The following is a 72,089-nucleotide window of genomic DNA, read 5'->3' as shown; positions in this document are numbered from 1 at the left end:
GGGGTCGCAGGAGTCGGATGCGACTTAGTGACTAAACCAACCACCATCACCATGTGCTCTCTGCAACCTCACCTGCCTCATTTTGCTTCACAGCAGTATCCCCCATGGCACGGGTAGATGGGCTTCTTATTTGTTCATTGCCTTTTTTGCCTTGCTAGTATCCACTCCATAACATCAGATTTTTCTTTTGTTACCCCAGACTGTACTTCCGGAGCCCATGAGAGTGCTACCACATAGCAGAAGTTCAGTAGAGGTGTTTTGCATAGATGAACAAGTAAAATAACTTTAATTATAATGGAGGAGAATCTAAGGTGCCCAAGTGCCTGCCCAGCCCAGGGTCCACATCTGAGCAAAGGAGCCACAAACAGGTCCTTCCACCTTGGTTACCATGTTTCAGATCACGTGACTCTGTGACCCTGGCCACTGTTGATTGAAGCAGTGATCTGCAGTGCTGGGGAGGGGTACTCCTGCCTCTCCCCACTGTAGCCCCTCCTCGCCTGCCTCTCTGCTCCCTGTTCCCCAGAGAGCTGACATGTCTGAAGTAAGATGACGCTGCCCAACAGAAATACCATGGGAGCCATATATGTAATTTTAAGTTATCTAGAGACCACATTTTTGAAGTGGAAAAAAAAACGGGTAACTTTAATTTTAATGATTTATTTTATCCAATATATGTAAAATATTTTCATTTAAGCAAATAAGCAATAGATGAAAGATAAATAAGGTACTTTAACATTCTTTTGTACTAAGTCTTCAAAATCAGGTTCGTATTATACACTTACGGAACACCTCACTTCAGACTTGCCATGTTTTCAAATGTTCAGTGGCCACGTGTGACTAGTGGCTTCCACGTTAGACAGTGAAGCTCTAAGGGGGTCTCATCTGAAGTGGCTAACTGTGCCTTCACGGTCAGGATCAAGGTCTTTTCTTCTGCTTCCTTTCTTCCAGCTACTTGGTCCCATAAGTGGGTCTGGCTTCTCAGATGATATTGGATATTTCCAACCTGGCAGGGCCGTGCCCTTGAGTCAGTCCTGGCCTTCCTCCTCCATCCTGAAAAGACCAGGTGGACAGACTCAGGGCGAGGAAGCTGGAAGCCTCACTGGACATCCCCAGCTTCAGCCGTATTTTCCAAGGCAATTTTCACCATCCTGTGGTAGATAAGGTAATGCTTTATACAAACAGTGCTTTGTTTTCCATTTGGCTCTTTTTCTTTTGGGTATCTTCCCTTTCTGAAACTGCTGAGTGGAGAAAGAATGAATGGTAGGAATCAGATCCCCAAATCCCATGTGCAGGACCAAACAGGTTTCTGACTCAGAACACAACATAACTTGGCAGGAAGATAATGACCAAAGAAGGTTTGATCCTGTGTGATGGTTCAACTCACCCAGGGGTCCTCTGAGATAGGCTGCAGGAAGGCAGGAGCAGAGAAACTCCCGATGGAAAGTAGACAGCAGGATCCATGGGATGTAAAGTTATGAATGAAGAGCAGCCCTAAAGGGTAGAGAAGCTGAGTAGAGGGAGGGCCATCCTAATCTTTGAAGGAATAAGCTGTTAAAGAGAAAGCAGAAGCTGAACCACAGGGCAAGGAGAAACAGCTGGAGTGGTTGTTTCTTCTGGACATTTCAGGCCTGCAGGAAGCCTGCCTGCTGTATTTTCTGTGGTTCTGCGTCTGCTTCTGTGTCCTGCAACGTGTCACCATCAGCTGGGGCACCCTGAATGCACTTCTATCATCTAGAAAGGCTTACTCCTCCTCTCCCCTGCCACCCAGATGGCTAAGGGTCTGCTGATTGGACAAACATGTGTCTGGCTACTGTATTCCTTGATCTTCTTCTCTCTCCAAGCTCCCCAGCTATTCAGAGAAACAGCCTTCCAGAGACCCATCCTCTCCTTGTCTTCAAACTTACTGGACATGCCAATACCAAGGGTGGACACTTACTTTCAGGCTGGGTTACCCCCACATACACATGGAGGGGTGGCTATAGGAGCAGAAAACCCAGTTCTGGCTCTGGTCTGGCAAGATGGTGCCATGCTGCCTTCCTCACAGGCTTCTCAGACTCCACGCTGCCGTGTAGTACCCTTTAGAGTCAGTTAACTGGCAACACTTGGCTCCTTTCTTTGCAAATCTCTTTATGAAACACTTGTTAAACAGTTGTGGTTCAAAGGTCTCTGCAGGGTGCCATCCCTGGAGGAGGGCATTGCAACCCACTGTAATATTCTTGCCTGGAGAATCCAGTGGACAAAGGATCCCAGTGGGCTATAGTCCATAGGGTCACAAAGAGTTGGACAAGACTGAGTGACTTAGCATGAATGCACACATCACGCAGGATGCCATTAAAAGATGGGTGGGTTAGTGTATGTGGATGTGGTTCTTTGCCCTTTGGAGCTTGAAATTATATTTTGAAGGCAAAATAAGAAAAATTTACCTGTGGAAGATGAGATTGCATAATTCCCCACAGTTTAGACTTTGGTCTCTGAAAGCCTCTGTTGCCTGTATTAATGTTCTTCTTAACACCGTAATTGCTGCCAATTGGAGTACACTCTGTATTGCCAACACTTTCCTTGTGGATAATCTGTGCTAGGCCACCCTTTAAAGTTCTCTCTGCTATTATCATCGCCTACTCTACTTAATTAATTTCTTTGTTTAATGTCCATGCAATATTATCATCATGTTTTGTTTTATTCCAGAATGCAGCCTGAAATCCAGCAAGAGCTGGAGACTGAACAAAACACCTAATTACCTTTAAACAGTTTTCCAGTTCATTCTTCAGCACCTGCAGTCCTCTTTTACCTCATGTTTTTGTCACCACCACCCCAGTACTCATCTCTGGCAAAAGAAGGATCTGAACAGGAATCAGACAGCTCCTCTGGTTCCCACGTGGCTGGAGTGAGAGCGACGCTGTCTGCTCTCTGTGCTGGAGGCGAAGGGAATCAGGAACAATTGAGGAGTGCCAGTGCAGGTTTGCCAAGGAAAACCTAGACATTGGCCTACCCCAGGTCGCGTATTCACAAGCTGGTTTTGTTCTTTAGATATTTTTCAAATGTTAATATAAAATTGTAAAACATCAAAAATTAAAACTGCTTTTATGATTCTCTGTATTTTGGATTTTCATCCTTCGGTTTCTATCTCCACCCTGTATCACTGTCATTAATGGATGGTTGTAATATACTCTAAAACAGTGTTGATTGCTCTTTGTTTGTAGCAAAGAGCCCTTACCTGGGAGCAAGTGATATGCCAGGGAATTGCCTAGTTTTTCAAAGTGCATAGTAAAAGTCTTCTAAATAATCTATACCCAGTTCATTTCAGTGCTTTTTTTGTTGTTAAAAAATTACTATCCACCTCTCAGTTATTTTTGGAGAATATAGAGAAGTGACAGGAATTCTGAAATCAGTGAACAATAGCCATGCTGCTAAAGACTCAATCTGGTGGCCAACACAACAATCATGATAATAATAATAATGATTCTGTCTATTAGGAATTGTGTTCAGCTGCTAGAAACAGAGATCAGACCACAGTGCCTTGAACACATATGAGTTCACCCATGTAACAGAATTGTGGAGGCTGGTATGGTGCCTCCCTGATCATCAAAATCACAGAAGTCTTTCATCTCTCTACTCAACCATTTTTATTTCATGGCTTCCGTTTTTAAGGTTCCAGTACATCTACTGGTGTTCCAGCCATCAAGTCCACATTTCAGATAGGAAGGAGAAGGAAGAGGGGAAAGGAGGGAAAAGGCACATGCCGCAGTGCATCCCATCCTTAAGGGGATATTCCAAATCTATTGTTTTATTTCTTTCCTCCACAAAATCATTTTGCATCCCATCAACCTTATATAAAGATTGAAATTTCTAGTATGTTCATCTTAACCAGAACGTTCCCTGCAGTCATGTTGTTTTTGCCATCGTTTGTTGTCAAATACACAATATCCTTGCAGATACGAAGATATGAAGGCCTGAGTATGGCAGTTTTTGGAAGGCAGACCTGACATGCTCAATCAATTAAATGTTTTGAGTACCCTCCATGTGGAAGGTCAAGGACTAGGAGCTGAGAAGATTATAAAGAAGATAATATGTGCCTTCCTTTACAACACACCAAACAAAATGCTAAAGAATGAATGAACATGTATCTGGTTAACTGTTAAACTTGTGTTACCACAAAATGATGGAGGGATTCAGAAGAAGAAAAGGTCATATTGAGCTTCGGTAATTTGGTAGCCTATACAAAGCTGGGGGACGATGTTATCCTGAGAGAAGATAAGAGGTAGAGTTTATTCATAAAAGATAAGTTGTTGTTCAGTGGCTAAGTCATGTCAAACTCTTTGCTAACCCACGGACTGCAGCATGCCATGCTTCCCTGTCCTTCACCGTCTCCTGGAGTTTGCTCAGACTTACGTCCATTGAGATGATGATGCCATCCAAACCTCTCATCTTGTCACCCTTTCTCCTCCTCCCCTCAATCTCTCCCAGCATCAGGGTCTTTTCCAGTGAGGTGGCTATTCACATCAGGTGGCCAAAGTATTGGAGCTTCAGCTTCAGCATCAGTCCTTCCAGTGAATACTCATGGTTGATTTCCTTAGGATTGACTGGTTTGATCTCCTTGCTGTCCAAGGGACTCTCAAGAGTTTTCTCCAGCACCACAGTTCAAAAGCATCAATTCTTCAGTGCTCAACCTTCTTTATGGTCCAACTCTCACATCCATACTTGACTATTGGTAAAACCAGAGCTTTGACTATACAGACCTTGGTCAGCAAAGTGATGTCTCTGCTTTTTAATACACTGTCTAGGTTGTTCACAGCTTTTCTTCCAAGGAACAAGCATCTTTTAACTTCATGGCTGCAGTCACCATCCACAGTGACTTAGAAGCCCCCCAAAATAAAGTCTGTCACTGTTTCCATTGTTTCCCCATCTATTTGCCATGAAGTGAGAAGACTGGATGCCATGACCTTCGTTTTTTGAATATTAAGTACTAAGCCAGCTGTTTCACTCTCCTTTTTCACCTTCATCAAGAGGCTCTTCAGTTCCTTTTCACTTCCTGCCGTTAGGCTGGTGTCATCTGCATATCTGAAGCTGTTGCTATTTCTCCCAGCCATCTTGATTCCAGCTTGTGCTTCATCCAGCCCAGCATTCACATGGTGTACTCTGCATATAAGTTAAATAAACACGGTGACAATATACAGCCTTGACATACTCCTTTGTCAATTTTTGAACCAGTTCATTGTTCCATGTCCGGTTCTAACTGTGGCTTCTTGACCTGCATACAGGTTTCTCAGGAGGCAGGTAAGGTGGTCTAGTATTCCCACCTCTTTAAGAATTTTCCACAGCTAGCTGTGATCCACACAGTCAAAGGCTTTAGCATGACCAATGAAGCAGAAGTTTTCCTGGAATTCTCTTGCTTTATCTATGATCCAGAGGATGTTGACAATTTGAATTTTGGTTCCTCTGCCTTTTCTAAATCCAGCATATACATATACATCTGGAAGTTCTTGGTTTATATAATGTTGAAGCCTAGCTTGAAGGATTTTGAGTATTACCTTGCTAGCATGTGAAATGAGCTCAATTGTATGGTAGTTTGAACATTTTTTGGCATTGTCTTTCTTTGGGATTGGGATGAAAACTGATCTTTTCCAGTCCTGTGGCCACTGCTGTTTTCCAAATTTGCTGGCATATTGAGTGCAACACTTTAACAGCATCATCTTTAGGATATGAAATAGCTCAGCAGGAATTACATCACCTCCAATAGCTTTGTTCATAGTGATGCTTCCTAAGGCCCACTTAACTTCACAGTCCAGGATGTCTGGCTCTAGGTGAGTGATTGCATCATCATGGTTATCTGAGTCATTAAGACATTTTTGTAAAGTTCTTCTGTGTATGCTTGCCAGCTCTTAATATCTTCTGCTTCTGTTAGTTCCATACCATTTCTGTCCTTTATTGTGCCCATGATTGCATGAAATGTTCCCTTAGTATCCCTAATTTCTTGAAGAGATCTCTAGTCTTTCCCATTCTGTTGTTTTCCTCTGTTTCTTTGCATTGTTCAGTGAGAAGGCTTTCTTGTCTCTCCTTGTTTTTCTTTGGAACTCTGCATTCAGATGGATATATCTTTCCTTTTCTTCTTTGCCTTTCACTTCTCTTCTTTTCTCAGCTATTTGTAAGGCCTCCTCAGACTACCATGTTGCCTTTTTATATTTCTTTTTCTTTAGGATGGCTTTGATAACTGTCTCCTGTATAATGTTACAAACCTCCATCCATAGTTCTTTAGGCACTCTGCCTATCAGACCTAATCTCTCAAATCCATTTGTCACTTCCACTGTATAATCATAAGGGTTTTGATTTAGGTCATACTTAAATGTTCTAGTGGTTTTCCCTACTTTCTTCAATTTAAGTCTGAATTTGGCAATAAGGAGTTCATGATCTGAGCCACAGTCTGCTCCTGGTCTTGTTTTTGCTGACTGTATAGAGCTTCTCCATCTTCAGCTGCAAAAATATAATCAATCTGATTTTGGTATTGACCATCTGGTGATGTCCATGTATAGAGTCATCTCTTGTGTTATTGGAAGAGGATGTTGTCTATGTCCAGTGTGTTCTCTGTTAGCCTTTGCCCTGCTTCACTTTGTACTCCAAGGACAAATTTGCCTGTTATTCCAGGTATCTCTTGATGTCCTACTTTTGCATTCCAGTCTCCTATGATGAAATGGACATTTATTTTTGGTGTTAGTTCTAGAAGATCTGGTAGGTCTTGATAGAACATTCAACTTCAGCTTCTTTTGCATTAGTGGTTGGGGCACAGACTTGGATTATTTTGATTTTGAATGATTTGCCTTGAAAATGAACTGAGATCATTCTGTCATTTTTGAGACTGCACTCACGTACCGTACTTCAGAATCTTTTGTTGACTTAAGAGGCTTACTCCATTTCTTCTAAAGGATTCTTGCCCACAGTAGTAGATATGATGGTCATCTGAATTAAATTCACCATTCCTATCCATTTTAGTTCCCTGATTCCTAAAATGTCAATGTTCACTCTTGCAATCTCCTGTATGACCACTTCCAGTTTGTCTTGATTCCTAGACCTAAGATGCCAGGTTCCTATGTAATACTGTTCTTTATAGCATCTCCCAGTGTTTGCTCAAATTCATGTCCATTGATTTCATTAAAAGATAAGATTAATGATAAAAAGAAAAGAGATGGAGCTGATTGATAAGAGGTGGTTCAGTTCAGTTCAGTTGCTCAGTTGTATCTGACTCTTTGTGACCCCATGGACTGCAACACACCAGGCCCCCCTGTCCATCACCAACTCCTGGAGTTTACTCAAACTCATGTCCATTGAGTCAGTGATGCCATCCAACCATCTTATTCTCTGTCATTCCCTTCTCCTGCCTTCAATCTTTCCCAGCATCAGGGTCTTTTCAAATGAGTCAGCTCTTTGCATGACTTTGCAAAGTATTGGAGTTTCAGCTTCAACATCAGTCCTTCCAATGAACGTTCAGGACTGATTTCCTTTAGGATTGATAAGAGGTGGAGTGACAATTAATGATAGGAGGGGTAGAAGTCTGGATATTTGAATGGTCTGAAATCTGAAGAAGTGAGACCCAGAAAATAAAGATCATCAATTTTAAAATTTAATCTGGTACAATCACACTATAGTAACTGGTAGGTTTATTGATACAAACAAGGACAAAAAGGAAGCATATGTGGATTTAAATCTGAGAAGTGAAGATGGGAGACTTAAGATTCTGATAATAGCAAACCATATCATTAGAATTCTCCTGCAATGCAGGAGACCCAGCTTCGATTCCCGGGTCTGGAAGATCCCCTGGAGAAGGAAATGACAACCCACTCCAGTATTCTTGCCTGGAAAATCCCCATGGACAGAGAAGCCTGGTGGGCTACAGTCCATGGGGTCGCAAGTGTTAGAGACTAAACCACCACCACCATGATACTGAGTATCTGAGAAATATATAAGAACATCTTCTTGAAACACCAAAGAGCTTAAAAAAAAAAAAAAAAAAAGGATAAAATTACTGCTCCAGGATTGGGGGAAATGGTAGAACCCCTGGGAGATGAACTGGCATTTAAGGTTGCTTTTCCCTTTGGGATGTTTGCTAACTCCAGAAGGGATGACGTATAAGTTGATAAGTGCCTCTGACACTCTTGTGGGGTGGAGGGGTGGGGGGGAACAATGTTACTAGTCCAGAGGTCAGCACAGAACAAGTTCTGATGAATTCTCTTGGGTTGGAACAGAAGAATATAGACCTTCCTAGGTACTTTAAATAATTTCAGACCCTAAAATTGAATTGAGATGATCTCAAATTGTTAGTACACCCAAGTACCTAGCAGAAATGAAAATAAATCTTCTTTGGAAAGAGATAACATTTTCAACCTCCATGTATTCCTACAAGCAATTTTGCAAAACAATATCCAGCACACAGTTAAAAATAACTAGCCACATGAAGAAGTAAGACTACATGGACAACACTACCAAAGCAATAGAATCAGGCCCATAGGGGCTACAATATATAAGTTTTATCACACTTAGACTGCTAAGCGACTGTGCTTCTTATGTTCAAGAATATAGAAGAGAAGATGAAAAATTTTAACAAAGAACTAGAAACTTTAAAATGGAATTTCTGGGACAAAATACTATAATAATTGAAAGTTACAATCCAATCCAACTGAAAGTTAAACAGCATATTAGCAAAGATGAAAGGATAATTCATGAAGAAAACTTTCAGAAAGAAACAGGAAACAAAGGAATGAAAAATACAAGGGAAAGAGTAAGAGATATAGAAGATACAATGAGAAGGTCTAATATGAATTTAATTAAAGTCCCAAAAGGAGAAGAGATGGAAAACAGAATAGAAGCAGAGGTTGGCTAATAATTTTCCAAAACTGATGAAAGATACCACGTCATGGATTTAAGAATTCACATTAAGGATAAATGAAAATACATTCATAAGTAGGCATACAATTCATAAACTTCAGAAAATTAAACACACACAAAAATATCTTAATACCAGCCAGAGAAAATATCAGGTGGATTCCAAAGGACCCCTTACTCTTAATATCTAAAGAATATCTATAAATCAATTAAAATTAAAAAGACAAAGAACCCAACAGAATAAAGGACAGGAAATTTGAACAGGCACTTCATAAAATAGGATATCCAAAGGGCATAAACGTACAAAAACACGTTCAACTTTACTAATAACAAGAAAATATAAGTTAAAATTATAATGATAGTCCATAACACACTCACCAAAATGGCTTCTAGGTAGACAATATAAAGTGTTGATGAAGATGAGGAACAAAGGAAATTCTCATACCCTTATGGTAAAACAGCTTTCAAAAACTAATTGTTAGTGCCTACTGAACAAACATATATTCTATGACTCAGTAATTTCAGGCATAAGTATTGAGAAACACATATAAGAAAATTTATAGCAGCGCTATTTTAATAGCCCCAAACTGGAAACTACACAAATGCCTATGGATAGCAGGATGGATAAAGACTGTGGTTTATTCACATAGTAAAGCAATCTGCAGCTATTTTGAAAAGAAAAAGCTTTACTAAAAATAAACTCACTACAGCTACATGCAATAAAATAAATGAGTCTCAAACAATGTTGAGAGAAATAGACATAAAAGAATGCATAATTTATTATATACCTTTCAAAAAGCATGCAAAACTAATGTTTAAGAGTGTGTACTTATAACTTGGTTACTCTCTCAGTCATGTTCGACGCTTTGTGATCCCATGGACTGTAGCCCACCAGGCTCCTCTGTCCATGAAATTCTCCAGGCAAGAATGTTGGAGTGGGTAGCCATTCCCTTCCCCAGGGGATCTTCCTGACCCAGGGATCGAATCCAGGTCTCATGTACTGCAGGTGGATTTTTTACCACTGAGCCACCTGGGAATGTACAAGTGTAGTAACATAATGATTTTCATAAAAGTCAAGGGAATAGTATCTTTGAGGGTGAAGAAAGGTAGTGATTAGGGGGTACTTCTGAGGTGCTAAACACATTTCCACATTTTTTAACTCAGGTATTATCCTACAGGTCCTCATTTTGTGATAAATAATTAATCTGGACACTTTTGTTCATTTTTCTATGTTAAATTTCACAGCAGAAAGAGTGTGCAATTTATAGTTATAAGAAAGTCTGACTCTATAACTTTCTTATAACTATTAAAGTCAGACTTTCTTATAACTATTAAATATGGCACACTTACTAGTGTCAGGCACTATGGTAAGCACTTTACATAAACAACTTCATATAATCATCCTAATGATCCTGAGAAGTACATTTCACCTCTGTTCCTCTGGGAGCCTTAATTCCCCTAACTGAAAGATGGGAGTATTATCCCACCTCAAGAGATTATTGTCGGAATTGAATGAGATATATGCAAAGAGTCAAAGTGTCTAACACATAGGAAGTGCTACTTAAAGATTAGCTATTATTTCATCAGAGAGCTCAGACTCACTGAAATCAAATAGCTTGCACAAATCCACACAGATAATAAGACAGAAACTATAATTTGAGCCAATGTGAGTCACAGCTGGTTCCCTTTCCTCTTTACCAGGATAGCGCATCCCCCAAATGCTCTGTATGTTTTGTGTCAGACACCAGAGCCATTCTGGAGAAGGGAATGGTAACCCACTCCAGTATTCTCGCCTGGAGAATCCCATGGACAGAGGAGCTTGGCAGGCTACAATCCATGGGGTCGCAAAGAGTGGGACATGACTGAGCAACTAACACCCTTCTCCAGAGCCATTCAGTTGTAGAACAAGAGAGATGAGACTCCAGCTGGCCTCAGCCTGCCCCTTCCTCTGGGAGAACAGTGGGATTTGTTCTCTATGTGAACTGACATCACGTATTCACCTTCCTTTTTTTTTTTTTTTTAAGGAGTGGTTGTCCCCATTTGTATCCCAAGCTAACTTAATGAAGGAAATACTTTTTGGGTGTGGGCATCCAGAGATGATGGGCTCTGTAACTGTGCCTTCCATAGGAGGATGGTCACAGTCAGTCCTGAGAGTCCTCTGCAGCCCTTCCACGCAATGCTTGTGGGCTCAGAACCACTATAATGGCATTAAGCATCTGCAGATGGACAGCCTGGCAGAACCCAAGGCTGGTTGCTTAGCATATGTCAGAGGATTGAGTTGCTAGAACTGAGACATGTGACTGATGGAATGGAGAAAGGAGAGAAACCAGGGCAGGTGGACAAGGAGAATGAATATTTCATCTTTAGTTTTCCCCTTTCTTCTTTCATGTCTATTTTTGCCATCTCTCATTTGAAAGAAATTATGTTCTTTAAGCTGGTCATAGCTAGCTTTTCTTCTCTCCTCCATTAACTCTTAACTTAATGGTTGCTATTATTGTTTACTCACTAAGTCAAGTCCAAATCTTTTGCAAGCCCATGGACTGTAGCCCACCAGGCTTCTCTGTCCATGGGATTTCCCAGGCAAGAATACTGGAGTTGGTTGTCATTTCTTCTCCAGGGGATCTTCCCGACCCTGGGATTGAACCCGTGTCTCCTGCATTGGCAGACAGATTCTTTACCACTGAGTCACCAGGGAAGCCCCACTCTTAACCTAACCCCACATACTAAATCAACCAAGAAGCTATAATATTTTACAGTTTGTGTGTGTTAATTATCTTCCCTGGTGGCTCAAATGGTAAAGCATCTGCCTACAATGTGGGAGACCCAGGTTCAATCCCTGGGTTGGGAAGATCCTCTGGAGAAGGAAATGGCAACCCACTCCAGTAGTCTTGCCTGGAGTACTGGAGTACTCTTGTGTGTTAATTGCTCAGTCGTGTCTGACTCTGTGACCCATGGGCAATAGCCCACCAGGCTCATGTGTCCATGGAATTCTTCTGGCAAGAATTCTGGAGTGGGTGGCCATTCTCTTCTCCAGGGGTTCTTCACAACCCAGGGATCAAACCCAGGTGTCCTGCTTTGTAGGCAGATTCTTTACTGTCTGAACCACCAGGGAAGCCTATTTTACAGTTTAAAAAGAGCTTTTCCGTGTATGAATTCTCATAAAAACTGTGTTGGAGACTTCCTGCTTAAGCTCTGACATGTAAAAAGCTTGAAAGTTGTCACACCTTTGCAATAAGAAAACGCTGAACAAATGAAAAACCAGTGCCTTTTGGACCCATTAGAGGAACACATTTCTGCAGTTCCATTGGGCATTATCTTTAGACTCGTAACCCTGGAAATGTGATGGGGAAGAGAAAAGCACAACAAACACACAAAACATTGGTTTCTATCTGACACCTGCTATCTATTCAGAGGGTTCATATCTGATCAGAATTAATGTGACAGATGGAGCCAAATGAATAGTGACTGTTACCTTCCTGGAATTATTTCAGGATATTCTGTATCTTCAGCCATATATTAGGAAGACTAAAATGGGAAACACACACATACAGAGTGTAATCATTTATGAAGAAAAGATAACTTAGTGAAGTCATGACTACAAAACTAGCAGACCTAAAACACTAGGCCAAGACGGTTTCTCTGAAGAAGTCTATGAAACATTCAAGAACAAAATAATACCAATTCTCTACAACATTTTCCAGAAAATGAAAGCAAAAGGAATATTTCCTAACTTATTCTATTAGGATAGCATTACCCCAATATTCAGTCCAGTTCAGTTTAGTTCAGTTCAGTTGTTCAGTCGTGTCCGACTCTTTGCGACCCCATGAATCGCAGCACGCCAGGCCTCCCTGTCCATCACCAACTCCAGGAGTTCCCTCAGACTCACGTCCATCATCAGTGATGCCATCCAGCCATCTCATCCTCTGTCATCCCCTTCTCCTCCTGCCCCCAATCCCTCCCAGCATCAGAGTCTTTTCCAGTGAGTCAACTCTTCGCATAAGGTGGCCAAAGTACTGGAGTTTCAGCTTTAGCATCATTCCTTCCAAAGCAATCCCAGGGCTGATATCCTTCAGAATGGACTAGTTGGATGTCCTTGCAGTCCAAGGGACTCTCAAGAGTCTTCTCCAACACCACAGTTCAAAAGCATCAATTCTTCGGTGCTCAGCCTTCTTCACAGTTCAACTTTCACATCCATACATGACCACAGGAAAAACCATAGCCTTGACTAGACGGACCTTTGTTGGCAAACTAATGTCTTTGCTTTTCAATATGCTCTCTAGGTTGGTCATAATTTTCCTTCCAAGGAGTAGGTGTCTTTTAATTTCATGGCTGCACTCACCATCTGCAGTGATTTTGGAGCCCCCCAAAAATAAAGTCTGACACTGTTTCCACTGTTTCCCCATCTATTTCCCATGAAGTGATGGGACCAGACGCCATGATCTTCATTTTCTGAATGTTGAGCTTTAAGCCAACTTTTTCATTCTCCACTTTCACTTTCACCAAGAAGCCAGTTAAAGATACTACAAGAAAGGAAGCTTATGCCCAATACCTCTGATGAACATAGACACAAAAATCCTCAACAAAATATTAGCAAATCAAGTCCAACAATTCATAAAAACAATTACATATCATGACCCAGTGAGATTTATTTCACATATGCAAGGTTCAGCATTCAAAAACCAATGTAACCTACCATATTAGTAAGCTGAAGAAAAAAAATCATATGATCCCATCAATTGATGCAGGAAAGCATTTGACAAAATCCAACACCCAATCATGAAAAATTTCTCAGTAAACTAGGAATTGAAAGGAGCTTCCTCAGCTTTATAAGTGAAAGTGGAGAACACCTATAAAAACCTACAGCTACCACCAAACTTAATGGCAAAAAAACTGAACACTTTTCCTCTAAAATTAGTAAAAGGGAAAGATGTCCTCTCTCATCATTCCTGTTCAACTTCATTTTGGAAATCTTAACTAATGCAATAAGAAAACAAAAAGTACAGAGATGTGAAAGAAAAAAGAACTGTGTTTCTTCACAGGTAACAGGGTAGTATATGTATAAAACCCAAAAATCTATCCCCCAAAATCTAACAAATAACAAGTACAGTATGGTCTCAGGACACAAGTTCAAGGTACAAAAATCAAATGCTTTCTGTTTACTAGCAATGAGCAATTGGTTTAATTTTTTTTTTAAATACCATTTACAATAGCACTTAAAAATGAAGTGCTTAGGTATAAATCTAACAAAATTGGCATAGGATCCTTATGTGGAAGATACAAAACATTGATATTCCATGTTGATTAAAAGACGAATATTAAGATTTCAGTTCTTTCTAACTTGATCTCTAGATTTAATGCAATCCCAATCAAAATCCCAGCAAACTGCTTTGTAAATACTAACAAGCTGTTTGTAAAGCTTATGTGGTGTTATGGACTGAATTGAAAAAACAATGTTAGTTGCTCAGTCATGTCTGACTCTTTGTGACCCCATGGTCTGTAGCCTACCAGGCTCCTCAGTCCATGGAATACTGGATAAGAATACTGGAGTGGATAGCCATTCCTTTCTCCAGGGGATCTTCCTGACCTAGGAATCAAACTTGAGTCTCTTACATTGCAGGCAGATTCTTTACCATCTGAGCCACCAGGGACCGAATTGTGTCCCCCTCAAAATTCATATGTTGAAGTCCCCTCCCCTCACTGTCCCTCTATTTAGAGACAGGGCTTCTGTGCAAGTAGTTAAGGTTAAATGAGGTCATCAGAGTAGGGTCCTCGTTGATAGGATAGGTGTCTTTATAAGAAGAGACAGCAGGTCGTGCTCTCTTCTACCATAAGAGGACACAGTGAGAAGGAGGCGGTCTATAAACCAAGAAGAGAGCTCTCACTAGAGCCCAGCCATGCTGGCACACTGAGCTCAGACTTCCAGCCTCCAGAACTGTGCAAAAATAAATTCCTGTTGTTTAAGCCACCCAGTTTATGGCATTTTATTATGGCAGCACAAACAGACTAATTCCTATGGAAAAGCAAAAAAAACCTAGAGTATCCAAAACAATCCTGAAGAACAATAAAGTTGGACGACGCACACTACCTGATTTTAAGACTTGCTACAAATCTACAATAATCAACACAGCATGATATTGATGAAAGAACAGACATAAAGATCAATGGAACAGAAACAAGAGTCCAGATAGATCCACACAAATATTGTCAACTGAGTTTTTTTTTTTTAAATAAAGGTACAAAAGAATTCAATGGAGAAAGAAGTCTTTTCAATATACAGCAAAATATGAACCCAGACACAGGCCTTAAAACCTTACTCAAAAATTAATTTGAAATGAATCATAGACCTAAATGTAAAATGCAAAACTATAAAACTTTCAAAAGAAACATGGGATAAAATCTACATGATATTGGGCTTGATGATGAATTTTTAGATACAATATGAAAAGCACAATCTCTGAAAGAAAAACACTGATATTGGTCTCTACTAAAGTAAGAAAAGTTCTGCTCAAAAAAAAAAAAAAAACAACTTCTGCTCTTCTGCTGTGTAAAAGACACTGTTAAGAGAATGGAAAAACAAACCACAGACAAAAAGAAAGTTTTTGCAAAACATACATCAGATAAATGACTTCTATTCAAACTACACAAAGAACTCTTCAAATTCAACAATAAGTAGACAAACAATCCAACTAAAACTAAAACAAAAGCCTAAGTGGCTAAAGCTGGAACTACTTAAGCAATAAAATAAATCATGTATTATTGGATTAAAACTTAAAGTATAAAATAAATATCTATGAGTTCATACTGACATAAATAAATGGGGGGAAGAAACAAAATCCTTAGCACAGAAGAATTCCAAATAATTTATGTAGATACTCTGCCCTCAGGGAGATGGACCATCAGCCTCCCCCACCCCACCCTTAAGTGTGGGCGGTCTATAGTGCATAGTAACTTCTTTCTGAAGTGTTCAGTATGGAAAGAGGTCAAGGGGCATAAAGTAACTTATTTCTACAGAAGTAACATCAGCCTGGTGATCAGAGTCACCATCAACAATGACAAGTTTTCATGATAGTGTTAGGGGAAGCACATTGATTGAAACCGCCCACCCTGGCCAGGCACCATAGTAACCATTTGCATGAGTTGTTTTACGACAGGAGATCCTGATAAGGAATATGGAACTAATAAGCCACCCCCAACCAGAAGAGCTCGGGAAAGGTCTAAAGGAGACACCGCGTGTCCGTCCACTTCCCAGAATCCCTCTCGCTAGCATCCATCTTGGCTGAGCAATGCTGCGCCACCAGGAAAGACTCTGAATTAGAATGATTGGCCAAAGACCACCCGGAAACTAATCCCATCCCCATAAAACCCGAGACTGCGAGCCACGCAGCAGAGCAGTTCTCCTGGGTTCCCTTACCCTACTGCTCTCCACCCGGGTACCCTTTCCCAATAAAATCTCTTGCTTTGTCAGCACACGTATCTCCTCAGACAATTCATTTCCAAGTGTTAGACGAGAGCCCAGTGTTGGGCCCTGGAAGGGGTCCTCCTTCCTGCAACAATAGTACCTCTCCTGACTTGATGTGATGAAAATGACGCTTCACTTCTGTAACCCTCCTCCCAAAACCCATCACCCCAGCCAGTTTGTGAGTAAACATGAAACAAATCCTAACTGAGAGACATTCTACAGAATACCTGACCCATATTCATCAAAACTGTAAAGGTCATCAGAAACAAAGTTTGAGAAGTTGTCACAGCCAAATGAATGAAATACAGAGTCAGAAAGACTTTAGATAAAGACTAAAGAAATCTAAAGCAAATGTGGATAATGATTAATAATATTGCACCAATATCAGTTCAACTCCGGGAGTTGCTGATGGACAGGGAGGCCTGGCATGCTGCGATTCATGGGGTCGCAAAGAGTTGGACATGACTGAGCGACTGAACTGAGCTGAACTGAACTGAATTATGACAAAGGGATCATATAATGTAAGATGCAATAATAGGAGAAACTGGATTCCTATAGTCTATGTGGGAACAGTGTTGTCTAAGCAACTTTTCCATGAATCTTAATCTATTGTAATATGAAAGGTATATTGCAAAAAAAAAAAAAACTGACTTTTTAAAAAAAATTATTTTCCCCATTTTAAGATTAGGAAACTGAGGCTCTGAAAATTTGAATGAGCCATCCAAGGCCCCAAGGCTACAGGCTGGCCCAGGAAGCCAGGTCTGTTGTACTCTAGATTCTGTGGTTTTCTTTTCCCGTGGGCTATTAAAGTTCAGTTTTCTTCTGCAACCGTGGCAAAAATAAAACGACGAGGTGCGGAATTCAAAATGAAGGAAAATAAAGCAACATTGCAGATAACAGTAAAAGATAGTACAGGGGTTTTGAAAGTTATCTAAAAATTCTCAGTTCCAGGCGGTAAGGTGGCTCTGCCCCAGAGGTGGCTGGTCAGCTCCACTAGGGTGACCTCCACCAACACACACACACACACACACACAGCATTGCAGCCTCTGCCTCCTGCGGGGAGCTGGGGAGCTCCATTCACCCCCCAAGGGCAGCCCCCTTTATCCTCCCCAAGCAGCAGCGGCAAACGCTGGGGTGCCTTTAAATCTCTGCACTGATGATGGCTCTGTAATTGTGTCTGACCAAGGTAGCTTGTCAGAGCCTTTCTGATTTGCTCACCATTTATTTCTTTAAATTAAAAAAAATGCTCCCTCCTTTGCTAGTTCGCTCTTTCGTATTTATCCAGGTTGTCCGTGAATGAAAGCGATTCATGCTCTCATGTGCTGTACCAGCTTCCCTGGGTACCTCCTAGGGCCTTAACCTGCTGGGCCTGAAAGCCGGGTTCCAGGACGGCGTCTGCCCTGAGGGCCATGTGGATGCTCCCCACAGCAGGGGTTGCTGCCCTGGGCAGGGACAGGACACGCCTGTGACTAGACTGCTTCTGGGCTTTCTCTGAGAAGTTGAAGTGGGTGTGCTGGTTCCTCGCACCTCCTCCCAAGGTGACCCTGCCTGGACATCTGCCCTCGTTTTTTTCGCTGCTGTCTGCGATGCTGGCCATTCCTCCTTTTCTGCCTGAAAGACACCTGCCTCCCCTTCAAAGCCAAGTTCTCAGGTCCTCTCTGGGCAGCCTTCACCCTCTGGCCTCCTCGTGGCTTCCCTCCTCTGTGCTCCCACACCCCAGGTTTCTTCCATGAACAGTTGTGTAACCCAAGTTTCTACCACAACCGCTCAGCAGCCTTCTCTGACGCATTTCCCATCTGCCCCAAGTAAGATCAGAGCCTTGAACTTATTCCCAGCCAGTGTCTGTGTATCTAAATGGCAGATGGCTGAGAGGGTAAAGCGTCAGCCTAAAATGCGGGAGGCCCAGGTTCGATCCTTGGGTCGGGAAGATCCCCTGGAGAAGGGCATGGCAACCCACTCCAGTATTCTTGCCTGGAGAATCCCAGGGATGGGGGAGCCTGGTGGGCTACAGCCCACAGGGTCACAGAGTGGGACACGACTGAGCGACTTCACTTTCAGTGTCCGTGTGTTTGTGTGTGTGAGGGTGTGGGTCGCCAGCACTGACTTCTGGTGTCTTCCGTCTTCCCCCTGCTCCAGCTCACGATGGCTCCTCTTGCTGCACTACCCACCACGGCCACCCCTCCTCTGTGAAGCTGCCAAAGCCAGGTGTCTATCCACACATCTCTGGTCCAGCCTGTTGCCTCCCACTTCAGGCCAGGCCACGTGGAGGCAGGTCGGATTCTGAGGATGGCACATCGGCACAGGGGGGACCTGCACTTCCCCAGGTGGCTCTGTGTGGAGCTGGGACACAGAGACCGAAAGCCTTGTGCTGGCAGAACGCTGAAGGCCAAAGTCTAGACCAAGTCCATCCAAAAGGGCCAGGGACGGGAGACAAGGCCCGAGGGAAAGGGTCAGCGAGGGGTGTGGTAGAAATGGGCCAATTTAGCCTAAATTTATGAAGCACACACTTTGGGGCCTTCTCACTTGCCCAGGCCCCTTCCCAGGCTCTGCTCCTGATTTTGTATCCAGAGTTTGATATTTTTTTTTTTTCTAAAGAAGGTCCCAAATTTCATAAGCTTCAGGTTCCACAAAACCTGAATCTGTTCCAGGCAGAAAAAGTAGAAAGACTGAAGATGCAGAATAGTGGAGAAAAGGGTGGACTACAGACCAGACCAGCTCCAGATGTAGAGTGAAGATGCCTACAACAGGGCATCATGAATCAGTGAGTTCACTTGAAAAGCCTGGATCAGAATGATGGACCTAGATGTACCTGAAGGCGGCTGAATCCATGGCCCAGGGCACTGCCGTTTCTGGGCTCCAGAGGCCACCCTGAGTGAGGAAAATACGATAACTCCCTTTTGTGCTACTGCGTGAGTCAGGGCTGGAGTTAGCCCATGTGTTATCATTAGCCCATCTCAGTAGGAACTGGGAAAAGGCACTCCTTCCTGACACATGTAGCCCCTCACCAAGGTGCCTTTGGCAAGTGGAGCTCAGTCTGGATTTCAGCCCTGTCTTGCTCCCTCAGCTGAGTCCCCCTGTGTAGTAAACAACCTACCTAACTGCTGGGCAACCTGACTCAACACGGGTCACAAAGCAGGGCTGAGTTAAGCATCCATGTCCCAGAGATTTTAGCCAATGAATTCTTCCAGTGCCTACTCCTTCACTGGTGGAGTTCCCTCACCCCCTCACTTGGAACTCCTGCGTAAGTCCATGTGAGCTAAATCAGAGGACAACTGGGATAAAGCACAACGCTGATGGCAGCAGATAGACAGACAGCAGGGCAAATCCCATTTATGCCATTTACTGCTTGGTTAGCCTGGGGCAAGTCCTTCATCTCCTTGAACTGCTGTTTCTATCTGTGAAATGAAGCCCATAATGCATTCCTCTGAGAGTTGTGAAGAGAATGAAATGAGATGATACTGATGTATCTAAAGTGTCTGGTCCATAACAGGAAGTCAGCTAATAGTAGCTATAATTGTTGAGTGATAGACACTTAAAATGACCCCCTGTCCCCCGCCCAGGATCAAGTTGTCATATCTCAACTCTTGTGTCCGAGTGAGTCCCCCAGCCTCATCAATGCCGTGTACAAAAAGATCCCTAAGGGTTTGCTTAGCATGTCCTCCAAAACCGTCTAGACAAACCGAGACACCTACAAAACGTCCTAGTTACTTGCAGAGCGTCTATCTCGTTAGACTGTGTCCCTCAGTGACAGGAAATGGTCTTATTGATCTTTTGTCACTGAGTGCACCTGATCATTAGCAGCTGTCGAGTTAAAAAATGGCCATCAGACTCTGATGTCAACTGCCTCCTCATGTGAGGTGGTCCTTTTGAGCTGCTTCATTTTTTCAAGTTCCTTCTCCAGTGAAAAGACAAGCAAGCCCTTATGAAAAGGAGGATACCACTTTAATCCCCACAGTCATGCCTGCTTTTATTTACATAAACCTATCAGACTTAGATTCTTTACAGAGAACAAATTTCAATTAAGAAAAGCCTGAAGAGTTTGAAAGTTGGTTCATAAACGTTTAAAAATCTAGTAAACAGATTATAGATTTTGTACAGTTAAACCCTGCTAGACATGTCCATGGCTGTTGGCTCTAATGACAATGTTAATAGACATTTATAAAATATTTTCCAGCTTTCCATATGCCAACCACAGTGCTAACTTAGTCCTCATGACCACACTATGAGAAGGAGCCCATTGTTTTATAGATGAGAAACTGAGTCATGGGAAGGTTATGTGTGTCCAAGGTCACACAGCTGAGAAATGGTGGAGCTGGGATGGGAATCCAGCAATTTGGAGCCAGACACCTTGCTGGTTCCTCCTTCACTCTGCCACCTCCAAGTAGGGGTTCATAGGTCAAAGCTGCTGGCACAGATGTCTGACCATCCACTAAATCAGACTTCAGAAACATCTCCTGAAGTCACAAGAAACAAGGTAAAAATTAGACAAGAGGGAAATGATTATTGTTTGCAAATATTATGATTATATATCTGAAAACTAAAGAGAATCAACTAAAAAAGTATCCCCAAGCAATAAGACTGAAATAACTTTGCAAGATCAATATTTAAAAAATCAATAGCTTTTCTAGAAGCAACAGCCAATCATAAGATTTAATGAAAGAAAAGATACTATTTAGAATTGTAATCCAAAAGAAAAAATACCTAGTAAAAATTTTAAAGCAATCTTTAAGATCCACATGAAGTAAACTTTAAGATATATCTAGATAGCATGAAATAACTATCTAATGAAAAATAAAGATTTAGATAAATAGAAAGATGTTCCCTTTTCTTGGATAGAAAAACTTCTTACAAAGTTGTCCATTTTCCTGCTTTGATCTATAAATTTAACATGATCAGTAGACAATAAAACAATTAGGGTGGGGCAGAGGAAGGACAAGATTCTAAAATTCATATCAAAAAATAAAAATGCAAGAAAAGCCATGATATGTATGATAAAGAAAAGTATGGGGGGAAGTATGAGCCATAACAGATATTAAAATATACACTCATAGTAATTAAAATAGTCTTCTGCTGGCTCAGAAATTAATAATCAGATGAATGGAAGCAAATACAAAAATCAGGAGTAAGCACAAACATATGCAAATATTTGTTTTATTTGGAGATAGTTTTTCAACGCAACAGGAAAAATACACATTATTCAGTAACTGGTTTGGAATAACTGGCTAGGCCATCCATTTCTTCATACCAAAATTAATTCCAGATGGATAAAATATTTAAAAGTAAAAACTGTAAGAGAACTATGTAATTTTTCAGATTATAAACCATAAGAACAAATTATGTAATTCTGTAGAAAGGACTTCTTTAAGCAAAACATTAAATCCAGGACGCAAAAAAGTGAATAAACCTGTCTATAGATTATTCAAAATGTTTTCATGACCAAAAAACTCATAAACAAAGTCAAAAACCAAGAAATGAAAAAATACTGCAAAAACATGATAAAGAATTCATTTCCATCATATGTATAAAGAGTTTTAAATTTATCAATTGGAAAAAGCCAAAAACCCCAATAGAAACAAATTTTTGTTAAAAACATCATTACAGAAAAAAAAAATACAATTGTCTTTTAACCATGTGAAAGGATCCATGACACTGAGATGAAATGCAAACTAAAATCACAATGAGATCTTATTTGCTCGTTTATTAGATAGGCATAGAGCAATAGTTTGATAACACACTGATTAGAGAAACAGTCACTCTAATGCATTACTGTTGGGAGTTCCAAACAGTACATCATGGTAGGAGGACAACTTGGCAGTATGTAATAGAATTTTAAATTCCAGTTCTAAAAATGGATCTGATAGGATACACAAGCCTATTTACGGCAGTACTACTTATAGTAGCAATAGAAAGAATATCTAAATGTACATCAGTGAGAAACTGATTATATAAACTCTAGTACATCCATACAACAGACTATGATATAGCCATTCAAAAGAACAGACAAACCTATATGTACTATCTATAACAATCTCAAAATGTTAAGCACAAAAGGCGAAATGCAGAACACTTTGTATAAGTCTACAATTTGTGGGGTTTTTTAAGTTGATTGTGTCAGTATATATTTATACATACAGTAAATACAAATTGGGTGGCAATCATTTGTGTAATAGGTCACAAAATCAATCTAGTGGGTTGTAAGCAGTGTTCTTTAATGCTTGCATTTTTCATTTGGGGATTTTTATGTTTTATTTAAATGATGAAATCATATTTGGCATTAACTTTATCATGTATTTCTTTATCATATATGGTAAAGGTAAAAATTGTTTTGTATAACTTTGTTACAGTCACATAACTGTATAGTGGGTTGTGATGCTAAATATACATCTTATTTTAGGTTATAGAGAAAAAAATGTTCAAAATGCATTAGCATCCATTTTCTCTGGAAAGATAAGCAACCAATTGGTAAATGGCCTTTGGGGAGACTGATATTGGGGCCTGTGGGGCCAGAAGTAGGAAGAATGACTTTGTGCACACATCCCTGTACTATTTTTTATTGCTTATTCAATTTCTTTATTACAAAAAGAAATAATGAAATAAAAAAAAATAGATGTTTTAAAATTATGGGTTTTTTTTTTTTTTTTTTTGTAGTAAAGAAAGGACTTACTTATACTTCATTTGAGTGCATGCCAGGAAAGACAGAACTTCTGAGCCTCACTGTTTTTACCTTCTCTTTTGACCCATACTTTTACCCCAGACTGCAGAAACATTTCTCTCCATATTTACCACGCATTTTACTCAGAATTATACCAGCATTGATATATTTCCTTCCAGAGAGCAAGTCTTTTCAGTTATGAACTTCTCTGAGTTGATTTAAATTCTGTTTGCGACCCCATGGACTGTAGCCTGCCAGGCTCCTCCATCCATGGGATTTTCCAGGCAAGAGTACTGGAGTGGGGTACCATTGCCTTCTCTGGTTTTATATACAGCCACCCTTAAATCATTTCCATCTTCCCATATCTGTTTCCTTTTAACAAGATTAATTTTTATCAGAATTATTCTCCGTGTATGTTTTAAAACAAATATTGGGTTCATCAATCAAATTTATCCATACCAAATAATGATTAGTTATTATTTCTGCCATTAGGAAGTTTCTTTGCCATCATGTTGAACAAGCGCCATTTTCCTGAATCCAACTTTGCATTCCTAAAATGTACCATATGGATCCCTACCAATAAAACGTGTAATTTTAGTTGCTGTCAGTTTTATTTTGTGTTGATCACTTCAACCACAAATATTCATTATGATTTGGCAAAAATGTTTTATAGCTAATCTATGAGAAAACTGTAAGCAATCTTCTTCAGATATTCCAGGCTTTCTCTGTAGGCCAAGATTTGTCTGTTATATTTTGAAGCCAAATCTTTGACGTCCTTCTGAACACTTTGACCAATGTATACTATTTCTCTAACCCACTGAAAAAGTCCAAAGCAAACTGGTATCACACAATGGTATCGACAACTCTGAATTTGATTGATGATGTTGAAAGTTATTGTGTGACACTGAGCAAAGTACCTTTACTCTGGGGTTACAGGAGCGGAAGAAAAATATACTGAGCAGGCACTGTGCTAGGGGCGTGGGTTGTAAATATGAAAAGACCAACCCCTTTCCTTCAAAACAATTTGTCTTATGGGCAGTTCAGATACTCCAAGAGATAAAGATACTGTATATAGCTATATATAATGAATAAAGGCTAATGGCGATGTGCGGTGGATATCATAAAGGAATTTTGTACTTTTGGGCCCTAAGAATAGGAATGAATTTTTCACAATGAGCTGACGGCATTTGAAACACTGAGACCTGTCCTGTTGAGAGGTTTGCTCTGACTCACAGGACCTGATAGCTTAGTTGGTAAAGAATCCGCCCGCAATGCGGGAGACCTAGATTCGATCCCTGGGTTGGGAAGATCCCCTGGAAAAGGGAAAGGCTACTCGCTCCAGTATTCTGGCCTTGGAGAATTCCATGGATAGTCCATGGGGTCGCAAAGAGTCAGACATGTCTGAGCGGCTTTCACTTTCACTACTTTGACTTTCAGAGGACCAGGTGAGCTGGGATGGGGTCAGGCAAACAGAGAGTGGAGAGGGAGTGAAGAGTTTAAAGCCAGGATCCAGAGAGTCCTGCGTAGATAAAATGATGTTTCCTTCCATCTCCAGCAACTCCCCTACATACGAATGAGTTCTGTTTCGAGAGTGCATTCGTTCAGTCCAGTTTGTTGGTAAGTCCCACAGAGTTAGCCTAGGTACCCAAGTAACACAACCAGCTGGATAGTACTGCACTGTAATAGGTTGAGAATACTTTTCATACAAACAACATATAAAAACAAATGCAAAGATAAAACACTTTTATTTTTTTAAGATTTATGTATTTTTGGCTGTGCTGAGTCTTCATTGCTGCACACGGGCTTTCTCTGGTTGCCGTGAGCAGGGGCTGCTCTCCAGTTGCAGTGCATGGGCTTATTGCGGTGGCTTCTTTTCTTACGGAGCACAAGATCTGGGTGGTCAGGCTTCATTAGTGGTAGCACGTGGGCTCAGCAGTTGTAGCACGTGGGCTCTAGGGCACGGGGGCTTCAGCAGTTGGAGCAATCAGGCTCAGTAACTGGCACAAGGACTTAGTTGCTCCACGGCATGTAGGATCTTTCTCGAAAGTGAAAGCAAGTGAGGTCGCTCAGTCATGTCCGACTCTTTGCGACCCCATGGACTATAGCCCACCAGGCTCTTCTGTGGGCTTCTATTCTTGCCTGGGGTTTTCCAGGCAAGAATACTGGAGTGGGTTGCCATTTCCTTCTCCAGGACATCTTCCTGACTCAGGGATTGAACCCAGGTCTCCTGCATTGTAGGCAGACACTTTACCGTCTGAGCCACTAGGGAAGTCCGGGATCAAAGCTGTGTCCCCTGCATTGCAAGGCAGATTCTTAATCACTATACCACCAGGAAAGCCCAAGAAGACATTTTTAATCTTACAACACAGGACCTTGAAAAAGTACAGTAGTATAGTACAACTGCTGTCATAAGGGGCTGGCATTGGAGTGAACACTTTACTATCCCCATCCATGCCCTTGTTCCCTTCTTCCATCAGGGCTTAGGAGCGGAGCTCTAGAGCACCACTCAGCAGAGGCTCATGGAGCTGACCTCCCAAGAGGAAGCTGACCATCTGCCCTGCGTCTGGACGACAGCATGCCCTCATGAAAACTTGATTTAAATTCCACAATTGTTCTCCCTTCCTCCAGGGCAACTTTGGTTGGCTTGGCTCTTAAACCATCTTTTAAATAATGAATTTATGACCTTGGCAAATATTAATGCTAATCACAGCATTCATTCCAGGGTTTATTTAAATGCATAGTTCTGGACTTTGGTCAAAATGTGCTTTCGTCTGCAAAGTCACTCTATTAATTTTCTTCATTGGACAGAATGTTTGACAAGATAGTAATTGTTTTAGCAGCCCGTTCCCTGCTCAGAAACAGACTGAAATGCCCACCGCTGAGGCTTATAGATGGCAGGCCTCCACTTCTCAGAATTTCCTTGGCTGGACCTACTGTGGAGCACAGGGAACTCTGTTCAACATTATCTAGCAGCCTGGATGGGAGAGGAGTCTGGGGGAGAATGGATACACATATATGTATGGCTGAGTCCCTTGCTGTTTACCTGAAACTATCATGACATTGTTAATCAGTTATGCCCCCAACGTAGAATAAAAAGTTAAAAAAAAAAAATTTCCTTGGCTGCCTGTGCCTTGCTACCCGATACAAACGAGGAAGCACAGTGGCCCAGCAAGGTGGGAGAGCTCCCAGGAAGCCTCCTCACCCGTGCTTTCTCTTAGGCCTGACTCAAGGCCACCCTGCTCAGCAGTAGAGGCGCTACAGGGCCAGAGAAAACCCACACCTCCGGCTCCCAGTGGTCACAAAGCCTGAGTCCCCACTGCAGGAGACACCTGAAAAAGGAAGCCTGAGGAAGCAAACAGCACTCTGCAAAGGAGCTGATTGTAGGCAAGAATTAATGCTTTGGAACATAGTATTATTGGATTGATTTTAAATAGATGTTTCACTTCTCTTTAGTGATGAGCTGTGGGCTCTAACGGGAGCCGAAAGAAATCAAAAAAAGAAAAGAGAAGAAATAGGAAACAAAAGTCTTCCTTAGGTTATTGCTCAAGAAGGATCTTTAAAATTCTGTTTCGAATTGCTGGGTCTCTGACAGCACAATTGTGATAAGCTGATGAATGTCTGTTTATGCCAAAACATAGAGCATATGGATGGTTATTTAGAGGACAAATGCATTTTGACAGATATCTAATTTCATTCCACTGATAGGATGTATTTTGTCAGACTCTTCATCTCATTGGAGACACAATCGTTTTTGGTTTCCAGTCCCTTGCCATGGTGAAAACGCATTTGTCAGGCCCTCCAGCCCCAAGACAGGATGAAAATATTGCCATCACAAGTCTGCTTAAAACCAAGGAAAATCGTAAACATCTCCCATTACCCACTCATACAAGAAATATTACCAAGTAAATATCTTTGTGCACCCAACTGGGTAGTAGAAAGAATTATTCAAAAGTCTTCAGTATAGATTGTTGGCAAACACCAGCCACTCATGACATATTGAGAACTTCCCAGGTGGTGCTAGTGGTAAAGAACCCACCCGCCAATGCAGGAGACATAAGAGACTCGGGTTCCATCTTTGGGTCGGGAACATCCCCTGGAGGAGGGCACAGCAACCCACTCCAGTATTCTTGCCTGGAGAATCCCTGGACAGAGGAGCCTGGCAGGCTACAGTCCATAGACTCGCAGAGAGTCAGACATGACTGAAGCAACTTAGCATGCACGCACATGTGACATATTGTATTACATAACAGCATTTTTAAAAAGGAGTTTAACTCCCTCAGTGCTTGATGGGCAAAATAAGGAGAACCAAGGTGGTCCTGGGAAAGTTCTATTCTATCTTTGTGTTTCGGCTCCAGAGCTACCTAGTCTAGGAAGCCTTTTCTGACTCACCAAACAGACTTAAGCTTTCCTCTGTATGTTCTCATTGTCCTTACCCAGGTCTCCACTAGACATTCTTCTCACTCTGCATTTTAATATTTCTGGTAGAGAAATTCCAGTACTTTGGCCACCTCATGCGAAGAGTTGAGTCATTGGAAAAGACTCTGACGCTGGGAGGGATTGGGGGCAGGAGGAGAAGGGGACGACAGAGGATGAGATGGCTGGATGGCATCACTGACTCAATGGACGTGAGTCTGAGTGAACTCTGGGAGTTGGTGATGGACAGGGAGGCCTGGCGTGCTGCGATTCGTGGGGTCGCAAAGAGTCGGACATGACTGAGCGACTGAACTGAACTGAACCGGACTTTTCATTTTTGTTTCCTCAGTGTCTAGAGGAGCAGCACACGGTAGGAATTCATGAGTATTTGTTGAATGAAAAAATAAATGATTATCTCTCTCATAGCATTTATCACCTGAAATAACTAATCCACCTACTATTTCCCCCACCAGATCATAAATTCCTTGAGCATGAGGACTAGCTTATTCATATTCATTTCCTCAGCTATGAGCACAGTGTCTGGCATATTGTAGGTACTCAATAAATATGTTGACTGGATAGGTGGATGGATAGATCGATGACCATTTGAAGCCTCTGGATGTTTCTAAAAGTCACCAGCTACATATGTACCTTTTTTCTCAGTATTTAGTCTTTCCATTTTGAATTTTGAAGTTCATTTTCCAAGGATAGATGGCATCCATTTTTAAAATATGTTTCCTGAGTTCTTTGGAAACAATTGAGGCATGCTTAAAAGAAATTTAGAGAAGATAGCTTGCATGTCTTTTGTTAGAACCTATTAGATGTCTCGCATATATGTATTCTCCCATTCTTCCTTAGTAATGAAACCTCTAAATTTTAGCTCTGCCAAAGGTGCCTGGAATAATATCATTTTCCACTCTCCCCATAAGTCTGATCATATGACTGAATTTTGCCAATGGGATTTAAGTGGAATGGTCGTACACAACTCCTTAGAGGAAAGGGAAGATGGTCTTCTCATCTTCCTCTTACTAGAGTACAGATAAGATGGCTGGATCTCAGGCAACTATGTTGAACCATGAGTTGAAAACACCTGCTGAGGACATGAAGGCCGCAGATATCAGCCTAGGTTCCTGACCACTTTGTGACCTGCCCAGTGAGCCCCGGACTCTCTATCTCTAGATTTCTTTTACATGAGAGAAACTGTCAATTTTCTATTGCTTGCAGCCTAACTAATCGAACAAATATAGGCTTCCTGCCAGACACAACATGAAAAATATAAAAAATCTTCTATTAAATCAAATTGAATAGAATTGAGTTGGATTGAATTAAATTGAACTGAGCTCACTGGGTATATGAAAGTCATGTCCTTTTAAATGAGAGAAACTTTACTGGAAACTCAAGGTAAGAGATGTTTGAACTTGACAGCACATCCCTAAGAGCGACTAGCCTCATACCCCTTCCCACTCTGCTTTGGGTAGGCTTTCCACCTGAATCTCATTTCATCCTTAAAGGAGGGAAGACAAACAACTCTATGGCTACTTGTAAGATACACTCTTAGCTTCCATTAGACATAGTCCCAATCTGGAACTGTGGATCAACCAACAACCTCCCTTTAATTGTAGAAATCCCACAGAGAGGAGGGTTTTCACTTGGGGTTAAACGTTCCCACTCCCAGTCTATAACTATGAAACATCTTTCTTCAAATAGGCCAGAGCTCAATTTCCATCTCCATTTAGAGCACTTTGACTGTGGTCATTTTTCTGATAATGTCCAGGAATTTCATGGCTTTTTAAGCAAGATGAGGTTGAATGGCTGGATTTACAGTGGGTGAAATGCTGGCAGAAGAAACTTCAATTTAGCAACTGTTATCATGGACTACAAATTGAGGACTCCTCGGAAGAGTGATGCTATTGAAAACAGTTATTACTCAATGTTAATAAAAAAATTATAGATCTAATAAAAGTTAATGGGGAAGTATCATAAGCCATAAAAACTGCAGTCAAAGCAAAGAATGCTGGGTTGGGGGAGAAGATTCCATTATAACTCTGTATTGTCTGTGAGCCAGGATGGCCATGTCCATAACACTTCTGAGTGCAAATGGTTACACAAATCAAATTAAGTTGTGGAATACTTAGTAATGGGATCATCTCCTTTTGTAAAAATAGAAAGAGCAAATGCAAAATTGCCAGTAAACCTATTTCATTAACTAGATGTGAGATCTTGGTCCATGTTCAGCTACTTTTAGTAAATATCAGTAAACTTCTTGCTTAGGAAATCTTTATGCGTTTCCCAGCTGGACCGAGATTTTGGTTGGCTTCTCTAATCAGCATTGTCATCTCTAAACAGAATGGCTAGGTCCTTAGGAATTTAAGCTTCATGCAGCATCCAGGATCCCTACTGAGACATGGGAAATCAGAAAAAGCAAAAACCTTGCCTCCATCCCTTCTGCTGCCATGCTAGTCAGGCCACCATCGTTTTCCTGCTGGGCCCCTCCAGCCTCGTAACTGATTTTCCTATTTCTACTCTGGCTTTCTTACACCATTCACTCAGAGGCACTCCCCACATGGCAGTCAGAGTGATCCTTTCAATTTTCAATTAAATTTTTATCACTCTTCTGTTTAAAATCCTTGGGAGACTTCCTTTGGTTCTTAGGATAAAAACCAAAATTGTTTCAAGGCTCAAAAGGCTTTCCAAAGTTTGAGTCCCACCCATTTTTGGGCCTCATTATGAGTCACAGCCCCCCCAAAAAAACACCCAGCCACATAGACAAGAGTACACCCCTGCACACTCAGTTCTAAGAGTCTACAGCTTCTCCAACTCACCCACTGTCTGTTGAGATTATCTGTGCTCATCTTTAATTTTATTTCCTCGGGAAGGGTTTCCTGCTTCCAGATGAGACTAGCTTCTGCTGATGCATGCTCATAAGGTACTCCATGATTGTCCCTTTTGTAAAATTCAGCATACTGAATCATCTGTACAGTGTTGGTCTTCCCTACTCAACTTTAAGCCTCTTGATGGTAGGCTCAGTGCCTGTCTTATTTCCTACTTTCCCCCAGCACCTAGTACAATGCATGATAATTAGAGACACTGAAGTCCTTGCTAATTATCTGAATGAATAAATACAAGGATGAACTGTCCCTCAAATGCAGAAACACTGTGCTCATGTCACTGATTAGGGAGGTCAACCTAGAGTTTGAGAACCTAAATCAAAAAGCTACTGAGCACTTGGAGGGGAGAGAAACGTAGGGGCAGGCATTGAATGCAGGTGCTTCTGGTGGTGACAGAGACTTTTCAGCAGCCTTGTATTGCCTCCAAAGCTCAGAAGTGAATCTGGCCAGGAAATTCCTTTTACCATCTTCTAGAAAGTGTCCTCTGGAGAAGGAAATGGCAACCCACTCCAGTATTCTTGCCTAGAGAATCCTGTGGACAAAGGAGCCTGGTGGGCTGCTATCCATGGGGTCGCACAGAGTCAGACAAGACTGAAGCGACTTAGCATGCATGCATGCACTGGAGAAGGAAATGGCAACCCACTCCAGTGTTCTTGCCTGGAGAATCCCAGGGACGGGGGAGCCTGGTGGGCTGCCGTCTATGGGGTCACACAGAGTTGGACATGACTGAAGTGACTTAGTAGCAGCAGCAGCAAAAAGTGTCCTCAGAGTGCTGGAGATGGGAAACCATCATTGTGAAACCATCCGAGTAAAGATCAGTTCAGGCAAAAATCATCAATAGGATGCTAAAACTAGGGGGAAATTCTGATGCTTGCATGGACTTAAAATGTTTTCCCACAAATTTTTATTAGTTGTAAATGATAAAACAGTAACTATACAATAGCAAAACTGAACAACACTTTGAGCAGTTGATGGAAATTAAGAAGTGCTTGACTGACACTGTATGAGCGCAGGCGTGACACCCTGAGAAGGACACCATTGAAGGACTGGTCTGGCCTGGAATGCATAGCCCAAATCTGACGATTAGAAAGTATAAAATAAATCCAGCATGAGAAACATCCTTTAACAAAAGGAGTGGGGATGGTTCTATATTCAAAAATGTCACTGTTACAAAAGACAAAGAAAGGCTGTGGAAATGTTCCAGATTAAGGGACACTAAAGAAACAAGACAATAAAATGTAATACATTATGCTAGATTTGATCCTGCCTGCACTAGAGGGGAAAAAAAAGGTCCTGAAGGTCATTATTGGGTTAGGTGATAAAACTGGAAGACAGACAATGAATTCGATAAAGGTATTGTGTTAATATTAAATTACTGAAGTTGGTAAGTATCCTGTGGACCTATAGGAGAAAGAGAAAGCAAATGCTCCTATTTGGGGCAGAAACACACTGAAATATTTCAGGGTAACAGGTCATGATATATCCAGCTAATTATCATATGGTTAAGAAAAAAATATTATATATACACATACATACACACACACAGCAAGAGATGACAAATAATAAAATAGATTAAGTGTTAAAAGTAGAGGAATTTGAGTGTATTTGGTACTGTTTTTTATTCTTGTAACATTTCTGCAAGTTTGAAATTATTTCCAAATTTTAAAAAATTTAAGAGGCCTTTAGGCTGTAACCTACCTCCCCACCACCCCCACTCCCCACCCCACTCCTTCAAGAAAAGCCTCTGGCCACCAGAAAGAAGAAGCAAAGTCCTGGCTCTCTTAATTCCAAATCCAGTTGAGGCACAAGAACCTTTGAATCTTTGATGTGGAACAGGAAAGTACACTCACACACTCACACACAAAACTCTCTTCTTGACTTAAAACTCTTGAGGGTCTCCAGAAACCAACTCAGGAAACTTAGCATGCAAAGCACCACCACAGAACCGCAGGCTGCCTAAGAAGGTCTGGTTGCTTAGCAACCCAGACTCATACTGGACAAGACAAAGCCCACCCTCTGAGTATCCAGGTTGGTGCATTCTGGAAAGAAAGCCTCTGCTAGCAAGCTTCAGGTGAGACTCCAGCCAAAGCTGAGTCTAGGTCTTGAGCCTCATATAATAACCTCCTTGGCTCTGAGTGCTTGAGCCAGGCACTAGGCCTGGGGATCTAGGAATTCAGCCTAGTGAACTGTGAAGTGAGTAGACTTTCAATAGAGTCACTTCAGTGCTCTGAGCCTTTTTCATTATAGGAAGCAGTTGGGATAGATCAGTGGTTTTCAAAACTGGCTCATTAGGATAACCTAATGGACTAGCAACCAACCCATTCTGCTGCGAATGAGATCAGAATTTGGGGGATGGAGCCTAGGTAGTAGTATTTTTTTTACACATCTCTTCAGATACTTCAAATGTACAGGCAATGTTAGGTCCAAGACATCTCCTTTGGAGCTAACTACCTGGTACGTATATGGGTGTCTTGATTTCTAGTCTCTTCTTCCCTCTTTTCCCTTTAAATGGAGTCCCTTAACTCCCACACTTTAGGCTCAGCTCTGCCCAACCTATAGGATTATCCTTGACTGAGCCCAGGTCCCTCCATCTAAGCTCAGTCATCTTTGTTGCTGGCCCAGACACTATGCAGCTCTTTACTTCTCAAGGCTCAGACCTATCTGTGCCTGCCAAGAACCATGAAGAGTCTGGGATTTTACAATACTTGCAAGGTAAGAAGTTAGCCTGCTGCATTTTCATGCATGACAGAAGACCATGTTGCTGGGTCAAGGACAAAGGACAGTTGATTACTTACAGCAATAACAGTGCATCATTTTTGTGTCAGTTTCCCGAGCCCCAGTATCCACAGGGCACAAAGAAGGCAAGATGATATCTACACACAAAGTAGACTGTATTATAGGATAGGAAGCCTGAGTTTAGGAAAGCCAGTTTTTATAATGGACAATAAGCATGCATGCCCTTTGCCCCAACAAGAGACACAATTTCTGTCTTCCAAGCTGTTCACTATACAAACAACCTTGAAAAGATAGCCCAGTGCTCTGCCTACAGGAAGTGCAGATATGTAAGAGACCATGGAGATTTGGCTTCACAGATGGCACTAGTTGTAAAGAACACGCCTGCCAATGCAGGAGACACAAGCAACGTGGGTTTGATTCCTGGGTGGGGGAAGATCCCCTGGAGGAGGATATGGAAACCCACTCCAGTATTCTTGCCTGGAAAATCCCATCGACAGAAGAGCCTGGCAGGCTACAGTCCATGGGGTCGCAAGGAGTTGAACACAACTGAAGTGACTTAGCCTCCCATCAGCACCTCAGTTCTAACACCCTGGGCAGGAGCCTCTGACTCTTATGTTTAGGATCAGGGTTGCTGGCCTGCCCTTGCCCTTGTTAGATCTCTCAGAGCTGGTGTCCTACCCCCAAACCCTAGTTCTGCCACTGAGACCTGCTTCCCCAATGCCAACTACCTATAGCCATCCACCTGAATTGCCCATCACTATGATCCCCCAAGAAAAGAGGGTAATCCAAACTTTCCTTCCAGGAAAATGGGTCCTCAAGGCTCTGACCCACGGTGGGAACCCTCTGAGCTGGGACACAACATGAGAATGGGGCAGAGCTGGCCTGAGGTTGCAGAGCAAAGAGTCACGGAAGATAGGAGAGCAACACCTAAACCAAAGGGAGGGTTGAAAACTACTCACAAGATCTGAACTAGTAGCTCTCAAACTTGAGAGCTATCACGGCCTCCTGGAGGGCTTGTTAAAACACAGATGCTAGGCTCTGCCCCACACATCTCTGATTGATAGATCTAAGGTGAGGCCCACAAAGATGCAACTCTGACAAGTAACCAGGTGTTGCTAATGCAGCCCTGGTCTAGACCAGTTCAAAGCGCCTCAACTGAGAAAGCAACCCAGATTAAGGGCAATGGGATGCCAAGTGGAGGTAGGAAGAGGAGAGGTTTAGGAGAACCTGAAGGATGTTCTTTGGGCCTGCCGCTGCTGCTGCTGCTAAATTGCTTCAGTCGTGTCTGACTCTGTGCGACCCCATAGATGGCAGCCCACCAGGCTCCCCCGTCCCTGGGATTCTCCAGGCAAGAACTCTGGAGTGGGTTGCCATTTCCTTCTCCAATGCATGAAAGTGAAAAGTGAAAGTGAAGTTGCTCAGTCGTGTCCGACTCTTCGAGACCCCATGGACCACAGCCTACCAGGCTCCTCCATCCGTGGGATTTTCCAGGCAAGAGGACTGGAGTGGGGTTCCACTGCCTTCTCAGTTTAGGCCTGCAATCCAGTTTTTATAAAAACTCCCTCAGCCTTGCCCTTGCCCCCTCAGACTTGGACCCCACTGCGTACCCCTGCTTGACTTGCCACACCCCAGGGTGTGCAGAGCTCCTCCATTCTGGACAGAGGTACTGAAAAGGGCCTTTCTCAGTAGCAGAGTGGAGAAATAGCTCCCTCCACCTTCTCGGGCATCCTGAACTCCAGCCCACTCCACAGGGCTCCCCACGGATGGGGCGATAGCAACAAGGTGAGGCATAGCCGATAGGCCCACAGGCCTTGTCAGTCGGGCATCAGAGAGCTCCTCTCCCCAGACAGTTTCCCTCAGGCAGACACAGGGCAAGGTTGAGCCTAAAGACTGAGTGTGCTCCCGAGACCCTCCTAACCCTGTTTCCCAAAGTCACATCAGGAACAGCAGGCTGGTACCAGCAGCACTCCGGAATCTCAGATGATGTTGCCATGGTAACACTAGGGTCACTGCTTAGCAACAGGCCAGAGCTGCAGGAAGTTGCTAAGGTATTTTCACGTGTATTCAAGCAAATGGATGTTTAGCTCAATCTTGAGTGTAAATACACTGTGGGGGGAAAAGAGAAAACATACACACACAAACCACCTACCGATGTGCAGAGTTGCATGTCTGCTGATACCCGAGGCCTGGAGAACACGCCTTCTCTCTGGGGGAGACAGCCAGGTAGACTATGGATGACCCAATGAAGCACGTCCTCTCTTACAACATGGGTCCACCTGACTTCCCACTCACTGAGGCTTAAAAATTCACTACCACCTAATTTCCAATATGGTCTCCAAATCTTTCTCCTTAATGGTTTTTGAGAAGCCATGTAGAGTAAGAATTACATGTGTGAACTCTAAAGTCAGGCCACCTGGGTCTGAAATCCGTGGTTGTGAAAATTAAGGTAATGCATGTAAGAGTACAGAAGGGTGCCTAGCATCCAGCAAGTACTCAACAAAGGTTACCTATTACTGCTAAAATAATAATGATTACTTCCCCACCACACACCACACACACGCCAGCTCCAAGCTGTGTTCCGGTCCCTGAATAAACTCCCACATCCGGGTCCTTGCTTATACTGGCCCTGGCCACCTGGGATAGCTCCCCCTTCCTCTCCACCCACCAGTCTCACGTGCATTTGACCTGAGAGCAGGTCCTGTCATATTCCTTCCTGAAAACCCCCTGACCACCCCAGGCCACGGTCGCCGGCTCCACCTTGACCACATCCCAACTGCATGGTGTTCACTGTTTCTTCGGCCTCATCTTTTAGGTGTTTGCATCTGGCTTTCTGGACCAGAGTGTAACCTCCCTCCATCGAGACGCTTCTTGTGCATCCACCCAGATCCTCTCAGCCTCACCTGTCTCAGGCCCTCTGCCACTGTCCCACCTCCAGCGTCACCACAGCGATCAGCGCTCCATGGACTCCACCCAGCTTCTGGCTCCTGGGGCCACTTTGCTCAGCAAAGGAGACACACAATGGAAGCATGACTTAGGGTTCGCTGGTCTTACTATGTTCCCCGCCATCCAGGAGGAGCAGCCTAAAGGCACAGCAGAATGAACAAAGGTACCAGCTCAGTGACAATACTCCAAAGGGCTAGGGCACTACTGCACCAGCATCCTGTACGGTGGCAGGTCCCCAGCAGCCATGGTGTAGAGTCTGGGAACCAGGGAGTGGGTGGAGGACTTGCCTTCTCCCCACACCTCTCTCCTCAACTTGCAGAGTCTATGCTCTGTCTGCAAACTAGACTCTGCCAGGTAAGAGTGCTGGTTGTCAGGGAGGACTCTCTTCTGCCGTTCAGAGTGCCACTGGCCCTGAAGCTGAGACTATAACTTGGTGCTTTGATGCTCCCCATGCCAGTGGGTTTTCCAGGTGGCACGAGTGATGAAGAACCTGCCTGCCAATGCAGGAGACGCAGGAGACGCAGGAGATCCCTGGGTCAGGAAGATCCGCTGGAGTAGAAAATAACAATCCACTCCAGTATTCTTGCCTGGAGAACCTCATGGACAGAGAAGCCTGGAGGGCTACAGTCCACAGGGTCACAAAGAGTCGTACATAACTGAAGCGACTTAGCACATGCCAGTGGACAGACGGACAAAGGCAGGATTTGCTGTACTAGCAGGATTAATAACCCTGATCCCCAGAAAGAGCTAAGTTGTTGCTACACAATGGGTGCAGAGAGGATTAACTACTAGAACCCAGGGCATTTATGGGGCTTTTCTAGGTGCAGTGAAAACTATAAAAGCGTAACTGCAGGAACCTCAAGGTATTAAGGGCAAGGCAACTAAGGGCAATTAAGGGATAAATATGGTTTTTGTTGCTCGGCTTGCCCAGGGACCAGCAGCTGTAGGACCTGAGAATGCGTTGGCTCTGCAGGAGCCCAGGTGCCTCCCCAGACCTGTGAGTCAGATGTTGCATCCTAACACGCATTTTAATTCACACGAACCTGCAAGTAGAGAAGCCTACGAGGGATCCCACTAGGGAGGCAACCTAGAACTTTTAGCTGAAGGCAAGAGAAATCTAGAATGAGTATCGCAGGGGGTGGGGGTGGGGGGTGAATATTAATTACGTCCTCAAACCAGCGGCCGCGGGAACTGCAGATTCTTTGGTTTATTCTCTTTGCACGGAGAGTGGCTGGTTTCAGATTCGATGGAGGATTGGTGACTGATCGAATTTGTATTTCCTCCTCAGGGAAAAAGTGAGGGGTATCCTGTTCTCCCAGAAATAGAGGTTCATGCCCTAGTGTGGGGGCTGGGAGAGCACTGAGGGCTGAGTGGCATTGGTCTGAATCGCGTGGCCGTCTCCCAGATGCCCCCTCAGATCCGATCAGCTCCACATGTCTCAGGACACTTGCCCATGTGCTCCATGCCAGCTGTTGACTGTGTGTGGATCCACCCACAAGCACTCAGCTGCCTTTCCCAGACCACCCCCTTCCCATACTGTGTGGCATGACCCGGCTTCTATGCTGGCCCCAGAAAAACCGTGTCCTGCAAACTAGTTAATTCCTCAGGGCAAAGTCTGGTGAAAGGGAATAAAAGCTGGAAAGCACCCTTTCTCCATGCCCATCTTCCCTTCCACAAACTGACCTGAAGATTTAGCGGCTCCGATGGTCTCTCTGAAGATGATGTCAGAGACTGGGCAGATACCAGTGCTTTGTATAAAGCCATGGCCAGCCTGGTAACATACCCTCGTGTTTCGTCTTCTTCCTTCGCTGTCTGGCTCTCCCTTTCTCCTTCACTCCCACTTCCTTGGGTTTTTAACCCTCCAATAAAATGTTAGTAGGCTTTTGCCTCAGGCTCTGCTTTCTAGGGTTCCTAAGCTATGAGGCTTTTAAGGGCGAAGATCATGTTTAATCCTTCCATCTCTCTCAGCACATTGCCCAGGGTGAGAACTAAATATTTAATGCCAGGAGAGACCTAGAAGAGGACAGGAAAGACTGACAAAGATATGGGACATTTGCATTTTGTAGAGTTTGTAAGGAATGTCAACATCAGTAGTTAATGGATTCAGGGAATCTGAGGACCATGCCGGGAAGTTTGTTGTTTTGCCCGGCTTTGGTTTAATACCATCTTGTAAGAAAAAAAAAAAAAAAAATCCAACATTCACCAACTCTGAAACCACATATGCATTTGTTTTCCAAATATCATACTCATGACAATGGTGTAATTTTTCCTCTGTCTGGTCCAGTCTCCTGGCAAGTATCTGGAACAGTTTGAGCCAGCTAACGGTGATGGCAAAATTCTCATCAGGAACTTGTTTTTCCCTTTCTTCAAGTTTCCACTACTAACAGATGATGACAACTTTCAAGTGAACTGCTTTCCTAGGTTCTATTTTAGAACATGCTGGACCAGCCCCAGGCTCTGGCCTCTGACTTCTTCATGCCAAGTCCTGATCCCGCAGGGGCTACCTAATGTCCATTGCCTTGTGGTCCTGGACTCTCAGCTGACCCAGCTGTAGTCCACGCATCAGCTAAAGGAAACGGGCCAGGGTCAGTGGCTGCTGTTGTTACTAAAGCCCTCCCCCTCCCAGCTTAAGGAGCCCGAGACGCAGGGCTGGTAAGCAGGAAACCCCCTCAGGAGAGGGCAGCCACTATGACCCTGATGCTTGTTATTATGCTGTTCTTTACTGGAAGGCTTCTGCCTGAAACTAAGGTTTATTTCATATGCCAGGAGCCTCCAAGATAAAGTAGAATTATGTAACTAAGGCCCTTGACCTGAAAAAATTAAAAAATACAATAAAATAGCTAACATGTACTAGGGTTTGCTGTGTTTCAGACCTTGTGTTAAGTGCTTTTCATCTTTATTTCATTTAATCCTAATTTAAGGGCTAGATACCATTCTTATCCCAAGTTAATACTTAAGCCACCTGATACAAAGAGCTGACTCATTGAATAAGACCATCATGCTGGCAAAGATTAAAGGCAAAAGGAGAAGGGGGCGGCAGAGGATGAGATGGTTGGATAGCATCACCAACTCATTGGCCATGAATTTGAGCAGACTCCAGGAGAGAGTGGAGGACAGAGGAGCCTGGAGTGCTGAGGTCCATGGAGTCGCAAAGAGTCGGACATGACTTAGCTACTGAACAACAGAAACAACCATTATTATTTCAAGTTCACAAATGAGGAAAGTGTGGCTCAGAAAAGTTTAAAAACCTGTCTAACCTACAGAGTGGGAAAACATATTTATAAATATGTATCTGATAATGGACTTGTATCTAGAGTATATAAACTCGTTACAGCTCAGTAGCTTAAAAGACAACTCAATTTAAAAATAGGCAAAGGATCTTTTTCCAAAGAAGATATAAAAATGGCCAATGAAATGGCACATGAAAAGCTGTTCAATGTCATTTGTCATAAAAGAAATGCAAAGTAAAACCCAGATAAGATGCCACTTCAAACCCATTAGAGTGGCTATGATCAAAAAGATAAATATAAGAGTATGTAAGGATGTGGAAAAAATAGAACACTTCAGCATTGCTGGTGGAAATATGAAATGGTACAGTTCCTTTGGAAAGTAGTCTGGCAGTTTCACAGTAAGGTAAATATAGATTTAGCATATGACCCAGCAATCCCACTCCTAGGTATAAACCCAAGGAAAATGAAAACATATGTCCACACAAAACCTTCTACATGAATGTTCATAGCAGCATTATTCATAATATTCAGAAAGTAGAAACAATTCAAATGTCTATCAACTGATGAATGGATAAAAACTTGCCCCAAGTCACACAAGGGCTTCCCCGGTGGCTCAGGTGGTAAAGAATCTGCCTGAGATGCAGGAGACCCAGGTTTGATCTCTGGGTTGGGAAGATCCCCTGAAGAAGGGAATGACTACCCACTCTAATGTTCAAGGTGCAGAATTCCAAGAATAGAGAAGCCTGGCAGGCTACAGTCTATGGGGTTGCAAAGAGTCAGACACAACTGAGCAACTAACACTTTCACTTCACTTTCAAGTCACACAACCTCTTCTTCTGAGTAAATGAAAATTAGACAGGACCTTGATTGTCTATTGCCACAAGTATGATAATAGAGAAATGAAGAGTAGTTGGTGGGGTGGGGGGAATAAGCTTAAGGTGGTAAATAAGAAGGTACTCCTGGAGCATAAAGACACTCTCCCTGTATTTCCAAACAATTCATATGGGTCTGGCATGCTGTAGTTCATGGGGTTGCAAAGAGTTAGACATGACTTAGGGACTGACCAACAACACATATGGGAAATTATTTAAGGATCTAAGAGGAGAATCCTAATGACAATATCATCTCCAGGTGGAAGTCAAATCATCAGGCACTACAGCCACACCCCAGTGGTACACTCTGAGGAAACTCAGGATGAGGAAACACAGAATACTGGCCCCAGATAGCTGAGGTGCATATCAAAGGAATGGTTTCAGTCCAGACTCTTGCATCTTCCCATACATAGAAAAGCACTAAATTCCTTGAGATTTCTGGTTTTCTTTAATTGACAGTAATCCCTGATGTTCTGACTACCTGGTCTTAGTTCCAAAAATTCCTGCATATCCTGGCTCCCCACACCCACCCTTCCCTCTTCAGAGCAGTCTCTCAGAGTTATCAGAGATGCTGTATCCCAGGTGTAAGTCCTCGGTACGTCCACCGAATGAAACAAAACCCTCAACTCTTAGGTTGTGCTTTTTTTTTCCCGAGTCAACAGTTTTGGCAGCTATGATATGACTGGAACTCTCCATCATCTGATCTGAGCAGGTAAAAAGCAGGTTGTGTGGGTGAGGGAACATCATACCGGAAAACATGTGTCTTATGACCTGCAGGAATGTAGTATGTACATTTCAGGGAGTGTCTGGGCTTCCTGTAACCCCAAGGCCTGATCCACTGCAAATATTCAACAACTGCTTAATAAGTTTAATTGTATTTTATCTGTGTAGGGGGCTTCCCAGGTGGCTTAGTGGTAAAGAATCCACCTGCCAATGCAGGAGACACAAGAGACCCCAGTTTGATCCCTGGGTCAGGAAGATCCCCTGGAGTAGGAAATGGCAACCCACTCCAGTATTCTTGCCTGTAAAATTCCATGGACAGAGGAGCCTGATGGGCTACAGTCCAGGGGGTTGCAGAGAGTGGGACATGAGTGAGCACAGCACACGTACGCCTGTGCTGGGGTCAAGCAATCTCTTGGGAACCCATGCCCAGCACTGTCGTAGAACCTAACAATGCTTTGCACATAATCAATATTCAGTAAATATTGGTGAAAGGAATGGATGGTTAAGTGAATAAGTACTTTTGAGTCTGGGGGACAGGCTAGTGTATATTTGTGAGACATATGAGAGAGAAAAATGAGGTACCAAGTTTAACTTCTCAGGGAAGAAATAAGGTAATTGACCATACTTTGGCCCAAAAATAGTCTCCTCCTCATCCACCATCACCACCCCGAATGAGGCAGAACGTTTGGAATGGGGTTTTAAAGAGTTGCCCATTTTATGATTGGTAATTTGGTAACATAGAAATTTCTATCTAGAAGTACCTTAGAGATCCTTGAGCTCTTGAAGAAAAAGAAATCTGAAAGAAGAGCTATCATTTTGTGGGAGTGTGACAAGTGGCTGTGTAATTTCTGAGGATAAGCTGAGCCCAGGCAGGGAGGTCATGCATCAACAGCAGTGCCTATAAAATCCAAGTTTAGGAAACTGACACCGTGTCTGTCACACATTATTTGAACTGATTACTGGTTCTGGATAATTCACTCCCCTCCCTGCCAAAGTGTGGCTATATGACCATGGTTTTGCTGGAAGGCATTACAAAGGTAAAAAGAAACCTTCCCGAAATGGCCAATGAAGAATGTGCAAATTTCACTGAGGTGAAGGGCCGGCAGAGACAAAAGACCCAACCCCATCCCCACAGCTGCCCAAGGGAAATATTCCCAGGCCAGAACTTCAGAAACCTATTCACCTACAGCAAGCACCAGGATGATAAGGGCAAAACTGCTCCCCAAGGAGAACCACGTCCTTGGGCAGAGCAGTGGGGTGAATTAATTTCTAATAATGAGGCTGTAAGCTACAGTGTGTATCTACAAAATAGGCGTATTCATGAAGAGTAAATATGTCAACTAATTCAAGAGGCATGCTAAATCTCTATTGTTTTCTGAAGTTCAGGTTTCCTGGCTCTATAAAATGTGACGCACGCCTTCAATGTGTGCAGCAGGATCTGTGTGATTGCAGAATGCCACATTAAACTCAGAGCTCCTGGGCTAATGAGGGTAAGTCCATTTTGCAGTAATGAATTGTTGGTAATAGCCCATCATGGAACAGATGTCTCATCTGTCATTGAACCGAGACTCCGACCCTCCAGATACTCAGAGAGCGTGTGGAGGCAACACAGCCTGGGGAGGGATCCTCATCTCTGGACTCCAGAGTGGAGCCAACCCGATGAGAAGAATTAGTTGGTGCTGGTGCCTATGCAGTGTGATTGGAGGCCTCCCAAATCCTCCCTAACTCAAAATATGTCCCCACCCGCCTTCCACAGGGCTTAAAAAATCCTCCTTTGCATTGTCTATTAAAATGTAAATATGTCACCTGGAAGAAGCAACACATTAAATTAGCATCCATTATCATTCATTTTTACATTAGGGAGAGTTGGGCCCTGTAGGGATGGAGGAGGACAGGGAGTCATCACTGAAGGGTGATGTAGAAGGTCCTTTAGCAGGTGTCAGGACCAGGGACAGGGCCAGGCTGGGCCCACAGGATGCCAGGCAGCCAACCCTTGCTCCACCTACCCTACTGATATTGTGGGCATTTTATGTATACATTTCCCCGATTATGTAAGCAACTCAAAGGAGGGGACAGAACTTATCTTCATAAACTGCCAGAACCTGGCACATAAAATTTAGAAAACATTTATCTCTCCAATAAATATTTATTGATAAGTGAATTTTATCCTCATAACACCCTAAGGAAATCAGAGGAGGTATTATTACCATTTTGTAGATGAGGAAATTGTCTCATGGAGGCCCAAGCACATGGGATTGAGGAGAAGCAAGCTCTGGATACACAGAGAGGCAAAGAATACACATTTCATCTAAGGAGAGGAGGATGCATAGGAGAGGCTGTTCAGCTGCTAAGTCATGTCCGACTCTTTGCAACCCCAGGAAGCACTCCAGGCTTCCCTGCCCATCACTCTTTCCTGGAGTTTGCTCAAATTCATGTCCATTGAGTTGGTGATGCTAACCAACCATCTCATTCTCTGTCGCCCCCTTCTCTCCTGCCCTCAGTCTTTCCCAGCATCAGGGTCTTTTCCAATGAATCGGCTCTTTACATCAGGTGGCCAAAGTCTTGGAGCTTCAGCATCAGTCCCTCCAATGAATTTTCAGGGTTGATTTCCTTTGGGATTGACTGGTTTGACCTCCTTGCACTCCAAAGGAGTCTTCTGCAACACCACAATGCAAAAGTATCAATCTTCAGTGCTTAGCCTTCTTTATGGTCCAACTATCATATCCACACATGACTACTGGAAAAACCATAGCTTTGAATATGTAGACCTTTGTTGGCAAAGTAATGTCTCTGCTTTTTAATGTGATGTCTAGGTTTGTCATAGAGGGGAATAAACTATGGCCAAAGTTTGAGTGCCTTTGAACATCGATCTGAGAGTTTTAAGTGTTATTCTGGGAAGCTTGGAAAGCTTGTTTAGGGATTGGGAATGCAGGAACCAGAAGACAGTGAAATATGCCAAGTGATATTTTAGAAAGATGATTGGCATGTAGGAAAATAGGAGGAGTTAGAGACCCAGGAAACTAAAAACTAGTAAAGGGATTCTTTGTATGAAGAGGCCACACATTTGGGAGACTTTCTGACAAGAAGCCGAGCAGCCTTAGTGACTGATGAATGAGAAGATGTGAAAGATAAGAACAAGGAGAGACACTGACTAGATTTCAAACCCACTCAACTAAATCATGAAGGAAATGGCAACCCACTCCAGTACTCTTGCCTAGAGAATTCTGTGGATGGAGGAGCCTGGTGGGCTGCCGTCTATGGGGTCGCACAGAGTCAGACATGACTGAAGCTACTTAGCAGCAGCAGCAGCAACTGAATCAACAGCCATGGGAAATCCAGATAAGAAGCATGCTTTTGACCAAAGATGGTCAATTCCACTGTAACCATCTTGAAAGATTTGGGTGATACCACTTTCTTCGAAGTTTCATTGGCTGAAAGTGAAAATGTTAGTCACTCAGTCGTGACCAACTCTTTGCAACCTTGATTCATGGAACTAACATTCCAGGTTCCTATGCAATACTGTTCTTTACAGCTTCAGACTTGACTTTCACCACCAGACACATCCACAACTGGGCATTGTATCCACTTTGACTCAGCCTCTTCATTCCTTCTGGAGCTATTTCTCCACTCTTCTCCAGTAGCACATTGGGCACCTACCAGCCTGGGGAGTTCATCTTTCAGTGTCATATCTTTTTGCCTTTTCATACTGTTCATGAGGTTCTCAAGGCAAGAATGCTGAAGTGGTTTTCCACCTTCTCCAGTGGACCACGTTTTGTCAGAACTCTCCACCATGACCTGGGTGGCCCTAAACAGCATGGCTCATAGTTTCATTGGGTTAGACAAGGCTGTGGTCCATATGATCAGTTTGGTTAGTTTCCTGTGATTGTGGTTTTCATTCCATCTGCCCTCTGATGGATGAGGATAAGAGGCTTGTAGAAACTTCCCGATGGGAGGAACTGGCTGTGGGGAAAACTGAGTTTTACTCTGGTGGGCGGGGCCATGCTCAGTAAATCTTTAATCCAATTTTCTGTTGGTGGGTGGGGCTGTGCTCCCCTATTATGGTAGGGATAATGGCGCCAAGGGCAACCTCTTTCAAAAGCACTTATGCCAGCATGCTGTGGCTCCCAGGACTGTTGCAGTCAGTGCCCCTGACACCGCGACAGGCCACTGTCAACCCGCGCCACCACCAGTGACTCCCAAACATTCACAGGCAAATCTGGCTCAGTCTCTTGTGGGGTCCCTGGGCCTTTCTCCTGGGTCCTGGTGCACACAAGGTTTTGTTTGTGCCCTCCAACAGCCTGTCTCCCCAGTCCTGTGGAAGATTGGTAATCGAATCCCACTGGCCTTCCAAGTCAAATTCTCTGGGGGTTCTCAGTCCCTTTGCCAGATCTCCAGGTTGGGAAATCTGTTTTGAGCCCTTTGCAACAGTAGGAGAACTTCTTTGGGATAATTTTTCTCCAGTTTGTGGGTCATCTGCTTGGTAGTTCTATAGTGGAACTAATGGTGACATCCTCCCAGAGGACTTATGTCACACTATGCCTCCCAGGACTGCTGTGGCCAGAGCCCCTGTCCCCACGGCAGGTCACTGCTGACCCGTGCCTCTGCAGGAGACACTCAGACATGGAAAGGCAGGTCTGGCCCAGTCTCTTGTGGACTCTTTGTGACCCCATGGACTGTAGCCTGCCAGGCTCCTCTGTCCATGGAATTCTCTAGGCAAGAATACTGAAGCAGGTTGCCATTCCCTTCTCCAGGGGATCTTCCCCAACCAGGGATCAATCCCAGGTCTCCTACATTGCAGACAGATTCTTTATCATCTGAGTCATTAGGGAAACCCAAACATGTTGAGAAAGGAGACAAAGAAACACCCAAGTAAAGATGTCCAGGGACATTTGGTGTCAAAAATATCAGAGATTTAGTGGAAGCTAAATAAGTTTAGATGTAATCTCTGAGAAAGGAGAATAGGAGTCAAAGTCAGAACCTCCCCCAGCGGAGGAGACAGAGTTGGATAGTGTAGTGACACCTGAAGCCAGGTGAGACCGTTCCAGAAGGCGGGAGCGACAGTGCTGCAGGAAGGCAGGGGCAGTGATGGGAAGTGCTGCTGGCCTTTAGGAACTGGCTCTCTCTGGTTCTCTTCAAGAAGACAGTTCAGCAGTGGAAAGGGCAGGAAATTTAAATGGCTTAGCGGGCAGCAAGGAGAGGGAGCCCTGAGGAGGATAGAGAGAATTTTATCAACTGTGGCAGAAACAGCAGAGCTGGAGGCTGTTTATCTCCTTTCAGCTTAGGGAGAGCTAAGCCTGTGTTTTATGTGGAGAGGAAGAAGCCAGTGCAGAGATTGAAATATGAAAGGCAGAGTGGGAGACGCTGGTGGAGGCAAGATGTGGGAGCTGCAGGAGGAGACTGGGGGGAGTGGGGGTGGGGTGGGGTGGGGAGAGGGGTTGAGAGGAGGAGGAGATGGGCATCCAGCCTGAAGGAAGGCAAGAACAAGCAGAGAGGCAAGTCCAAGAGATCATTTTACAGGAAAAAACAGAAAAATAAGTTCCCCAAGTTCAGTCTGGCAAAAAAGAAAGTAGACTTCCCAGGGAATGAGAGAGGGTCCTAGATGGCACAGGACTGGACTCATATGTTGCCAAGATTCGCCCGTAGTAGAAAGTGAAGTCGCTTAGTCATGTCTGACTCTTTGGGACCCCATGGACTGTAGCCTACAACGCTCCTCCATCCATGGGATTTTCCAGGCAAGAGTACTGGAGTGGGTTGCCGTTTCCTTCTCCAGAGGATCTTCCCAACCCAGGGATTAAACCTGGGTCTCCTGCATTGTAGGCAGATGCTTTACCATCTGAGCTACCAGGGAAGTCAGAGTAGAAGAGGAGTCAAATCATTTCTAAAGTTAGAATCTCATGTATATATTGCTAACTGTTCAAACAATAAAGTTAGCACCTAGAATTACAAGGTCATGAACACCAAGTGCAAGGGAGGTCCTGAGACATCACCTGATTCGGCCCTCTTGAAGCTGTGCCCTTCAGACTGGGACTTGAACCCACAGTCTTTTAATTGAGCTCACACAGCTGGTGTCCGGACTTAACGAGGCGCCGGCTCTTGATATCTCATCACAGAAAGAATTCAGTGAGAGATAAAGTGATAGTTAAGAAGTATATTTATTTAGAGAAATACACTGGCAGAAAGAGAGTGGGCCATTTCAGAAGGCATGAGTCTTCAAAATATGGGGTAATTTATTTTTACGGACTGGATGATTTCATAGGTTAATGAGTAGGAGAATTATTCCAACTATTTCGGGGAAGGGGAAGGGATTTCCAGGAATTGGACCACCACCCAAAATTTATTCTAGCTAGTATTACATTTCTGAGTATTTGTATAAGTGCTTAAGTTCATTTAAGTCAATTAAATAGAGCTCTTTTATGAACTTATTTTGGTAATACCATATATTTACAAGACATATAGATACATAAACACAGAAATAAATACAGAGGCCTCGCAGTTCCCATGAGTCAAGTATAACAATGTAAAACCCATCATTTACATTTTCATTTCACTAACCAAAAAAACAAGGCACAGGGAGGTGACATAAATTAACCAAGATCACACAACTAGTTAAGACTAAACCTGGACTGGAATCTAGGACTCCTAACTCCTGCTCAAGTGTAATTTCCACCAAATAGCAGTTCTGTGTGCTGGATTTCCTGGAATAATTCCAGTCATACACAATTTATTCCTATAATGATGTTAATTATATTAAACATATAACAACACGTGATTTCATTTGGGTAACTTCAAATGGGTTTTCACATTAAAATTTTGAAAAAAGCAATAAATCAGGAAAAGCAAGTCTTTTGTCAGATAACGTTTCCCAATTTTTGGCTCTGCAGTTATAGCCACTACAATTACACGGCAGAGTTATTACAAGCATAGCCCTGGAGTTGCAGAGGCCCTGCTGGGACTCCAGGTAGGCCCACCACTTACTACTTGGGTGACATTGAATGAGACGATTGACCTCCACTGGGACACAGCCTCAGCCCACCCAAGATGGCAAGGAAGGCAGGCAGACAGCAGCAATCAACCATGCTGTCATCATTGGCCTTAGCATGGGAGAAAAGTGGGGAGTGAAACCCAGAAAGGGATGCAGGCAAAGCTGCGACTAATAACATTTTCCCTCTGGAATAATCCCTGTGTTTCAGCCAGAGATGATTTGGAGGCTTTTTTGAGAGGCAGACCTGAAGAGAAAATGTAATTACTTTTTCCTGCACTTGAATTTCAAGGCGGTGTCCTCTCAGAATAAAAAAAGGCACTTGAGGGGTGGACGGGAGGCGGCAGGGAGAGAAGTGAAGGATGGAGAAGGATCATTCATGCTGAAGCCTGTGACATTTCACCAAAGTGACTCCTTTTGGGAGCAGCTGGTACAAATGTCATTCTGCTAAGAGAGTAGGAAACAAGAGAGAGCAGTAGAATCTGCAGGAAATAGCATGATCCATTCCTCCTCTCTCCAACCGCTCCCCTCCCCACAGACCTTGCCTCTCTGGGGGAGAAGTCAGAGCCAGGCCCTGAGCTGAGGCCACTGGCCTTGAGCTGGCTGCAGACATCTCGTAGCTTTCACTGCACTCACAATGAAGTGCATGTCCAACCACAGGAGAGTTGCCCTCACAGCAGAGCCCTGGGGGTCTCTGTCCAGAGAAAGCACAGCTCTGAGCCCCACTTCTCCCGCATAGCCCAGTGGGCCAGGGGAGACGGTGTCATGAGTCACTTTCACCAGAGCATCCCAGGAGAAGTGCAGCTCTTGATGACTAGATGGTGAGTGTGAGTGTCTAGAGCTGGCAATCATAGGATTCCTGGAATCGATCAATCATCTAGGGGCATGAAAGAAGGAAGGAGAAGAAAAGAGCTAAGCCAACCCAGGATTGAATGCAGCCTTGCCACTTACCAAGTGACCTTAGCAAATTAGTTAACCTCTGTACCTCATCTGATAAAAGGAGAAAATACAGGGAGACCCTGGTGTGATCCCTGGGTCGGGAAGATCCCCTGCAGAAGGGAATGGCTACCCACTCCAGTATTCTTGCCTGGAGAATCCCATGGACAGAGGAGCTTGGTGGGCTACAGTTCACGGGATTGCAAAGAGTCAGATATGACTGAGTGACTGACACTTTCACAGTTCATGAGGATGCTGGGAAGATGAAGTATATGCGTGTCAAAAGCACCTAGGTAAGCAAGTGCTCAACAGATGGCCTTACATACACATCTGGATTATTAAGGAAGCATAAAATTCATGCACATGGACAATAAAAGCACAGGTCCCTGGGAGAGGTCTCAAAGTCATCATGCAGGAGGATGGACATTCATAAAACTCAACAAGGCGTGATGAGACTGTTCTTTCAGGCTACTGATGTTCCCAGACAGTTGCTCCGTATCTCTAGAGATATGTAGATATCGACATATATCTCTGAGGAGACCTTCAGAACTAATGGATTCTTCTGGAGCCTGAGATATTTGATGCACTGGCAAAACCACTTATTAAAAATTTCTTTTTGCTCTATTTTTAAGTTAGTTACAACACATGATTTATGCCTCCGTGTACTTGCCAAAAATATTTGCTGCAACTCTGTACTGATGTGAAATCTACATGGTACCATGATATTTGGTGCACAGAATCAAGATTGCTGGGAGAAATATCAATAGCCTCAGATATGCAGATAACACCACCCTTATGGCAGAAAGTGAAGAGGAACTCAAAAGCCTCTTGATGAAAGTAAAAGTGGAGAGTGAAAAAGTTGGCTTAAAGCTCAACATTCAGAAAACGAAGATCATGGCATCTGGTCCCATCACTTCATGGCAAATAGATGGGAAAACAGTGAAAACAGTGTCAGACTTTATTTTTTGGGCTCCAAAATCACTGCAGATGGTGACTGCAGCCATGAAATTAAAAGACGCTTACTCCTTGGAAGGAAAGTTATGACCAACCTAGATAGTATATTCAAAAGCAGAGACATTACTTTGCCAACAAAGTCCATCTAGTCAAGGCTATGGTTTTTCCTGTCGTCATGTATGGATGTGAGAGTTGGACTGTGAAGAAGGCTGAGCGCCGAAGAATTGATGCTTTTGAACTGTGGTGTTGGAGAAGATTCTTGAGAGTCCCTTGGACTGCAAGGAGATCCAGCCAGTCCATTCTGAAGGAGATCAGCCCTGGGATTTCCTTGGAGGGAATGATGCTGAAGCTGAAACTCCAGTACTTTGGCCACCTCATGCAAAGCTGGGAGGGATTGTGGGCAAGAGGAGAAGGGGACGACAGAGGATGAGATGGCTGGATGGCATCACTGACTCGATGGATGTGAGTCTCAGTGAACTCCGGAAATTGGTGATGGACAGGGAGGCCTGGTGTGCTGTGATTCATGGGGTCGTGAAGAGTCGGACACGACTGAGCTACTGAACTGAACTGAACTGAAGTAGATACTTGGGCTTCCCTGGTAGCTCAGCTGGTACAGAATCCCTTGCAATGCAGGAGACCCCGGTTCAATTCCGGAGTTGGGAAGATCCTTTGGAGAAGGGAACAGCAACCCACTCCAGTATTCTTGCCTGGAGAATCCCCATGGACAGAGGAGCCTGGCAGGCTACAGTCCATGGGGTTGTAAAGAGTCAAACACAACTGAGCGACTAAACACAACACAGCAAGTAGACACTTGGGATTTCCTGGTGGCTCAGTGGTAAAGAATCCGCCTGCCAATGCAGGAGATGTAGGTTCAATCCATGGGTCAGGAAGATACCCTGGAGAAAGGAAATGACAATCCACTCCAATATTCTTGCCTGGGAAACCCCATGGACAAAGGAGCCTGGCGGGCTATGGTCCATGGGATCACAAAAGAGTTGGACATGACTGAGCGACAAAACAACAAACAGCAGAGTAGACACTTAATACTGAGTGGGTTCTTGATGCCCTTGTCAGGGGGGATCTGAATGTGCTTTTTAAATACTGATCTGGGAGGGTCCCACCGGGTCCCACCCCTTCTGGAAACTGGTTGTGTCCAGTACAAACCAAGGCCTTGAAACAAAGATATAGGGCTGGTTCCTATGAGAACTCTAGCTGATAAATTCAAAGACAAACCTTTGGAAAAGACTGAGCTTATATCAAGTTTTCACCAAACATCAACAAAAAAGTCACAAGCAAGAGAAAGTCAGATGGAGAGAAAACTCAGTGAACATGCTGGAAATGAGAGTTTCTTTGTTCTAGCAAATACAGATGATTCATATAGTTCTGATTTAAGAGTGGAGAAGAAAACTTGCTCAAACAACTAAGATTCTCTCTTTGATTTTCAGAAAGTAGTCATTCGTTGAATCTCACCTGTCAGAGGCTCCCCACTAATATGAAATGATACACAACACGTAGGCTCTATCTCCCAGCAGAACAAGATTCAAATCCTAGCCCTAAGACTTTCTGTATACACTTGAATGAGTTGCTTAACCTTCCTGAACCAAGTGTTTCTCATCTGCAAATGAAAATAATAAATGGCCATAAGCTCCAAAGCTATGTTCACATTCCAAAAGGATTTAAATTACAACAGGAAAATTTAGGGTGGATCAAAAGATACTTCTTACTCAAGGCTCCAATGATTGGGCTTTGTTTGATATCTGTTTTTTTTTTTTTTTATGTGTTTTGGTTTTTAATAAGGAGCTCTATTTTTTAAAGGAAGATCTTTTAGTTTCAGTTAAATGTATCTTTGAGAAGTAAGCTCTTGGGACCTTAAGACAATAACCAAGGTTTCCTAATTGAAACTAAAATACCTCGGAGGCAATAAGCGGGCAACTGAGAGCTTTCTAACACCTGAAGTTCCTCAACAATGGAATGCATTCTCTCCTTATAAAGTTAATTTCTTGTGGCTCCTCTAGGCATCTTCAGGGATGCTGAGAGATGTAAAGAAGGATTCCCTGATTTCAAGGAAGCTTGACTACAGGGTTCTTATCTATACTTTTGTTCACTTTTAATACTTAGAAAAGCACATCCCTGAGTGGCCAAGGAATCACCCACTGCACACAGAAAGCTGGGAAGAGGGAACCCAGCTATGTTTTCCTGCAAATTAGGTGGTGTGACAACTTGGGTGCTGAAACATACAGATACAGTATCTGTGCTTAATTAACCACTTGGAGAAAGCAAACGCTAATAATTGATTGAAGCATGAATGAGGCATTGGAAAGATATCCAGCAGAGCTCTGCCTGCCAGTTTTCCCTTTGAGGCAATGATTAGCATTCCACAGCTCCCCAAAGAAACTTCTACAGAAAGTCTCAGCTCCCAGGAGGCACTGCCCTTGACCATGAGGAGGGAAACAGATAAGGGTGTAGTTCTTTGTTGCTCTAATTATCCACAGGTGATAACCCTGAGCTTCTCTGGGTTGTGAAGGCTGAACGTATCACAGCAGGCAGGCTTCCCTGACCTGTTTACCAAAGCAGCAGCGAGGCTAGGTAGGAGCTGTGAGTGGGTCCAGACCAGAATGGCAAGGGACAAGCTGTCCTTCCACTGGGGGGTTTTGATCCATCAGACCCAACCTTGCTCAAAGTATCTGTGGTGAAGCAGGAGGCTTTATGGGGCCTCTGGAAGCCCAACAGGAGGATCACAGCACAGACCTCCGGGACATGGGAACAAGGACATGCCCTCCTTGCTGACATCTCTTCTCCTTCTGAGAAGCCATTCCTGGCTTGTTACTTGGCATCTGCAAAGACTAAACAGTCAACCAGGAAATAGCGAGCAACCATGTGGCCTGAGTTGCCCATCATGAACTGGTGGGTATTTGATCCTCCAAATCAATAAAGTTGATCAAAACAGCATTCTATCACCAAAAGGCAGAAGCACATTCAAGAAGCTGGAATCAGTGAGAAAGCTGGAGCCCCAAATGAAAAGAGACTACTGCTGGAGACACCGGTGAAGGTCACTGTAACCACTCAAGCCCAGGATCTCCGGGCAATATAGTCCTTTTATTGCTGGCAAGTTATCTAGGACCAACACTCCTCATATTAAAAAATAGAGCAGAGCTTCTTAGCTGCGGGCAGTTTTTCTCCGCAAGTCTGAGGACATTTTTGAGTGTCACGACTAGGGGGCGCTATAGGCACCTAGTGGGTAGTGGCCAGGGATGCTGTTAAAAGCCTACAGAACCCCCTGCAGCTTAATGAAGAATTGTCAGACCCAAAATGTCAAAAGTGGCAAGGCTGAGGAACATTGTTATAGAGGAAAGGAAGAAGAGAAGATAAAGGAAATCAGTGATTACTGAGTCGTGTCTGACTCTTTCTGAGCGACTAAGCACAGTGCAGTGATTATCATATATTTGACAAAAAATATGCACAGATATAAACTTTCTCATTTCTATAATTCATGACAAGGTTATAGTTGATATTTTTTTTTTTCTACTGTGCATCCATATTTCTTCAGTGTATATCTTCGTATTCCTGGACATACAGATTGTGCTTCCCTTAGAACTTGAAAGGAGTTTTATAGCCAGAAAGAGTTTGAGTCCCTGCTGTTGTAGTTATAATACTTATATCTCCCTCCTCTTGCCCCAGACCCCAACTCAGGGGACACCAGGCCTGGGATGCTCACAAGAATGCTTCTTCTCCCTCCCTCCAATCTGATCTAGAGATTCCAGAGGGGCATATTTTTGGCTCAAGGTCTTTTCACCTATACAAAAAATAAGCAGATTTTTACATGTGACTGTATTCCTACCCCATGTCTATGAATTCAGTATTAGAATAACTTCTTGCATTCATTAAATCCATAAATATTTATTGAACACCTACAATGTGTGAGATACTATGCCAGTGGATGTTACAATGATAAAGAGACCAACTTTCTACCCATCTTCACAGGGCTCAGGGACTATGGGTCTGTACTCACCATGATCATTTTGTAGGCATGTTAAAATGGGAAGCCAGAAGAACTCAGATCTCATCTAATTCTTTTCCTGGGGAATCTGTAGTTCCCTCGGGTCATCTCCTGCCCTGGGCCTAACCTGCCCAGAACCTATGGGCTGCGAGAAGCATTGTGCACCATCCCATTGTCTTGAAGGGCTGCCTTCTACAACTTTTCCACATCTTTACCTGGATTATGTGTTGTCTTCCTATTCCCTGCTAACTGGGGACTCCACAGAATCTACTGGGAAAGGGCCAAATGCACACACTTAAAATGGAAACAAAAATGCCAACATCCTTCAAGAAGCCAGAACACCGCTGCTATAACCTGGAGAAGGTCTACCCTAATATTCCTCTGTTGTCACTACAGGTGCAACAACTCTTCTTTTGAGGGGCCTTGGACTGTTGCCACCGCAAGCTTCCAGCATGCATCAAGGCTGAGTGCACTGCTGGCCTTCAGTGTGTTTGGAATTTCTAGTGGCTCGTAGGGGCAACCTGCCAGAAGCCCTACCCCATGAGGGTCCGAGGAGCCCCCTGGGTCTGAGGAGACCCCTGGGAAAGGATAGCAGGGGGATAGGGAAGAGCTCACTGTAAAGGGGAGACATCTATGGGGTGGGGGGCGCTTACACTTGCTCATTGGTTCAACTTCCACTGCCTTGCCCTCTGATCCCTGAGGTAGAGCCACCTGGTTACCACCCATTAGGGTTCCAGCACCCACAGTTCTTCCCCAGCAGTTAATGTCGTGATGTGGCACCCTGCCTTTCACATTCTCTCAGAACACTCGACTCTATCCCCTTGTGGTTACGGTGTACTCAAAATTCTGGAGTTTTCTACTTTTCTCATGTTCATGTGTTTATTATTTATTCAGGACATTTTATTAAGCATTTGTAGTAGACACTCTTTTAGGCACCGGGGCCACTGGAAGTCTAACTTCATAGAGAAAACAGTGACAGAAAAGAAACAAATGAACAGAGATACAAATACACTCAGGACAAGTAAGGAATAGACAGTGATGTGGACAGGCAGCCGGGTTACACAGAGGCCAGGACTGTCTCAGGTTCTTGTTGGACTGAGTGAGAATTACAGCATGTCTGTAGGCCAGGAGAAAAGAACTAATCAATCATACAAGAGAGAAGGAATAAAGAAGAACACAGCACCCTTGGGTGGGCAAGAGAGAAGGGGGTCTACCCTATTGTTGGAAGTGTCAACCTTCCATCAAGCAGGGACTTCTCATCCTTACTACAGGAGGGAGGCAGAGCGTGAGGCTCCACGCAGGGCTGAGTTCAGGTTTCTCAGAAGCAAGTGGGTTCGTGAATTTGGTGCTGGAAAGATAACACTTCTCCTCTAATTTCTTCTACTATTTCCTTGGAAAAATGAAAGGTGGGTTTTGTCAGTGAACAAGATAGAGAAGAGTTTTTAGACATTAAAGAAAGAGTGAGCAAGAGGCAGAAAGAATCTTATAGACTCAAAGAGTAAATGCTTAAGACCACGTAGCAAGAGCACCAGCAGGAGCTGAGGAGCCACTTGAGCTTAGCAGTGTCCATTTCATGCACGCTGGTTTTCAGCCCCTCTTCACCAGGCACAGGCAGGGGGACCAGGCCTGGCTTGGGTTGAAGAGTGTTGATGTAAAGAGGGGGTGATGTGCAAGGGAGTTTGAGATGCCTCCAAGTCCTGGGAGTTGAGCCCAGGTCCTCCAACCCTCCACCCTCACAGCAAGTTCCCTCAGGACTTTTTAAATTTCCTGTCTAACGACCTCAGTGGAGGGCCAGTCAGAGAAGCTCTTATTACATTGAACATCAAAAGGGAAGGGGTTGGGGTCGAGGTCTCTTTTCCCTGGAAGCTCCTCAACTCTTAATGCACCCACAGCTTTCCCAGGGGACAGATCTGCCCACCAGGGAGGATAAGAAAGGGCGAACACTGCCAAGTCACAAAGGCTGGGTTACCCCCCAGCCCCGAGCAGATGAGGGGCCCAAGTAACCAAGAGCTGCTCTGTGGCCTCTTCCTCTTCCCACCCACCCTGTCTGAGACACTGCGCTGGGCTGGGGGCACTGCGCTAGCAGGCGGAAGCATGAACTCATGAAAAGCAAACGGCCCATTTGTTCCCCCATCTGGTAGAACTCACAGAAACCTGGGTTGCACTCTTCATTTCAACCGCATTCAACGAAACAACCCAGGCATTCTGCAATTTAATAAAAATGACTTGGGCCTTGGCTTAAAGACATTACTACTCGTGTGCAGAAAAGAATCAGAACTGGTGCAAAGACAGATAAGGCTTGGTTTGGCAGAGGAGATTAAACAGACGTGGAGGTCAGGGGACAACCACATAAAGCATTTCTTGCATGTGTGTGATTGATAGGCTGGTCCCTGAAACATCACCTGCATCGGAGTTGGCTCTGGGCTCCCTGCTCTTCGCTCTGCATTCACTTCGACCCGGAACCTGGCAGTCAGTGCCCTCAGGCCATCCCTGCTGTTGGGGGACCACACTTACCAGCCAGCCCCCTCTGCTCCCCTCCCCCGCCCTAATCAAAACCCACCTCCATTTCTTCCAAGCACTCATAGGAGACTAGTGCTAACTTGACAAATTAATGTAAACTAATGCCAATTATGGCTTATTCTGTTGCCCTTCCCAGACAACAGTTACATTTTTTAAAGTGGCATTGGTTCCTCAAATCTAAGGGAATGGGTTTTGTAGGAATGACGCAGAAGGTCCCATCTGCTCCTTCTGATCATCAGGGACCTCATGGATCAGATTTCTATCTAAAACCAGGAGATATCTATCTTAAGAAAAATATACTTACAATGCATTTGGCTATTGCTTGTATTACTCTACCATGTGCAAATGAAGAGTCTTCTGTGCAATCAAAATAAATCTATGAAGGTGGCTTGCCTAATTTCCTCTTCTGCACCAGGCAATGTAAGCTCCCTGAGGACATAAGAAGAGAGAAGAGGAGGCAGCTGCCCACTGCTGTCACAGGAAACCTCTGTCTTAGATTGGCAGCCCTGTGCAGCCCACTACCAGGACCTTCTGTGCTGCCCTGGTTACCAAGCAGGAGGGTGTCAGCTGAAGCCTGCTGCAGTTGCCTCTGTGCTCCTGGGAGAAACAGAGGGGAGACCAGGCACCAGAGAACCCAGATACAGAAAGAAGTTCTGGCCTGTACCATGTAGGTCCCACCTCACAAGGAATCAGTGGGTCTATGTGAGTCTGTGCATCAAGGAATTCACCTTGTTGACATCAAGGTCTATCACGAGAAGCCCTAAGCCTGGTATAGGCTGGTAGCCAAGTCACAAACAACAGCTTACCCCGTTTCTCTCTGCTTTCTGGCCTGTGGATGAAAAAAACTCCAGCGCTTTGCTTTTCCAGGCCCTCACCAACTGCCCTCCCAACCCAGAAAGGACAGAGGCTGAGCCCTGCGACTCCAGAGGAAGCAGACATGAGGCAAAGGCCAGGTTACTGCCATGGATAGCCTGACAACCCAGACTGAGCAGCAGGCAGGGAGGCACTGTTCATGTACTGAGTGTCCACCACAGCTCACAGGAACCTCATGGCCTTCATAAACACTCACCCATTCATCCACCCATCATGCGGTCACTGGCTACATTTTTTGTTAGAGGAACCAGCAGGCAGCCCAGCCCCAAAAGACAACTGATGACCCCCAGGAGAGGTGGGACACACAAGTCCTCCACGGATGTGTCCCCTCCTCACCTGTGAGCTGGGATGTGGTGTTACTATAAGTAAGGTGTTTGTCTTTGGGATTAAGGCAGAGCCCAGCCTTTGAGGACAAAGTAAGTATTTGCTATTTGGTTCCCACCCAGTGGTGGGAGCCAGAGGCCCATCACTGTCCCCACCCCCAGGCCAGTTGCCTTGTTCCTTCTACAAATACAATGTTCCCTGAGTTTAATCTTCCGCTAAATGTCTTCATGCTTCTGGAACTTCAATTACAGCCCTCTCTGCTCTCAGGCAGACGCTGCCATTGTGCAAATGCAGTTTAAATCATTACACACATTTTATTCCCCCTGAGTTTTCTCAAGCTGGTACTGTCTCCCCGTCTTGACTATTTTTCAAGGGCCCCTTTCTGTTTGGCTTGCCTTCCTTCCTTTCCAAATCAGCCTGGCACACCAAGGTTCCTGCCAGCGTATGGCTCCTCTGAGGTCTCCTCTCCCTGCACTCTTGTCTCAAGGATTCTCTCTGGTTTCTGGTTTCCACCTCCCAGTTCTTAGATGCTGACACCTGCTTAGAATCCCTGCCTGTCCTGCTTTCTGCTGCTCCCTAGGATTCAATGTATCAAATCCTTCCCTGATCCTCAAGCCATCCATTCTGTGAAATATGGACACATACCCACATTCTATGGCTGCCTCATCCTGGTGCAAAACCCAGACATTTGTGTTTCTTGGTTCTGGATTCTGGGCTGAAGTTCTGGCATTCAGGGATGGTAGGCTATCAGCCATTATTTTCTTGGCCTCCAAAATCACTGCGGATGGTGACTGTATCCATGAAATCAAAAGATGCTTGTTCCTTGGAAGAAAAGCTATGACAAACCCAGTCAGCATGTTAAAAAGCAGAGACATCACTTTGCCAACAAAGATCCATATAGTCAAAGCTATGGTTTTTTCCAGTAGTCATGTATGGATGTGAGAGTTGGAGCATAAAGAAAGCTGAGCACCAAAGAATTGATGTTTTTGAACTGTGTTGCTGGAGAAGACTCTCAAGAGTCCCTTGGACTGCAAGGAGATCAAACCAGTAAATCTTAAAAGAAATCAATCCTGAATATTCATTGGAAGGACTGATGCTGCAGCTGAAACTCCAATACTTTGGCCACTTGATGCAAAGAGCCAATTCATTGGAAAAGACCCCAATGCTGGGAAAGATTGAGGGCAGGAGGAGAAGGGGACAACAGAAGATGAGATGGATGGATGGCATCAATGACTCAAAGGATATGAGTTTGAGCAAACTCCAGGGGATAGTAAAGGAGAGGGAAGCCTAGTGTGCTGCAGTCCATAGGGTTGTAAAGAGTCAGACATGATTTAGCAACTGAACAACAATTATTTTTTTTAGGGTGCCACTGTACATGATATGGTGTTTTTAACTTCAAATTCCACCTGTTTGTATGCTGGTACATAGGAAAGCAACTGACTTTTGTATGTTAATTTTGTATCCTGCAACCTTGTAATTTTATATTTAGAGACAAATGAAGGAAGATCTAGGTTAGGACTTCCAACCAGGCAATATTTTAAATACTTTAAACATCTTTCTTCCCTGTTTCCTTATTCCCTTTCTCTCTTTCTTTAAATCTAACAGGAAGTGAGAATGATTTATCATAAAAAGAGAATACTATTTACTCAGATCTTTCTACAGTTGAAAAAAAAAGCTATGTTAAGACAACACAGTGCTGGGGAAGGAAGCTTGAGGTGGGAGTTTGGAGTTTCAATTCCTGGTCTGCATTCCACAAGGACTCACAGGAAAGACATGTCACAATGATGGGGGCAACATTCACCCTTGAATTACCTCTTCTTTGTAAAGTTTGTTGATTCCACTGCCTCAAAGATAAGAGGAAATGAAGAAGAGCCACTAGGAATGTGAGGCAGCGTGGTGGGGGGTCAGTTCTTCCCTCCTGGAGCTATAGATTTAATGCAATCCCAATCAAAATCGCAGCAAGTTATTTTGGTTCTAAAGTTTATATGGAGAGGAAAATGACTTAAAACAGCCAACCAAATATTGAGGGAAAAGGACAAAGTTGGAGGACTAACACTACCCAACTTCAAGATTTACTATAAAGCTACAGTAATCAAGCCAGTGTAGCACTGGCAAACGAATAGAACATAGATCAAGAAAACAGAAAAGAAAACTCAAAAATAGACCCCCATTAATATATTCAACTGATCTTTAACAAAGCAGCAAAGACAATGCAGGCTTTGTATTTAGCCTTTTCAACGAATGCTGCTGGAACGACTGGATATCCACATACAAAAATATAAATCTAGACACAAACCTTATACCGTTCACAAAAATTAACTCAAATCAGACTATTGACCTAGATGTAAAATGCAAAACTATAAAACTCCTAGAAGATAATAACTCTAGATAAAACACCAAAGGCAGTGATGGTCCAACACCATGATCCATAAAATAAATAACTGATAAGCTGGGCTACATTCAAGTTAAACTTCTGCTCTACAAAAGACAACGTCAAGAGAATGAGATGATAAGCCACAGACTGGGAGAAAATATTTGCAAAAGATACATCTTACAAAGGACACATTCAAAGTATGCAAAGAATTCTAAAACTCAATACAAGAAACAACTTCATTTAAAAATGGACCAAAGACTTCGTCCAAGAAGATATTCAGATGACAAATAAATACATGAAAAGATGCTCCATAACACATGTCATCATGGGGATACAAAACACCACTGGACACCTATTAGAATGGCTAAAATCCAGAACACTGACAACACCAAATGCTGGTGAGGGTGTGGAGCCACAGGAAGTTTCATCCATTGCCAGTGAGAATACACCATGAGACAGCCACACTGGAAGGCAGTTTGACAGTTTCTCACAAAACCAAATATACCCTTACCATATGAGCCAGTAATCACACTCTTTGGTATTTACCCAAAGGAGTTGAAAACCATATGTCCATACAAAAACTTGCTCATGGATGTTTATAGCAGCCTTATTAATAATGCCCCAAACTTGGAAGCAACTGAGATGTTCCTTCCGTGGGTGAATGTATTAAAAACTGTATCACATCCAGACAATGGAATATTATTCAGCACTAAAAAGAAATGAACTATCAAGCCAGGAAAAGACATAGGAAAGTATTAAATGTATATTACTGGGTGAAAGAAGCCCATCTGAAAAGGCTACATATGGTATGATTCCAACTAAATGACATTCTAGAAAAGGCAAAAGTACAAAGAAAGTTAAACACACACACACACACACACACAGTGATTGCCAGAGGTTAAGGGAGAACGAGGGAGGAAGTAGTATAACACAGAGGATTTTTAGGGGTGAAAGTGATCTATATGATACTATAGTCGTGGATGCACACCATCATACATTTGTCCAAACCCATACGGTGTGAAACACCAAGAGTGAACCCTGGTGTAAACCATGGTCTTTGGCTGATGATGGTGTGTAAATGTAGGTTCACCAATCACAACAAATGTACCACTCTGGGGGAGGCAGGAGTGAGGACAGAGAGTATATGAGGCATTTCTGTACCAATCCCCTCAAATTTGTGGTAAACTAAAACTTCTCTAAAATTCAGTCCATTCAATATTTTTTAAAAGATATAAAAGTTAAGAATGGGGAAAGTTATTTGCCGACCACTAAAGTCTACTAATGACAAATCTAAATAACTGCTCTAAATATTATTGCAAATTAAATGCAACTGTCAAATAATTTTTGAAAGAGAAGATACAATGTAAAGATAAAAATATTTTATAGCTAATATTCTGTATCATAAAACTCCAGTTTAATTAAAACAGATGGAAAAGTAGGGAGGGAAGGGGAAAATAGAATTGTGATGGCAGAAAAATGTAAAATGTCTGTCAAATTTTTTATCCTACATGTATATAGTCAAAAATGTTATTTTGTTTGCTATTTTTATCCTCAAAATATGCATATTGACTTCTATTTGTGAGTTTATGATGGGCTAAAAATTTGGACCAACACTCCTGCTAGAAGCAACAGAAAAATTCTGGAAAGGTATTTATTAAGGATCTTTAAAAGCAGAGGAGTTCTGACAGCATACCAAGGAGTTGCTAGACCAAAGTGTAAGAGACTGGAAAGAACCAGGCATTGTCTGTCTCTGCAAACTTGAATTCCACCTTTGACAGCAAACTTCAGTGCCTTAGCTAGACAAAAGGGGCAGGTGTAACTGCAACATTTATCCATACATAAAGCTGGGATTCCTAAAAGGCTGCAACTTCACAAGAAGGGTTAATTAGTAGAAGTCAACCTCCCTCTCTGTCCCAACCGCTCACAATTACCATCCCAAACTGTCAGTAGGAAGGTTGTTCGGGTCCTGGTCAGAAGATAGAGGGGAAAGTGAAAACAAAAACTTATCTGAGAAGTTACAAATCAGAGCAGCTCTTGAGCAAATTTGTAGCTGAAATTCACATAAATTGGTTGGGGGGAAAAAACACCTCAGGGCATGAATTTAAAATGGTTTTAGATCGGTAGTTCCCCTAGGTATGCCACAGAAGTAAAAATAAATCCTCTCTAAATAATGCACTTTCATATTATGCTTCAAACAATCTCTAAAATTAATATTTATGAGGGCAATGACATTCATACAGCCAAAAATTATAAAACAGATAAAAGGAGTGAAAACCAACAGACAACAAAGAGCAGAGACAGAGCCCCTCAAATTTAGACACTGGGATTATCAAGCTAGATTAAAATTAAATTATCCTTACTGTATTTAAGAAATAAAAGCCTGGTTTTTAAATATCTCATCCCAGTCAGAATGGCCATCACCAATAAATCTACAAACAATAAATGCTGGAGAGAGTGTGTAGAAAAGGGAACCCTCCTGCACTATTGGTGGGAATGTAAATTGATATAGCCTTTACTGCAATACAGGATACCCAGCTTCGATCCCTTGGTTGGGAAGATCCCCTGGAGAAGGGAACGGCAACCCACTCCAGTATTCCTGCCTGGAGAATTCCTTGGACAGACCTGGGGGTGACAAAGAGTCAGACATGACTGAGTGACTAACACCTTCACTCTCTATGGAGAACAATATGGAGGTTCCTTAAAAAAAACGAAAACCCCAGCACTCCCACTACGAGGCATAAACCCTGAGAAAATCACGATTTAAAAAGACACATGCGCCCCAGTGTTCACCACAGCACTATTTACAATAGACAGGACATGGAAGCAATCCAAATGTGCACTGATGAATGGATAAAGAAGATGTGGTAGGTATATGCAATGTTACTCAGCCATAACAAGGAGTGATATTGGGTGATTTGTAGAGACATGGATGGACCTACAGTCTGTCATACAGAGTGAAATAAGTAGATAAAGAAAAACAAATATCATGTATTAATGTATATATGTGGAATCTAGAAAAATGGTACAATGAACCTATTTGCAGGGCAGGAACAGAGACATTGGCTTCCCTGGTAGCTCAGTGGTAAAGAACCCTCTTGCTAATGCAGGAGATGCAAGTTCAATCCTTGGGTCAGGAAGATCCCCTGGAGAAGGGAATGGCAACCCACTCCAGTATTCTTATCTGGGAAATCCCATGGACCTAGGAGTCCAGGACGCTACAGTCCATGGGGTCACAAAAGAGTCTGACAACTAAACTAAGACTGAGCAGCTAAACAACAACAATAGAGAAACAGATGTAGAGGATGGACGGGTGGACACAGTGGGGAGGGGACGAGCTGGGAGACTGGGAGTGACATATGTGTACTGCCATACATAAAACAGATAGCCAGTGGGAACCTATTGTATGACTTGGATGGGGTGGGGTGGGGCATCTAAAGAGGGGGGGTATATGTGTATTCATGTGGCTGATTCACTTCACTGTACAGCAGAAACTGACACAACATTGGAAAGCAACTCTATCCCAATAAATAAATGTTATCTACAAGAAGTCTCAGCAAGGAAGCTATAAAATATAGCACATACATTTTAAAGTAAAAAGGATGTCTAGGAACTTCTTAGAATAAAAACAGTGGATGAATATAACAGTTGACTGCTGCTGCTGCTGCTGCTAAGTCGCTTCAGTCGTGTCTGACTCCGTGCGACCCCATAGATGGCAGCCCACCAGACTTCCCCATCCCTGGGATTCTCCAAGCAAGAACACTGGAGTGGGTTGCCATTTCCTTCTCCAATGCATGAGACTGAAAAGTGAAAGTGAAGTCACTCAGTCGTGTCCGACTCTTTGCGACCCCAAGGACTTCAGCCTACCAGGCTCCTCCATCCATGGGATTTTCCAGGCTAGAGTACTAGAGTGGACAGTCATAGCTAAATAGAGAATTGGTGAACTAGATAGAGCAGAAGAAATAATTCAAAATATGAAACAAAATTTCCTGAAGAAAAGGGAGAGAGAATAGAAGAGTCTCAATATTTGAAAGGATGATGGCTAAGAATTTTTCAGAATTAATGAAAGACACCAATACACAGATTTAAGGAGCCAAACAAACATTGAAAAGGATGAATAAAAAGAAATCCATACCTAGTCTCAACATAGATAACTTGAGGAACACGAGAGAAAAAAGAAAATGTTTTTAATCATAAAAGATGAATTACTTCAAAGGAACAAAAGTCACTCTGATAATCAACTTTTCAAAAGCAACAAAAGCACTCAAAAGTCAAAATAGAATCTTCACCGTATTGAAGGGAAGCAAATGCCAAGAAATTTCTTCTTGGCAAAAAAAGAAAAAGAAATGAGGTCACCATCACCCTGATACCAAAACCATACAAAGACATCACAAAAAAATAAAATCATAGGCAAATATCACTTCTGAACATAGATGAAAAATCCTCAACAAAATTCTAGCAAACAGAATCCAACAACACATTAAGAGAATCATACACCATGATCAAGTTTTATTTACCCGAGAAGCAAGGATTTTTCAATATACACAAAACAATCAATGTGATATACCATATTAACAAATTAAAAGATAAAATCATATGATAATTTCAATAGGTGCAGAAAAAGCTTTTAATAAAATTCAGCACCCATTTATGATAATAACTCTCCAGAAAATCAGCATAGAAGGAACCAACCTCAACATAATAAAGGCCATATACAATAAACCCATGGCAAACATTATTCTCAATGATGCAAAACTGAAAGCATTTCCCCTAAGATTAGGAAAAAGACAAAGATGCCTACTCTCATCACTATTATTTAACATAGTTTTGAAAGTCCTAGCCATGGCAATCAGAAAAGAAAAATAAATAAAAAGAATCCAGATTGGAAAAGAAGTAGTAAAACTCCCACTATTTGCAGATGACATGATGCTCTACACAGAAAACCCCAAAGATACAATCAGAAAGTTACTAGAGCTAATCAATGAAAATAGTAAAGTCACAGGATACAAAATCAATACACAGAAATCTCTTGTATTCCTATACACTAACAATGAAAAATTAGAGAAATTAAGGAATCAATCCCATTCATCATTGCAACAAAAAGAATAAAATACTTAGGAATAAACCTACCTAAGGAGACAAAAGAGCTGTATACAGAAAACTTTTGGGGGTGTTAATTCTAGAAGGTCTTGTAGGTCTTCCTAGAACCGTTCAACTTCAGCTTCTTCAGCATTACTGGTCAGGGCATAGGCTTGGGTTACTGTGATTGAATGGTTTGCCTTGGAAATGAACAGAGACCATTCTGTCATTTTTGAGACTGCATCCAAGTACTGCATTTCAGACTCTCTTGTTGACCATGATGGCTACTCCATTTCTTCTGAGGGATTCCTGCCCACAGTAGTAGATATAATGGTCATCTGAGTTAAATTCACCCATTCCCGTCCATTTTAGTTCGCTGATTCCTAAAATGTCGATGTTCACTCTTGCCATCTCCTGTTTGATCACTTCCAATTTGCTTTGATTCATGAACCTAACCTTCCAGGTTCCTATGCAATATAGCTCTTTACAGCATTGGACCTTGCTTCCAGTCACCAGTCACATCCACAACTGGGTGTTGTTTTGCTTTGGCTCCATCCCTTCATTCTTTCTGGAGCTATTTCTCCACTGATCTCCAGTAGCATATGGGGCATCTACCGACCTGGGGAATTCATCTTTCAGTGTCCTATCTTTTTGCCTTTTCATACTGTTCATGGGGTTTTCAAGGCAGGAATACTGAAGTGGTTTGCCATTCCCTTCTCCAGTGGACCACATTTTGTCCGAACTCTCCACCATGACCTGTCCATCTTGGGTGGCCCAACACGGCATGGCTCATAGTTTCACTGAGTTAGACAAGGCTGTGGTCCATGTGATTAGATTGGTTAGTTTTCTGTGATGGTGGTTTTCAGTCTGTCTGCCCTCTGATGGAGAAGGATAAGAGGCTTATGAAAGCTCCCTAATGAGATAGACTGATGGAGGGGGATACCGAGTCTTGTTCTGATGGGCGGGGCCTTGCTTAGTATATCTTTAATCCGATTTTCTGTTGATGGGTGGAGCTGTGTTCCCTCCCTGCTATTCACCTGGGGCCAAACTATGGTGGAGGTAATGAAGATAATGGCGACTTCCCTCAAAAGATCCCAGGCATGTACTGCTACAGTCCATGGCCCCAACCCTGAAGCAGGCCACCACTGACCCATGCCTTCACCGGAGACTCCCAGACACCCACAGGCAAGTCTCCTGTGGGGTCACTGTTCCTTTCCCCTGGGTCCTGCTGCACAAGGTCCTGTTGTGCCCTCTAAGAGTCTATTTCCCATCCTGTATAAGTTATGGCAGCTCTGTAGTGGGGTGAATGGTGACCTCCTCCAAGTGGACTTCTGCCATACCCACACCCAGAGCCCCTGTCCCTGCAGTAGACCACTGCCGACCCGTACCTCCACAGGAGATGCTCAAACACAGTTCTGTCCCAGTCTCTCTGGGGTCCCTGGGTCCTGGTGAGCACAAGGTTTGCTTGAGCCCTCTCAGCATCTCTGGCAGGAACCGGGTTTGATTCTAAACATGAATTCACCACTCCCACCATCTTTCTGGGGCTTCTCCTTTGCCCTTGGACGTGGGGTATCTCCTCACAGCCACTCCAGTGCCTACCGTTTTACTGGGGTTTTTCTGACCTTGGACGTGGGGTATCTCTACATGGCCAGTCCAGAGAAGCACAGCCACCGCTCCTGACCTTGGACATGGGGTATCTCTTCTCGGCTGCTCCAGTGAAGTGCAGGCACTGCTCCTGACCTTGGACGTGGGGTATTTCCTCTCAACCACTCCAGCACTATGCAGCCATCGCTCGCAGCTCCAGCACTGCACCAGGAAAGATGTCCTTTTCATTATAGGGGACTGGAATGCAAAAGTAGGAAGTCCAGAAACACCTGGAGTAACAGGCAAATTTGGCCTTGGAGTACAGAATGAAGGAGGGCAAGGGATAATACAGTTCTGCCAAGAGAACACACTGGTCATAACAAACACCCTCGTCCAACAACACAAGAGAAGACTCTACACATGGACATCACCATGGCAGAAAGTGAAGAGGAACTAAATAGCCTTTTGATGAATGTGAAAGAGGAGAGTGAAAAAGATAACTTAAAACTCAAAATTCAAAAAACGAAGATCATGGCATCCAGTCCCATCACTTCATGGCAAATACATGGGGAAACAATGGAAGGAGTGACAGATATTATTTTCTTGGGCTCCAAAATTACTGCAGATGGTGACTGCAGTCATGAAATTAAAAGATGCTTGCTCCTTGAAAGAAAAGGTATGATAAAACTAGACAGCATGTTAAAATGTAGAGACATTATTTTGCCTTCAAAAGTTTGTATAGTCAAAGCTATGGTTTTTCCAGTAGTCATGTATGGATGTGAGAGTTGGACCAAAAAGAAGGCTGAGCACTGAAGCATTGATGCTTTAGAACTGTGGCGTTGGAGAAAGCTCTTGAGAGTCCCTTGGACTGCAAGGAGATCAAACCACTCAATCCTAAAGGAAACCAATGCTGAGGCTGAAGCTCTAGTACTTTGGCCACTTGATGCGAACAACCAACTCATTGGAAAAGCCACTGATGCTGGGAAAGCTTGAAGGCAGGAGGAGAAATGGGTGACAGAGAATGAGATGGTTGTATACCATCACTGACTTGATGTACATGAGTTTGAGCAAGCTCTGGGAAATGGTGAAGGACAGGAAAGGCTGGCATTCTGCAGTCTATGGGGTTGCAAAGAGTCAGACATGACTGAGTGACAGAACAACATATGATGTTTGTTTTTCTATTTCTGACTTACTTCATTCTGTATGATAGGCTCTGGGTCTACCTCACTAGAACTAACGTGAATTCATCCTTTTTACGGCTAAGTAATATTTCATTGTGTGTGTGGAGTGGGTTGCCATTTCCTTCTCCAGGAGACCTTCCCGACCCAAGGATTGAACCTAGGTCTCCTGCATTGCAGGCAGATGCTTTACCATCTGAGTCACAAAGGAAGTCCCTATATATATGTATATATATCAGTTCAGGTCAGTTCAGTCACTCAGTCATGTCCGACTCTTTGCAATCCCATGAATTGCAGCACGCCAGGCCTCCCTGTCCATCACCAACTCCCGGAGTTCACTCACACTCATGTGCATCAAGTCAGTGATGCCATCCAGCCATCTCATCCTCTGTCATCCCCTTTTTCTCCTGCCCCAAATCCCTCCCAGCATCAGGGTCTTTTCCAATGAGTCAACTCTTCGCATGAGGTGGCCAAAGTATTGAAGTTTCAGCTTTACCATCAGTCCTTCCAAAGAACACCCAGGACTGATATCCTTTAGAATGGACTGGTTGGATGTCCTTGCAGTCCAAGGGACTCTCAAGAGTCTTCTCCAACACCACAGTTCAAAAGCATCAATTCTTCGGTGCTCAGCTTTCTTTACAGTCCAACTCACATCCATACATGACCACTGGAAAAACCATAGCTTTGACTATACAGACCTTTGTTGGGAAAGTAATGTCTGCTTTTTAATATGCTGTCTAGGTTCGTCATAACTTTCCTTCCAAGAAGTGTCTTTTAATTTCTTGGTTGCAGTCACCATCTGCAGTGATTTTGAAGCCCATAAAAATAAAGTCTGACACTGTTTCCACTGTTTCCCCATCTATTTGCCATGAAGTGATAGGACCACGATCTTCATTTTCTGAATGTTGAGCTTTAAGCCAATTTTTTCACTCTCCTCTTTCACTTTCATCAAGAGGCTCTTTAGTTCTTTACTTTCTGCCATAAGGGTGGTGTCATCTGCATATCTGAGGTCATTGATATTTCTCCCGGCAATCTTGATTCCAGCTTGTGCTTCCTCCAGTCCAGCATTTCTCATGATGTACTCTGCACATGAGTTGAATAAGCACGGTGACAATATACAGCCTTGACATACTCCTTTTCCTATTTGGAACTAGTCTGTTGTTCCATGTCCAGTTCTAACTGTTGCTTCCTGACCTGCATACAGATTTCTCAAGAGGCAGGTCAGGTGGTCTGGTATTCCCATCTCTTTCAGAATTTTCCACAGTCTGTTATGATCCACACAGTCAAAGACTTTGGCATAGTCAACAAAGCAGAAATAGATGTTTTATCTGGAAGTCTCTCGCTTTTTCCAACGAATGTTGGCAATTTCATCTCTGGTTCCTCTGCCTTTTCTAAAACCAGCTTGAACATCTGGAAGTTCATGGTTCATGTATTGTTGAAGCCTGGCTTGGAGAATTTTGAGCATTACTTTGCTAGTGTGTGAGATGAGTGCAATTGTACCGTAGTTTGAGCATTCTTTGGCATTGCCTTTCTTTGGGATCGGAATGAAAACGGACCTCTTCCAGTCCTGTGGCCACTGCTGAGTTTTCCAAAATGCTGGCATATTGAGTGCAGCACTTTAACAGCATCATCTTTTAGGATTTGAAATAGCTCAACTGGAATCCCATCACCTCCACTGGCTTTGTTCATAGTGATGATTCCTAAGGCCCACTTGACTTCACATTCCAGGGTGTCTGGCTCTTGGTCAGTGATCACATCATTGTGATTATCTGGGTCGTGAAGATCTTTTTTGTACAGTTCTTCTGTGTTTTCCTGCCACCTCACGTCTTCTTAATATCTTCTGCTTCTGTTAGGTCCATACCATTTCTGTCCTTTTTTGAGCCCATCTTTGCATGAAATGTTTCTTTGATATCTCTAATTTTCTTGACAAGATCTCTAGTCTTTCCCGTTTTATTCTTTTCCTCTATTTCTTTGCATTGTTCACTGAGGAAGGCTTTCTTATCTCTCCTTGCTGTTCTTTGGAACACTGCATTCAAATAGGTATATCTTTCCTTATCTCCTTTGTCTTTTGCTTCTCTTCTTTTCTCAGCTATTTGAAAGGCCTTCTCAGACAACCATTTTGCATTTCTTTTTCTTGAAAATAGTACTGATGAATATATTTGTAGGGCAGCAATAGAGACGCAGACATAGAGAACAGACTTGTTGACACAGTGGGGGAAGGAAAGGGTGGGATGAATTGAAAGAGTAGCATTGAAACATATACACTAACATATGTAAAATAGAGAGCCAGTGGGAATTTGCTGTATGACACAGGGATTTCAACCCAGTGCTCTGTGGTGGGAAGGGGTGGGAGGTAAGAGGGAGGTTCACAAGGGAGGGGACCTGACTCACCCATATGTATGACTCATACATATGTATATGTATACATATACATATATCTATAGATGAGTCATGTTGTTATATGGCAGAAACCTACACAACATTGTAAAGTAATTATCCTCCAATTAAAAATAAATAATTTTTTAAGAAAGAAAAATATCTTTCAGAAAGGAAGATGAAATAAAGACATTTCAGACCAATAGTAACTGAGAATTCACCATGAGCAGGCCTTAATCGAAGGAAATTCACAAGATATACCTCAGGCAGAAAGCAATCTCAGATAGAAAGACTGAGATTGAAGAAGAAATGAACTTAGGACATAGAGAACTCGGGAGTATCTATATATTGACTATATAAAACAAAGTGTTAAATGCCTCAAGGGATAAAAAGTAAAGAGTTAAAATATGGAACAATAATAACAGGGAGCTGGTAAAAAGGTTAAGGTTCTGATACTATCAGAAGGAAATGAAAGATATCCATTAACTTCAAACTCTGATAAATTAAGTACACATACAGTAATTTCTCAGATAACCACCAAGTGAATAGAAATGGAGTAAATATTTCCAAACTGGCTGAAAGAAAAATTAAAGTTACTTAAAAAAAAAAAAACTCCATATATCCAAACAAATGCAAGAAAGGAGAGTAAAAGAAACAGGTCAAACCAATAAAAACCACTAAATAAGGTGGTAGATTAAAATGCAAACATAATGGAAATTTCATTAAATATAAATGGACTGAATGTTCCAAATTAAAAACAAATAATCCAAAAAGCAGGGGAAAAAATTGTCTTCAACAGGAGACTCAATAAACAAATTGTGGTAAGTTCACACAAAAGAATGCTACTTTGATAAAATGGAGTGAACTAGTGATACCTGGAATACTGGTTATAAACCTCAGAAGCATCCCTTTTTTGTTGTTGTTGGGGGGGAGGCGAGTTGGGTCTGAGTTGTGGCATGTGAACTCTTAGTCAAAGCATGTGGGATCTAGTTCCCTGACCAGGGATTAAACTCAACTCCCCCTGCATTGAGATCATGGTGTCTTAGCCACTGAACCACCAGGGAAGTCCCAGAAACATCACTTTGAGTGAGAGACTCCAAGCACACCAAGATACATACTATATTTTCCATTTATGTGATATACAAGAAACCAGAAAATGGTTACCTGGCCATAATGATGCAAATCAAACTGAAAGGGGTGCCAGGAAATTTGGGGAGTAATTCAGATGTTCTATATCCTGTCTTGGGTGCTGGTCATAAGGGAAGATATAATTGACAAATGATATTAAACTTCACATAAGGCCTATGCATTTTTCATATATACATTACATTTTGGAGAGGAGATCAAGATGGTGAAATAGAAGACATGGAAATCAGCCTCTCCTACCATGATATCAAAAATGCATTTACATATAGAACAACTTTCACTGAAAACTGTCAGACTGCAGTACAATCGAGGGCTGTAAGAAAGATCCACATGGAGTCAGATGCGAAGGGAAGAGAAGTGATAATGTGATCATATCTGGACTTGTGCTTCTAGGAGGAGATTCATGAAAAAAAAAAAAGATGAAAGTGAAGTCGCTCAGTCGTGTCTGACTCTTTGCAACCACATGGACTGTAGCCTACCAGGGTCCTCTATCCATGGGATTTTCCAGGCAACAGTACTGGAGTGGGTTGCCATTTCCTTCTCCAGGGGATCTTCCCAATCCAGGGATAGAACCCAGGTCTCCCGCATTGCAGGCAGACACTTTGCCATCTGAGCCAACTCATGAAAAGGGAGATTATGTGGGCAGGGGGGAGATGAGCAGTTGGGACCACTTACTGGGAGCCCTGGCCATGAGGTCTTACACAGAGAAGATGAGCCCCCTTGGGGCTGTAGGAAGCCTATACTTCACTCCTGAGGAAGGCAGGCAGACTTGCTCCCAAAGCACCGTGGAGAGGGCAGACTGAAAATTGCTTGGGTGGCAAGCCGGGTTAGACCACCCCAGTATGTGCCATAGCCTGAACCTAGTGAATGGTCCAGCCCAGCTTGCTTCAAAAAGCAGCTCCACACTGGGGAGAGGACTTGTCTGTGAGATACAGAGGTAGCTCAGATCAGGTGGCATCTGAGCAAAGTGAGGGCAGCCATTACT

This window comes from Bison bison, unplaced genomic scaffold, assembly GCF_000754665.1.
Source record: "Bison bison bison isolate TAMUID 2011002044 unplaced genomic scaffold, Bison_UMD1.0 scf7180017864518, whole genome shotgun sequence".
Taxonomy (NCBI): Eukaryota; Metazoa; Chordata; class Mammalia; order Artiodactyla; family Bovidae; genus Bison; species Bison bison.
Note: the sequence above shows the minus strand (reverse complement) of the source record.